At 42.4% G+C, this 72089-nt stretch overlaps 1 pseudogene; it reads right to left on the bottom strand.

The window, feature by feature from the left end:
* Nucleotides 1-38792: 38792 nt before the first annotated feature.
* On the bottom strand, nucleotides 38793-38910 carry LOC124607979 (annotated as a pseudogene).
* Nucleotides 38911-72089: the final 33179 nt, after the last annotated feature.

Here is a 72089-nt window from a genome sequence, read left to right as displayed (position 1 = left end):
AAATGGCGCTGGCCAGTCATTCTACTGGACATTACATACAGAGGTCGGTGTGTTTCTGTGTGTTGTAAGGGCGGATAGCTGACATGGCTGGAAGTTGGATGGGTATGGAGAGTAGTTAGACTCTTCTACAACAGTCCTCGTGTAGGTAGACCTTCCATGAGTTAATAAGCTTATTGATCGCCTATGTCGAAGGGGAACCCCCATACCGATCAGCCATCGGATATCTCGATATATTGGAAACGTAGTAAAATATCCCCTGTGTATTTCGCACCCTTCAGATTTGACTGTTTATTTTACTGACATGCTTAAGAAAGTAGTGGATGACAGAACCTAATGAATTAGTTTCCTTCATGAAATTTAGTACGCGTTTACTCATTTGTAAAATTGAGTATTCCGATGTGTCTCACTGTGCTGATACATACGTGAGGTAGGGAGTGACGCCGGTTGAAGAACCGTCGCGTTCGCAACAACTATTCACTTTCAGACAGCCTTGGAGGCACGTCGCGTACCTGAACGCACCGCTAAAAATGTTCATTTTGCGTTGGTACAACACTTTTCAAAATAATAACTCTTTTGGGCACTGTTCTGAGCGTCAGGAACGGCATATGAATAGCGACAGGTAATTATACTGATGGGAAAAAAATCGCATCACCAAGGAATTGGGCGACGTAAACGAAAGTTTGAAGGCGTGTTTCTACACCTGAAAAATGATGTCTTCACGCCAGTCGCATAAGAGTGGTGCTAGTAGCGCCCCTATGTGGATGCTAATCAGGTAATAGAACCCAGTACGTTGTCCTCGATGGTGAGTGTTCATCGGAGGTGAGGGTATCATCTGGAGTGCCCCAGGGAAGTATGGTAGGTCCGCTGTTGTTTTCTATCTCCATAAATGATCTTTTGGATAGGGTGGATAGCAATGTGCGTCTGTTTGCTGATGATGCTGTGGTGTACGGGAAGGTGTCGTTGAGTGACTGTAGGAGGATACAAGATGACTTGGACAGGATTTGTGATTGGTGTAAAGAATGGCAGCTAACTCTATATTTAGATAAATGTAAATTAATGCAGATGAATAGGAAAAAGAATCCTGTAATGTTTGAATACTATATTAGTAGTGTAGCGCTTGACACAGTCACGTCGATTAAATATTTGGGCGTAACATTGCAGAGCGATATGAAGTGGGACAAGCATGTAATGGCAGTTGTGGGGAAGGCGGATAGTCGTCTTCGGTTCATTGGTAAAATTTTGGGAAGATGTGATTCATCTGTAAAGGAGACCGCTACGACCCATTCTTGAGTACTGCTCGAGCGTTTGGGATCCCTGTCAGGTCGGATTGAGGGAGGACATAGAAGCAATTCAGAGGCGGGCTGCTAGGTTTATTACTGGTAGGTTTGATCATCACGCGAGTGTTACGGAAATGCTTCAGGAACTCGGGTTGGAGTCTCTGGAGGAAAGGAGGTGTTCTTTTCGTGAATCGCTACTGAGGAAATTTAGAGAACCAGCATTTGAGGCTGACTGCAGTACAGTTTTACTGCCGCCAACTTATATTTCGCGGAAAGACCACAAAGATAAGATAAGAGAGATTAGGGCTCGTACAGAGGCATATAGGCAGTCATTTTTCCCTCGTTCTGTTTGGGACTGGAACAAGGAGAGAAGATGCTAGCTGTGGTACGAGGTACCCTCCGCCACGCACCGTATGGTGGATTGCGGAGTATATATGTAGATGTAGATGCTTTAAATACACGCTGTAACGGTCATGAGCTTAGTTACTTTTGAGATTGGACGTGGTGAGTTGATGTTAGTCAAGAATGCCTTTAACGCGATGAAGATTCTATTATCAACATCTAACTGAGTTTGAAAGGGATCATGTAGTAGGGTTAGGAGAATCTGGATGTTTCTTCTGAGATACTACAGCAAGACTTGGCAGGAGCGTAGCCACTGTACGTGACTGCTGGCAGCGATGGTCACGAGAATGTACGGCGCAAGAAGTTCGGACTCCGGTCGCACACAAGTCACGAACGAAAGGGAAGACCGTCGTGTTCGGTTTACAGCTCTGGCGTATCGTACTTTTATTTACAGCAGCAGTTTGAGCAGCAGTTGGCATCACGGTGACACAACGAATAGTTACAAATCGGTCACTTCAAGAATAGCTCAGAGCCAGACACTTAGTAGCGTGCATTCCACTGATCCCAAACCACCATCTGCGTCTTCAGAGGTGTCAATCGACAGCTCATTGAAGGGCAGGGTGGAAGTCTGTTGTGTTTTCTGATGGAAAATGGTTGTGCCACGGTGCCAGTGATGGCGGTGATTTGTTTAGAAGGCCATTCAAATGCCTGCAACCAACATGTCTGCGTGCCAGACACATTGGACCTACACCTGGAGTTGTGGTCTGGTTCAAATGGTTCAAATGGCTTTGAGCACAATGGGACTTAACTTCCGAGGTCATCAGTCCCCTAGAACTTAGAACTACTTAAACCTAACTAACCTAAGGACATCACACACATCCATGCCCGAGGCGGGATTCGAACCTGCGACCGTTGCGGTCTCACGACTCCAGACTGTAGCGCCTAGAACCGCTCGGCCACCCCGGCCGGCTTGTGGTCTGGTGTCGATTTCGCATGACAGCAGGAGCATTCTGGTGGTTATTCCTCGCATTCTGACTGCAAATCTGTACGTCAATCTGATGATTCGACCTGTTGTGTTGCCATTCATAAACAGCATTCCAACAGGATAATACTCAAGCGCATACCGCTGTCGTAAGTCAAAATGCCTTACAAAGTGTCAATATGTTGCCTTGGTTGAGACACCATCGGTCGACGACTCCAGTGTCATCCGCAAACAGCATTAACCGTTCCTGTATTGATCGACCAAGTGCAATAGGCATGGAACTCCATCCAACAAACTGACATCCGGCGCCTGTAAAATACAATGCATGATCTTTTCACGCTTACATATAACTTTCTGGCGGTTACACTGGTAAAAATAGAAATGTCGTGTGACTAGGGCCTCCCGTCGGGTAGACCGTTCACCTTGTGCAAGTCTTTCTATTTGATGCCACTTCGGAGACTTGCGCGTCGATGGGGATGAAATGATGATGGTACAAAACAACACCCAGTTCCTAAGCGAAGATAATCTCCGACCCAGCCGGGAATCGAACCCGGGCCCTAAGGATTGACATTCTGTCGCGCTGACCACTCAGCTACCGGGGGTGGACGGCTACACCGTTTACTGATGTACCAGCATTTCACATTTGCAATGCCTTATCTATGTTGATAACAGAATCTTTATCGCGTTAAAGGCATTCTTGACTTTCATCAACTCACCACGTCCAGTCTCAAAAGTAACTAAGCTCATGACCGTTACAGCGTGTATTTAAAGCAAACCTGATTATGTTTGGTGTTGTGATTTTTTTCCGTCAGTAAATTTCGCACTAATTACACGAAAGTAACCTGCCGCGTAGTAAGTGACTATTAACTGTGCGTGAAAGTGCAATTTTCGTAGGTCTGTGTTCTCGAGTCAAAAAGCTGTTTCAACATAATGGGTGATTGCGGTGCGTGGCCTTACACTTACGAGAATTTCTGTTGTTTTGTCCTCATTGTTCATACACAAGAATTTCTAACGTTTTGTCTTCATTATTCAGTCACACAGGTGGACTACTGATAGCGTGTAGGCAATATTAAGGCCCGGACTTTTGATACAGTTTTATAACGCGTTGGTAAGCGAGCATTTCTTTTAGAATCTTCGTTTAAAGTCCCGCGCGGCAGCGCAAATTTCGTTATATAATGTTTCACAATTTTATACATTTTGTAAATTCAGGGCGTTTGTGGTAGTTCCAATGTATGGCTAAGGAATGGATGGTTGCTTTCTGTAGTGAGTACCTGTTTCGTGCTAAAGAACATGAACTGATGAAATATGTTTAATGGGCATGCGAGGGAAAACGTTTGCCAGACTTGGAAGCTTTTCTTGTGCTCTCGTCATAAACAGTAGGTGCCCAGCATGACTATAATTATCAGTTCTTTACTAATGTGAGATGCAGATTCAGAGAGGGCAATGCATCCCTTAATTAAAATTGACGGTTCATTATAGTATCGTTATTATTATTTGTAGCTAACCTACTACTTCCCATGCCACGTCATATTATTAAGGTATTTCTAAATAACTACAGCGGTTAGTAACGAGGGCGGAAAGCACGATTATCCTCGGGAGTGCAGTAACGGCGAGACGCTAACGTGTTTGGGCTTGGGGCTCTCGCGGCAACCTACAAACTGTTAAACTGTTGCTGTCACGCAGCCTGCTCTGTCTCATTAATAGCGTGGCACATAAGCACTCAAATACATGGACGATGACATCCTACAGTTACAAAATATAATCCCTTCACATTTAGGTTTTATTTCAATAGATGCATGCCTCCAGTTACGGGGTAATAAGGCGCAATTAGTCAATATTTTGGTCATGCCAATGGCTCTGAGCACTATGGGACCTAACATTTGAGGTCATCAGTCCCCTAGAACTTAGAACTACTTAAACCTAACTAACCTATGGACATCAAACACATCCACGCCCGAGGCAGGATTCGAACCTGTGACCGTAGCAGTCGCGCGGTGCCGGACTGACGCGCCTAGAACCACTCGGCCACACCGGCCGGCTTGGTCATGCCATCAAGCCTGCCACCTTGCAAGTGAACAGCACCGTATCAGCTTAAACAGCTATGACGAACGCTTTTCCTTGCAACGTAATATGTCTGCCAGAGAGTCGTCGCATGGTTACATCAAATGATACAGCGCAAACAGATGGAAAGCTGAATGAGCCAAAGAGCTTTGCTTGGTGTGAGTAGTAGTATTAGCTAGTGCTTCACTATCGAGATTAAATGCGGCGCTGAGTAGGTTCTACACAAAGCGCGTGGAGAACAAAGGAATCACAGAATGTGGAGTTAACGCAGAGGCACATTAAGGGAAGTTACGCCTTTCTGTCGTGTATCACAGGAAACGAAACACGTATCTCGTATTTGAATTCCGTGAAAACACAATGGAATAACGGCTGCTATGCACGGTGAAAAAGTAAAAAGCGGCCGAAATACTTTGTAATCCTGGCGAAAGGCATTGTTATTCTCTGTGACAAAGCACGTTTGAATATTTCCGAACTGCTAATGGACCGACTGGGCAGCGTACTTCAGCTCACTCGATACAGCTGAAACCTTTCGCAGACTGGCTTTCAGATGAGTGGGCACCAAATGCACATCGTTTTGAAATGTGTGAGGATTTTTGGAATTCGATCCGACTGTAATTCTAATGGTAACCAAAATACGTCTGCGAAATGTGGATTGTTCACTTCGACGGCAGGGTATATCTTTCTTAAAGAGAACGAAAATTAATTTCGAGACAAAGTACGTTACTAATTTGATAACTGATCTGCTTTTCAGTACAGTAACATAAGTAGAACTTGCAGACCTAACAAGCATAAAATACTCCATAGTTTCCATCAGGCCGTCCGGTGTGGCAGAGCGGTTCTAGGCGCTTCAGTGCGGACCCGCGCGAATACTACGGTCGTAGGTTCGAATCCTGCCTCGGGCATGGATGTGTGTGATGTCCCTAGGTCAGTTAGGATTAAGTAGTTGTAAGTTCTATGGGACTGATAACCTAAGATGTTAGGTCCCATAGTGCTCAGAGCCATTTGAACCATTTGAAGTTTCCATCAGATTATTGTCTGTAGGTAAGTAATTAACGAAAGTTTAAAGTTTTCGAAACATTTTAATCGTACTTAAAGTAATGACTCAGTAATACAAATAATAAATACTCCACTTCAGCCATTCGGAGTGGCCGAGCGGTTCTAGGCGTTACAGTCTGGAACCGCGCTACCGCTACGGTCGCAGGTTCGAATCCTACCTCGGGCATGGATGTGTGTGATGTCCTTAGGTTAGTTAGGTTTAATTAGTTTTAAGTTCTAGGAGACTGATGACCTCAGAAGTTAAGTCCCATAGTGCTCAGAGCCATTTTTGAACTCCATTTCAACTTCAGATGGTCATAGCCCAGTCAGTCTCTACTAGGCTGTTATGTTCCCCTTAAGCAATCGTCATTAGTGATAACGGTCGGCGGTATCGATGGTTGCTCCTAGTAAGAAATAACTGACTGAAGCAAAATTCAGAAATCATCATTATGGTTTTCATTACCTGCATGGCATGTTGTAGACTTTATTTTTCACTAACCGGACTCTCACGAGGCCATCCGATGCGTGTACTGGTCTTTGGTTCGTTTTTCCGAAGTCTTAGTCATATTATTTTGGTTGGATTTCATCCAGTGCCATCCTTTTGCTTCTGGTTAAGTTAAATAAATCTCTGGGGAAAGACGTTATCGTTGGTTCTGTACATATATCTTCATTGCAGGTCTATTTAACCTTCTTCATGCCCGTGCACAACCAAGGAATATGGAATTGCTGCAGCAGCTTAACATATAGATCGTAGAAGAAAAGTTCACAGAAACTACTGGTGAAACCACGTGGAGACCAGCCTACATCTACATATACATATAGATGACTACACTCTAAATCACACTTAAGATCTGGCAGAGGGTTCATCAAACCACCTTCACGATAATTTTCTATTATTCCACTCTCGAACAGCGCGCGGGAAAAGCGAGCTCTGATTTCCCATATTTTATTATGATGACCGTTTCTCCCTATGTACATCGGTGTCAACAAAATATTTTCATATTCGGAGGAGAAAGTTGGCGATTGAAATTTCGTGAGAACATTCCGCTGCAACGAGAAACGTGTTTGTCTCACTGATGTTCACCCCAAATCATATATAATTTCCGCGACACTCTCTGCCATAATTCTCGATAATACCAAACATGCTGCCCTTCTTTGAACTTTATCGGTGTATTCTATTAATCCTGTTTGGAAAGGATCTCACATTGCGCAGCAGTACTCGAAAAGAGGACGGACAAGCGTAGTGTAGACAGTCTCTTTACTAGATCTGTCCCATGAAAAAATAGCGTAGAAGAATTCTCGCTGGCAACAAGGAGGAAAAAGACTAAATAGACGCATGCAGCTGGGACAGACTATCAAATCTATTGGAATCAGAACAGTAATCGAAATACGTAGGTTGGAACTTAAATAGTGGCACCACTGCTGTGGAGACACTATCCAATGGAATCTACTATTGTCGCTGATAGCCCATGTTGTTGACATAAATACCTTATCTCCGAGCAAATGGACTCGCCCGTCTCACGTCACCGGCGTGCGCACAATCGAGGGAAACACGGTCACTTATGAGCGAACGGTCTAACGTAACGGTATCACTATGTTTTCGAAACAGGAACAACGGAGTTGGATCAAGATTGAATGTGCCAGAGGTCATGCAGCACGACAGTGTCATCAAGGTCTTCAAGAGGCGTGCGGGGAATCGGATGCGTTACGACGCTGCTCAGACGCACTTGGAGCGCTATGAGTGCGAAGAGGAGGCTTTCTTACGCCTTATCGTAACACTGGATGAAACATGGGCCACATTGTACGAGCCAAAACTGAAACGCCAATCCAACGAATTGCGTCATTATAGGTCACCGCGAAAGTCGAAAGTTCGTCAGAGCCCGAATATGGTGAAAGTTAAGGTTTTGCGGGCGTAGAATACCGTACTACATTGTATAGTGAGAGGTTTCTATGTGAACCACTTCCAAACAACATTTTATTAAATACGTTTGTATTTATATACGAGGGCTGGAACGTATTTAGTGGTAACTATTTATTTACAATCGATACAAAAGAATTACATGTTTGCACCTGTTACTGTACTTTAAAGTAGTCACCAGCGTTGCGTAGAACCCGTTGCTTGCGATGTGGAAGGCGTAGAATACCGTTAGCAGAGTCTGTTCTGTTGATGGTGCGAATGGAGCGGTCTAAAGCTATAGTGATTCTCGTGTACGACTGTGATGGTGTTATCCTAACGCATTAGGTTCCTCCACGGGAGACCGTCAGTGCACAGTATTACTGTTCGTTTTTGGAGCATCACCTGCGACCAGCTATGCGAAAGAAGCGAAGACACTTTCTGCGCAACTCACCCATCATTTTGCACGACAATGTGCGGGCGCATACAGTGCAAGCTGTGGCTGCTCTGTTTAGTCGATGGGGCTGGGAAGTACTGTACCAGCCACCATACTCCCCGGACCTAAGTCCTTGTGACTTTGATTTGATTCCGAAGATGAAGGAACCACTTCGTAGCATTCGCTTCAGAACTGTTCCAGAGATTCGACAGGCAGTAGACCGCTCCATTCGCATCATCAACAGAACAGGCTCTACTAATCGTATACTACGCCTTCCACATAGCTGGCGACGGGTTCTACACAACGCTGGTGACTACTTTGAAGGACAGTAACAGGTGCAAACATGTAACTCTTTTATATCGGTTGTGAATAAATAGTTGCCACTATTTAAGTTCCAACCCCTGTATTACGTTAACAGATTGCCAAGCCTTTAGTTCTTGCTTAATGTTGTAACACCCCACCCGTCATTTCTCTGGTTTTGGCGTGTGTTCACCCCAGGTAATTGACTAACAGATCAACAGAGAGTGCAAAACTGCCGCAATGTCAGATAACGCAAAGAAAGAAATAAGGCCCTGTGACTCCTGCTTGAACTGCGGTGGCAGTGTTGACATTAATTGATTCAGAATTGATCTCTTTTAATTAAAAGGGGTGCACATTGATGTTATATTCAGCTATTGAACACCAGATGCAAATGTTGAACATAAAATTAATTAAGAAAGTGACTTGGGTTTTCAACTACTTGATTGAAAACAGATGCAGTCGATTAGCACAGATTTATTTTAACTCACGACCTTCAATCATCACATTACATGTCTCTCCTAACAGGCAGTGGTAATAAATTGCATTTGTGTGGAGTAAAGCGCAATAAATCAAAAGTAATTCCTATCGACTGACCCAGGCGTAATGCGAAGTGCTAGAAGAATTCTACAATACACGGCCCATGAAACCCTCGTGGAAACTTTACCGACATGATCCAACAAATTAATCAGTGGCCAAATACAGCGTGGCGGAGCGGTGTCATTGTGCGGACGTCAGCCAACCTCGTGGTGCTGCAAGGCTGCACTCGTCTATTCACTCCTAGCTATCTTGCTCAGCACATAGCTGGACCAAAACTTCCTATCTCCAAGCTCAATCGTTCCATTTGCTAAGTCCTAAACTGCAGAGATGCTCACTCTTTCTCAGGAAAGTTGAGTAAAGAACGCCACGTCCACACTCTAGGCAAGCTCAGAACAGAAGACCTCTATGGGGACTCCTCCCAGTCCGCTCTTCACCTCGGTTTCCCCTCCAGCAAAATCACTTACGCCAATTGCAGCGCAAGTCGCGTTAATTATGCGTCGCTTCCCAGCACCGACCAATGCCTGCTCTGGGAAGTGAACGAATTCCCACGAAATTTCCCTTCCTCTCAACTTCTGCTATTTAGCTCCTCCCAGGCCACCCATCAAGGTTAGCGTCTGCACAAAACACCAATTTTTCCAGAATTCTGACTCCCAGGAGAGTACTTCAAATTTCTTGGTCCTACGTTCCCATCGGACGCCAGCGTATTTCATTCTGTCGCTCTTCACCTGTTTTACTTCAGACTCTGCGGACTGTGAATTCAGCGTGAAGTTGCTATAGTCATGAACATGCATATAATGGCCTCTGTTGACCACTCCACCATAGCTTTGCACAGCTTACTTGCATGTTTCACAGAAAACGGGACGATGGACATTTATCAACAGGCGTACAAGTTCTCCGTCTGTTTCCAAGTACACCAGCATGGAATCGGGTTCAACCACCCAATCTTAAGGCAGCTGGAGGCCGTGCACCATTACCGCTTTTTCGGAGCTTGAGCCGCCCTATGCTGCCTATTGTCGCTTCCCTTAGCCGTTCCCCAGCCGGCCATGGTCAACTCTAAATACTTCCCTGGGGTAAACTAGCGCCCAGTAAATCGATGCGTTTCCACAAAGTTTTCATGTTGTGTGAATCACATTAAAACCATCACCCGACATTAATTATTCCAATACGTCCATACTATACCCTCTACAAGATGCATTGTGCCTTGTCAGTCATTTTTGTTCCGCCCTACTGTTCGCTCAACGTGAGTTAGGTGAACTTTAATGACTTCATGTAAGGGGCATAGTTCTTGCCATCTTACATAGCCCCTCTCTTCAAACCAATTTTGTAGTACAGGTGATGACTCCAATGGTGTTACCACCTGTGGTACAAAATTAATAGCTCCATAACTGGTATTTTTAATCCGTTTGTGTGATTAGTTATGGGTGATTGATTACCACTGCCTCCTCTCTGATGCACACTCTCACTCATTCCTAGGGTACCTGCCTTCAGTGACTGGATTTACTGTTAAAGACGTGGTCATTATTTAGTCTTAATTTTACTTTGAACTCTGCCGGTTCCTGAGAGAATTATTGGTCAGAGTACTCAAAAGAAAACTACAAAAAACTACAATTATATTACAAGGACACAGGTCGAATAGGGGAAATACACATGTTTAAGCGCCTCTGTGCTTGTCATTTGAATGGCAAGACCCGCAATTATAACATAAGGTCCATTCACTCTCAGTTATGCATCCCTACTCGACTTAAATTACTAAAAGCATACATGAACAATATTCGTGTAACATTTTGTGAAGTTGATAGTGGTTGCTCTCATTCAATTATATCAGAACGCCCATTTGACATTTTATAAAGAAAGGTTTTTTTGTGTGTGTCACAGTCTCTGGACATTTATATTGTGCATGGTGTAAGTGTCATCTTTACACAATTCAACAAGGTCTGGCCCAGTCCAGTGTCTGGACTGTGTACACACATGTACCTATATATATATATATATATATATATATATATATATATATACATGAAACACAACCAAAATGACAAGAATCATTGCGTACTGATCAACCACTGTTGTGTATTTGTAACAAGGTATAAGTATGAAATCTTATTCTAACATTGTTGGAGTATATGCTATTGTAGTGTTGGGCAGTTGGCTGTCAACAGCGCGTAGCGTTGTGCAGTTGGAGGTGAGCTGCCAGCAGTGGTGGATGTGGGGAGAGAGATGGCGGATTTTTGAGAGCAGATGATCTGGATGTGTGTCCATCAGGGTCAGTAAATTTGTAAGACTGGATGTCATGAACTGATATATATATATGATGACTTTTGGATATTATTAAGGTAAATACATGGTTTGTTCTCTATCAAAATCTTTCGTTTGCTAACTATGCCTATCAGTAGTTAGTGCCTTCAGTAGTTAGAATCTTTTATTTAGCTGGCAGTAGTGGCGCTCGCTGTATTGCAGTAGTACAAGTAACGAATATTTTTGTGAGGTAAGTGATTGTTGAAAGTTATAGGTTGTTGTTAGTCAGGGCCATTCTTTTGTAGGGATTTTTGAAAGTCAGATTGCGTTGCGGTAAAAATATTGTGTATCAGTTTAGTGTTGATCAGAATAGGTAAAGAGCAAAATGCCTGAGTACGTTCAGTTCTGCTCAGCTGTTTGAAAATCAAATAATGTAAGAGGTTTATCGGCACAGTAATTCATAAATTTTTCTAAGGGGACGTTTCAACATACTATTATCATCAATTGTTATTATTTGCTTGTCCTTCGATATACTCATATATGCATAGTTAGCAAATGAAATATTTTGATAAAGGACAAACAATGTATTTACCTTAACAGTGTTCAAAAGTCATAATATATATCAGTTCATGACATCCAGTCTTACAAATTTACTGTCTCTGATGGACACAGGTTCAGATCATCCGCTCTCAAAACTCCGCCATCTCTCTCCCCACATCCACCACTGCTGGCAGCTCACCTCCAACTGCGCAATGCGATGCGCTGTTAACAGCCAACTGCCCAACACTACAATAGCATATGATCCAACAATGCAAACCAACCACAGCCTTCACACAGCACAGTCAGTGATTTTCATGTAGAGCGCTATGTGGCGTTACCAACATAAAAACCTAAACAGCCTAATTACATAGCCCCCATGCTCCCCACAAAAAATTTTACAAATTGTTTTCGGCAGTGGCCAACACAGATTTGAAAAAAACTTCATATTTACAATAACAAAGATATGAAATGCACACACTTATTGATACACTGTTGGTCCAAAGTAAAGATTTTCTCACAGTCCATAAAGACAGTCCTGATTATTCATCACAGTATTAATTACAATTTTATGCACAAACTCTGAGCAGTAAAAAAGAAAATGCATACGGAAGTAGTGGATTTCCATGCAGTCTTGAAGAAGTAGTGTTGTTCTTCCAACGGAAAGAAAGTGTTGACTCTTGACATGCAGACAGGCCACAACAGAGCCACAACAGGCCACAACAGAGCAAACCCACAGCAGAGTCAGTCGAAGTTGAAGAATATTGGTAGGTAGGTCATCACAGAGCAGACCACTGTAGTCCTGTTAGAGATTACGGTATTGATGGGCCACCAGAGGTGCAGACCCAATGCAGTCCTTGTAGAAATAATGGTATTGATGGGCCATCAAAGATGCAGGCCCACTGTAGTCCTTGTAGAGACGGCCAGCAGCCATCTGTTGCGACTGTGCAGGTGCACACTCACCATTGAAGAGTCTCGCAGACAATATAGCAAGTCCATGAACCACCACTTGTGCACTCACTAACTTTTTGGAATGTACTTAGAACCAGCAATGCTGTTAACCAGTCCCACGTGCAAACACTAACAGTCCCAACTCCTCACATATTGTGCATGTACTATGATCAACAGAAACGTGCGCAGTGAAATGTATGCTTAGAAGTTACTTAATTTGATAAACTGGTGTCAATTACAATTTTATAACATGAGAATACAATTACAAAGATACAGAAAACATCATTAAAACATAATAATACAGATAACATTTGTAGTAATATGGGCTTTACAAAAGAATAGAAATAAACATATACATCAGTGTTACAGGAATTATGACAAGTAAATATATAAAATAATGAGAATAGTTTTCGAAACATTACTTTCACATATGAGCATTGAAACAGAACAGAATTAATAATGTCTATAAACATCTTTACAAAGAGAATAACATATTATTAATGCAAATTATATTTGAGGATAACAGTATTCGTCATCATAGTGAATGTAGCTTAGTACTAGAAAAATTCTGCAACATAAATCTTATTAGCTAAACACATAAAGACAGGAAGAACACAAATACACAAGGGTACACAAACACATAGAGGAATAACACAAAAGGAAAGAACAGGGTTCGTTTTCAGTGTAACATTTGGTACTGCAGTCCAACCCAAAACTTCATTCCATAGATCTTTCCTCTTATTTCAACATTTGGTCCTGCAAAAAAAAAAAAAAAAAAAAAAAAAAAAAATCCAATCTAACTCTATTAAATAAATATTTCTCATTGTACAATACTCATTTTTTGCCCAAATCTTTTTCATATAACTTCTCAATGTATTCTTTCCCTATTCTTCATAGTTAGTTTCTTATATAGTCTACCCCCTCTTAAGCAAACTTAAATCTACTGAGCTCAGATATGTATATTAAGGGATGAGGCAATGAAGCAACACACAAGAAATTAACACAAACAGCAATGACAAGAAATACAAGTTGGGAAAGCTAGTAGCAGTAAATCCATATTAGCAAAGCAATTGCAATATTACAACTAATATAATGCACTGTGCAGCAAACAAGAAAAATAAATCAGTAGTAAAACTGGATTAACTGAGTAACACAAAGTGAAATTCAGTAACACTATGCCTGGCAAACAGCAGCAGCAAATGCAATAACTTATATCTAATCATGACAAACCCACAAACACAAAAAATAGTACACTAAAGACAACAATACAGATAAGGGGAATGTCTATTCACATCTTGATGTCTGTCTAATTAAAGTGGTGCACCACAACTTATTCTACAAAAAATATTACCAAGTACTTGAAAAGAAAATTATATATGCAGTTACTGTTATTAGTTCCTTCTTATTGTTCTTTCCTTTCCAAGTGCTCCTTTTTCAAAGAATGTGGATCATAAAATTATTACTTAATAGATCTGTTGACAGAAAGTGTTCACATTAGCAAATGCATTTAATTTTATTTTATAAAACCAATGCTGCAACACAGCTGGAAACCAGATATCAAATGAAATAAGCAACTATGTACAAAGTAAAGCATAAAAATATCATTCAATAGTCAAGTGGCATTTCATAAGTTAGTAGAAATTCTCTCAACTCTCATAGAAACACGCTTGTCATAAACAGGTGTGCAGATGTAAGTAGCTTTCCAAGTAATGAGCGTGTCGTATTTGCGATGCTTTCTAGAAAGCAATGTCAATAGCGAGGTTAATGGCCTCTCCTTTTTTTTGTTGTGCCTCTGAAAGACATGGCTTTCTTTTTCCAGGCGACTGTCACATAGCTTGGCGCCTACAGCACATCACGTCAAGGTCACTTAGCTTTCTTACCGAAATATTTACGACACCAGTTTCCACTAAAGTGACAGTCTCATATAAAAATTTCACAGGTCGAGGATTTGCATTGCAAATGTGTAGAAACAAAATCCTATATATATAACAGTGCCCAAAACATTATCGTCGGCATTGTGATACATTCATGCATTTACAAACATTTCATAACTCTTAAAGTACGATTCTTGGTTTCCAACATCCTTTTTCACAAATCAGAGTCCCTAACCACTACTCATTATTCCTTACCTTATTACACATATACATATTTGTCGACACTTCTTCAATATTTCATCATAATAAATATATAGCATAATCAAATTCCTCATATAACATCAGCTTATTGATCATAAACATACCTCAGCAGCATAATACACATTGTCATCGTAATAATAATATCATAACACCTCAGTCAAATCTCAAAATCGTCGTAGCTTTCTGCAATAATTTCAAAACCTAAAAAGAATTCTCTGCTCATTTCAATAGTGTCATCTACCTCAAACATACTTTAAAAATCATGATCCCATACTAAATACGTCATTCAAAGCTCTCATAGTATCACAATGGTTCCGAAAAAAAATGAACAGTTCACAAAGTACAGACAAAATACGATTTCATAAGTGTGAAGTTATCCAACTGTGTAATCACGTGTCACTGATGTAGTAAAAAAATGTTTGTCTCTCTCAGTTAACTAATCAGATAGCTGTGTAATTATGTGCTAGAGAAATGTGGTACCGATGAGTAAAGCTGTATAAGCAAATACCATATTAGCTAGGGCTCCTTGAGCTTGCCAAACACATGGTACACAAAGTAGGGGTGCACCCCCCTGAGGATTAATGTAATTATACCGTCAGGTGTTACAGATTACAGCAATGGAATTAAATGTATCATGGAAAATATTTGTATCATTGTAATTCAAAAATCTTTAAACATAAATGTTTTAAGTACAAAATCAATCACTCAAATATGTGTACTGTAGCGCTAAACTGTGCATCTTGTTGTAAGACAATCTCTGTCATTAATTAAGGGTAAAAAATGTGCCAAGTGTCGTAATTATCGTCGTACGTAAGCAAAGTTCTGTAGAGGTCAATGCACTTACCTCGTAATAAACAAAGTGAACTGCTATGCGTATAGATATCGCAGTAGTTACGCTTATTGCCGTGATGAAGTAAGTACTGTACTGTAACGTATTGTTGTGCTACAGAAAAGGCTGTCTCATTGTAGCTATACCACAAAAGTTACTACTAAAACATGTATTCCTTTCCAGAAGAATTCAGAAAAACTGTGCAAATATAAAACAGATACACCGCAAAAGCAACCATGTAAATTGTGTCACACATTAGTAGCGTAGTGATACAGTCATGTAGCTGTCAAATAAACTAACCACTGTGTCATGTGGTATCTCTCAGAAAGTACTTTAAATCCATAATGTATTTTCAAGTAAACCAAAATGTTGCAGTAAAATCTCATTAACAGTACTGGTATATGTTCTAAGTACGTAAGCCTTATAGTCGTTACGTAGTCGTGCAACTAACAAGCACGAGTGTACTCACACAGTAACACTGTGTCATCTGTTCACTATGACAATGCATTCGTAATTTCTGTTTAAATAAGTTCTCTTGGCCTTGACTGGATATTTAACTTCAAACACTGTTGCATATTAACAGTTTCTAAGTCTGACAAAGAGTACTAGTAACATGAAGTAAAAATTTTATAGCAAAGACTAAGTTAAAAAAACAGATTATCTCTCAATAAACGGTTTTACATATGAAATGTGGTGCAATCCTTTACTCTTCATAGTACTCAGAGTTTAAACTTGAATGCAATTATTATGCGGTATACGTCAGTACGGAATTCAAAAATTTTTCTCTAGGTTAGCGTCTATGTTATTCTGCTCTGAGCCAGTCGGTGCACGTGGCTGCCTGTGGTGCGAGTCATTGTCTGTCTCTTTGTTGGCGCGCGTCGTTTTTGGGATTAGGAGACCTAACTTCTACAAATTCACCTTGTCGAGAGGGCCCTGCCCTGTTTGAATCCCGCCAGTTCTGATGAAATTCAGGTCTGTCGTTAGGATTATTTCGTCTGTCGTCATGTTGGTAGATTCCATAGTTTCTTTCTTGCCGGTCACATAGTGGAGAATTTCTCCCTGAACCCTGAATCGTAACAGCGCGCTGAACTGTGCGTCTGAAGTTACTCTGTCTCCCTTGATAATAATTGTTTTGGTTCCCATATTGTTTGTTTCTATGGTTATCTCTGTCATATTCATTACTACGGAAATGCGATCTTTCTCCGTAACTATTATTCTACCAACAGTTGTCATGCAGGTGGTGTCTCTTTTGGTCACGATTTGCGTTGTAAGAATAGCCTTGTCGTGTCCAGTTATTATTTCTTTCATCGCGGAATTGTGACGGATGTCTTCTGTAATTGTTGTGCTCTGGTTTTCGCATCCCGCGATTGTCAGTGTCAATTTCCAATTCTTGTAAGAGTCCCTGAAAAGCTTCAATGTCGTCTTTGCAACGTCCTGCCAAAATAATATGTCGTAAATGTTCAGGCAGTTTGATTAAGCAAATGCGGATGAGTTCTGAGGGGCTGTATGGGTTTGACAGGTTCTGATTCTTGTGCAACATGTCTTCGAAATATTTGACAAGCCTGGAAAATTCAGATTATTCGAAATCCTTCATTATTATGATGCTATGTTTTACTCGGTCTTGTGTAGCTTGAGACCAATATGCTGAGAGGAAGGCATGATGAAATTCTCCTTCACTGTGACAATCGTGAATAACCGATCGCATTCTTACAGCTGGTTCATTCTCTAAATAGCCACACATAAATTCTAACCTGTGCTCCAATGAACAGTTGAGAGGAAAACAATGAGAGAATTGATGGAGCCATGCTTGTGGATGAATATCGTTGCCAGAATTGTTAAATGTTTTGAATTTACGTGTAGTAATGAACAGCTTATAGTCAAAATCATGTCGGCGATTCGCACATCGGTCATTGTTACTTCTTTTCGGCGGTTCCATCTCAAAATTCGGTGTACCTTGCCAATTTCTTTCATAATTTCTGAAGTGCCCTGTCTTATTATTTTGTGGCTGTTCCGTATTTCTATGTCCCTATTCCCGTATTGGAGCGCGAGTGTCCTCTGAAATATGTAGTTCTTGTATTACCTGTGTCGACTGATCTTGTACTTCCCGGATTTCTCTTTTGAACTGTGGTTTGATTTCATTTTGGTTGAATTTTCTAATTTGTTCCTACTCTTCTGTGACAGTGAAGGCTACGAGTCTTGTGTCATTCAGATTATCATCTACCTTTGTAGATAAGTTAGTGAACTGATTCGAAAGTTCGGCTACTTTCTCGGGTAGAGAACTGATTTCCTCAGTGTGTTTTTCTGAACAAAGTTTCAGAGTGTCCATTTGTGTTGAAATCGTATCTACTGTGTCCTTTAAGTTTTCCTGAGTTTTTGCAAGTTCCGTAACCGAATCGGTAGATGCAACTGAGTCAATTTTAGCTTGCAAGGTGTCGTGATTTTCATGAACAATAGTTTGTAGTTCTTTTATAGCTGCTTCGTGATTCTGTAATGCATTCTCATGACGCGAAAAAATAGGTTTAAAATGTTCACAAATTTGTGTTTTTACGTCATTACAGACTTTTCGACATTTATATTCGATTTTAAGCAACTCTGCAGTTAAATCTTCACGTGTTTGTTGAAGCGTTTGTTCCATTGAGTCTAACTTTTGAAGATTTTGTTCCATTGTGTGTAGCTTTCGAAGATTCTGTTCCATCAAGTCTAACTTTTGAAGCTTTTGTTCCAATGTGTCTAACTTTTGAAGCTTTTGTCCCATTTGTTGTAGTAATTGTAATAACAATGCACTGGTGTCTGAAACATGTTCCTCAGTGCTTTTCGGAAGTGAATTTGCACCGACAACATTCACATTTTGACAAGCAGAAAATGTGTCTTGACTTATTTGAGAAAACGGTGAGGACCCAAAACCTGAATCTGCAGTATTTGCAAGATTGTGTCCTGTCATTCCCGATTCCTGAGGCGAGCTGTTGCCGACCGATCGATCGATAATGCTTCCCTGTCCACTAATTGTTTCACTGTCTACACCATTATTTGCCGCCCGCTCCATTTCCATATGCACAATTACCAAATTACTATGTTGAACATTAGTTAACTCATTACACGGTGGCGCTACCACCCTGCTTTCGTCTTCACTGTCATTTCTCAGTTTACTTTGAAGCCTAGTATTACGTTTTTCACACGCCATAATTGTCACAATATTTCACACGATAACACAGAAAAGCACTATTTTAAGAGCAAACTTAAGAAAACACATTAACATAGCACTGAAAATAATATATAGTTAATCGCAAGCGCAGCTGCGAAATACTTGGTGCAAATGTACAAGCATGCCACAACTGTTTTACTGTACAACAATGAAAGACTGCAACTACAAAGGAGATTCACTCTACAATTAAGCGCTATCAATAAACAAAAGCTACACTAATTACACAAACTACAAGAAAAAAATCAGAAGATTCCAGTGAGGTATCCTCGGCTAAGGGTCGACATATGAAACGTCCCCTTAGAAAAATTATACATGACTGGGCTTAAACTGACTCACAATATCTTTAGCGCAACGCAATCTGACTTTTAATAATCCCTACAAATGAATGGCCCTGACTAACCTATACCTTTCATGACTCACTTACCTCACAAAAATCTTCGTTACTCAAAGTACTGCAATACGGCGAGCGCCAATACTGCCAGCTAAATAAAAGATTCTAACTACTGAAGGCACTAACTACTGATAGGCATAGTTAGCAAATGAAAGATTTTGATAAAGAACAAACGATGTATTTACCTTAACAGTGTTCAAAAGTCATAGTATATATCAGTTCATGAACTCCAGTCTTACAAATTTACTGTCTCTTATGGACACACGTCCAGATCATCCGCCCTCAAAACTCCGCCATCTTTCTCCCCACATCCACCACTGCTGGCGGCTCACCTCCAACTGCGCAATGCTACGGGCTCCAGCAATGCAACCAACCACAGCCTTCACACAGCACAGTCAGTGATTTTCATGTAGAGCGCTACGTGGCGTTACCAACATAAAAACCTAAACAGCCTACTTACACATGTTATTCTCTTCCTTAACCCCTCATCCAAAATTGTTCCTAATCCTCTTATAAATGCTGGAGACGAAATATTCAGGCCTAAGGGGAGCCTCTTAAATTGATAGCATCTACCAAATGCGATGAACGCCGTGTATCTTCTACATTCTGGATCCAACTCGATTTGCCAGAAGCTGGATTTCAAATCCAGAGAGGAAAACACCGAAACTCCATGGAATTTCTGCAGCAACTCATCGAGCCTCTTGGGTCTGTCAGTTTCCGGAACTAAGTTCGTATTGATCTGCCGGGAATCTAACACAAGTCGAATTTCCCCGTTCCTTTTGTCTACGATCCTGAGGGGGCTGTTATATTGTGACTTTGCTGGCTCTGTCACATCCTCCCTCTGCATCCGCTGGAGTTCGATAAAAACACGGTCTCGGTACGACCACGGAATCGGGTACGGCGGTATTCGAAACGGTTTGTGCCTCTTTACGTCAAATTTATATTGATAGCCCTTTATGGAGCCCGTCTTGGGGAGATAAACTTCAATATTCCTTCTTAGCACGTTGTCTAACCCTTATTTGTCTGCGTCTCTTACGACCTTTATGCCCTGCAATTTCTCGCTTATTTCCTTATGTATTTCTACTAACTGTGCTTCTTTCGAAGTACTATCTCGATTGTCCTGTCCGCCGTCGGCTTCACCTGTTGAATCCTCCTGGTTTGGAAACTGTAGTCTGAGACAGCTCTTTTGTATCTGCCCTGGGATTGCTTGTTCATCGAAACGAAGATGGATTTTGCCACCCTCTCCTAATGTGACTTCTCCTGGACCCAAATCGATTATGGCTTTGTTCGTTAATAGGAAATCCATACCAATGATAATATCGGTGGACAGTTTAGGAATGACAAAAAGATTAGCAGTCAACTGATGTCCCTGACATTCGAATTCTAAACGTGTCTGTTGAGATATTTCTATACTCTTTCCAAGTAATGCACCCCTGACCTTCGTCTTTTGTGTGGCAAGAGTCGGTGGGTTCAGTACATTCTTACATGTCTTAAATACCTCTTCTGAGATCGCTGAAAGCATGCTTCCACTATCAATTATTGCGGCCACCGTTAAGTCACCTCGTATTTTGATTTTGACTACTGGGTATATTTCTTTATTTTGTTGCCCTTCCTTTTCTTCGAGGAGTAACTCGGTGACATCCTCGTATTCGATAACTCCTGTCAGCGCTCTGGTCTAGTCATTCGTAATCCTGCCCGTTAAGGTGGGATGGATCAGGCTTCGGAGGACGGACTTCGACCTCTTCCTGGTTGTTATTTTGGTAACTATTATTCCTGTTCCTTCCCGATTGCTGATTACCGCCCCAGGTCCTTTGTAATTTATTATGTTTCACCGGAGAGTGTCGCTCTTCTTCCGTGTACCTTCTTTTCGAGTTGCCATTCCTCTAATTTTGATTGTGGCCGTTGTAGTTCGGCACTGGCCTACTATCCCACTGGTGTCCATTATTGCGACGGTTGTTATTTTGTTCACGCTGTCGGCGTATCTCCCGCGCCTGTTCGTATGGAAATGCGAATTCCAGTTCGCGCAAAATGCCCTTAAATACCTCAGTATCGCTACCACAACGACCGGCAAGTAATTGTTGATACGAGATGGGAAGTTTCATGTAGCATAATCTGATGATTTCCGCACCGCTACATGGGTTGTCTAGGTACTGGTTCCTTTTTGTCATATTTTCAAAAATTTTGACCGGACTCCGGTACCCTGCCCTTTCCATATCTCTGGACATCATAATTTCTTGTTTGATCCTTTCTTGGGTTTCTTTAGATCAATACTTGCCCAAGAAGGCATTTTTGAATTCTTCGAACGAGACGCTCGTCTTCGCTACATTTCTCATGTACTCAGCGGTCGCGCCCTCCATATGGGAGCACACAAAATCCAGCTGGTACATCAATGGCCAGTGTGGGGGCAAAGATAACTCGAATTGTCCCATAAACGTCTTTAGATGCAAGCTATTACCTTCGTCCTTGTACTGATGGAACTTTCGGACTGATACCAAATGCTTGTAGTCAAACCGGTCTTCATTCCAGTTATCATTTCGACCGTTCTTACGATTCGTATGAACTTAGGGACGTGGACTAATTGGTTCCGAAGCGCTAACGTCATCTCTCACCCTTAGTTTGTTCGACAGTTGTTCGGTACATCTAATCAGCCGGCAGCAATCGTGCTCACTGGACTGCTGCGCGCTGTCCGTGTTTACCTCGGTCGTTGCCTCAGAGCTGTGAATGAAGGCGTGGCTCCCGTTGCTTGTAGTGTCAACTTTGACACACCGTGAAGCGGTTATCTGTGTTCCGACAAGTGACGGTTCAGTCGACGCAGTAATTACACCCTTCTCCTTTCCTGATGTCTCTGTAATGAGACGTTTTACCTCGTCCTCTAAATTTCTTTTTAATGTCGCCACCTCCTCTTTCAACATCTCGTTAGACCCTATGTCCGGTTGCTCTTGTTGCTTTTCTTCGACACGTTTTATCCGGTTTTGTAGCCTTGATAACATGACCCTTCCTACGTTTGCCTTGCTTTGCGTGGAGTCCCGTGTTTCTCTCGCTATTTTCCTTGCACCTTTCGCAATTAATTTGGCTTCAATTGCCGTTCGTTTGATGATGGCAATATCTTTCTCTATTTTGACGCTCTAAGTTCACGGTTTGCATCTGTTGCAACAGGACCGTAATGTTTTTGAGAGTAGCCGCATTTTGATCCTCGTTCTTTTGTGGTTGAAAATGCGACTCTTCTCCACTGTTCTGAGGAACCCTTCGATATCTAGACAAGTACCGTCTCCGCGCCCCCGTCGGATCACTTGTGTGAATCGTTTGATAATGGTAGGACACCGTTTTGTCCCAACACACTCTGGCTTCTTAGGCTGGATCTTCCATACCTATTGATTAATCCTGTACTCCCTGCGTCACCTGAGCCCTCAGTATCACTGCCTGAATCAACGACCTTGCTATTCAGCGGACTAAACCAGTCATGAGACACAGTTTCAGGAAGCTGCAACTCGCGTTCGTCACGCTCATCGGTAGAGCATTCCCTACTAACACCCAAGTTCTCCCGAGTAACAGTCTGATTATATTCCGCCGTTGTCTTGGCTTTTCCCCTCGTTATCATTTGCACTTTTGTGTTACACGAAAACTCGAAACCCAGGTACCCCTTACACTCAATAATTATATAACACAGAACATATATCAGGACACAAATTGATACACTGGGTGTGAGCAATGACCCGACAAACAGTTCATGAAGATTTCCCCCAAAAAGGCTAGTACCAATGATTGTGTTCTGTGTGCTCAGCATCGGCTGATTACGGCACTGCACATCGTAAGTACTCCAACAAATCACAAATACAATGCACAGGCACCCGTAAGTGTCAGTTTGAAAGGACAGCACATGAAGAAGACAATGTAACTTATTGTAACTAATGCTACCCGTTTTTCAATTAAAAATGACTAAGCAATGGATCACGTGGAAAAATGTCCTTTCTCAAGACTACTTCCTAGCAAATCCCGAAGTATCGTGTCCCGGCAGGGTCGCCATATGTAACACCCCACCCGTCACTTATCTGGTTTTGGCGTGTGTTCACCCCAGGTAATTGACTAACAGATCAACAGAGAGTGCAAAACTGCCGCAATGTCGGATAATGCAAAGAAAGTAATAAGGCCCTGTGACTCCTGATTGAACTGCGGTGGCATTGTTGACATTAATTGATTCAGAATTGATCCCTTTTAATTAAAAGGGGTGCACATTGATGTTATATTCAGCTATTGAACACCAGATGCAAATGTTGAACATAAAATTAATTAAGAAAGTGACTTGGGATTTCAACTACTTGATTGAAAACAGATGCAGTCGATAGCACAGATTTATTTTAACTCACGACCTTCAATCATCAAATTACATGACTCTCCTAACAGACAGTGGTAATAAATTGCGTTTGAATGGAGTAAAACACGATAATTCAAAAGTAATTCCAATCGACTGACCCAGGCGTAATGCGAAGTGTGAGAAGAATTCTACAATACATGGTCCATGAAACCCTCATGGAAACTTTACCGATGTGATCCAACAAATTAATCGGTGGCCAGAGCGGGTGCAATATCACCGAATATAGCGTGGCGGAGCGGTGTTGTCGTGCGGACGTTGGCCGACCTCGTGGTGCTGCAAGGTTGCGCTCATCTAGCTATCTTGCTCAGTACATAGCTGAACCAAAACTTCCTATCTTCAAGCTCAATCGTTCCATTTGCTAAGTCCTAAACTGCAGTGATGCTCAGTCTTTCTCAGGAAAGCTGAGTAAAGAACGCCACGTTCACACTGTAGGCAAGCTCGGAACCGAAGACCTCTATGGGGACTTCTCCCAGTCCACTCTTCACCTCGGTTTCCCCTCCAGCAAAATCACTTACACCAATTGCAGCGCAAGTCACGTTAGTTATGCGTTGCTTCCCAGTGCCGACCAATGCCTGCTCTGGGAAGTGAATGAATTCCCACGAAATTTCCTTTCCTCTCAACTTCTGCTATTTAGCTCCTCCCAGGCCACCCATCAAGATTAGCATCTGCACAAAACACAAATTTTTCTGGAATTCTGACTCCCAGGAGAGTACTTCAAATTCCTTGGTCCTACGTTCCCATCGGAGGCCTGCGTATTTCATTCTGTCGCTCTTCACCTGATTTACTTCAGACTCTGTGGACCGTGAATTCAGCATGAAGTTTCTATAGTCACGAACACACATATAATGGCCTCTGTTGACCACTCCACCATAGCTTTGCATGGCTTACTCGCATGTTTCACTGAAAATCGGATGACGGACATTTATCAATAGGCATACAAGTTCTCCGTCTGCTTCTTGGTACCAGCATGGGGTCAACCACCCACTCACTGTCACTCATCTTAAGGCAGCTGGAGGCCACGCCCCGTTACCGCTTTCTCAGAGCTTGAGCTGCCCTAAGCTGCCTATTGTCACTTCCCTTCGCCGTTTCCCAGCCGGTCACAGCTTCCCTGGGATAAAGTAGCCTCCAGTAAATCGACAAATTTCCACAAAGTTTTCACATCGTGTGAATTACTTTAAAACCATCACCCGACATTAATTATTCCAATACGTCCATACTATACCCTCTGCAAGATGCATTGTGCCTTGTCAGTCATTTTTGTTCCGCTCTACTGTTCGCTCAACGTGAGTTAGGTGAACTTTAATGACTTTGTGTAAGGGGCATAGTTCTTGCCATCTTACAATGTTAACTTATTTTTATCATATATTTTCTTTAATGTTTTATAGACATTGATTTAAGAGACTCCACTGACATTAACCGCATTCGGGCTTTGAAATAAATCGAAAGACGACAGGTGAAAATTTGTGCCGGACAGGGACTCTAACTCGTATTTCCCGCTTAATGTGAGCCATCTCCTTGAGCCCCTCGGCTATCCTGGGATGGTTCTCAGCTGACCCAAATTCTCATCCTGTCATACGCAAGTAGCGTCCTTGCCCAACCACCTCCTACTGGCAATTTATCCTTATTTCTACAGGAGTTCGCACATAATGTGCATCCGCACTGAAATAATTGTAAGAGCCGTCGTGCTCATAGACATGACATACCAGACTCAACACATATACAAGGTGGAGAAAAATTGTGTCACGAAATTTTATCCCTGGGTAGCTGATGCCAGTAGGAAGCAAAATTACTAATCTTGTGTAGGTCGACAACGCACCGTTTTTAAACTACGGAAACTAGGCGCCACGCGCCCGATTGGCCGCGGGATTGCCCTGTTGCCGGATGCTCTGGACAACGCATGACCGCGAATGCTTTGCCTGCTGGAGATCGCGATGTATCCAAGGCGGACCGCACCGTCGATGGTAGCGCGCCACCCTTCCACTCTGGGGGACTGGGGGCGAATCCGCCGGGATACCGACTCATCCATTGTAGTTTCATGGTAACACATACAGGGAACAAACCCGTCAACAGCTGTTGGTTCGCATACAGAAAGTGTTTTACAAATTGATAAGGAGCTTTCTTATAGCTAGGACATTATTTACTTAAAGCAGGCGCTCGAACTGGCGACCTTCTGACGCGATACAAGCTTGATAACGTCGAAAGACATTTTGCCGAACACTTTCAAAGATTCCGGGCATTGCCCTGATGTGATTGGTGGCAAGTGGAATGCGATCCATTAATTCCTCTTCATTTGTAGGTGATTCGCTTCCGGTTGGGTGAACTAAACCTTGAAGAATTCCCACAGGAAAAAGTCCGGTGGCGTGAGGTCTGCTGGTCGCGGAGGCCATGTCCTCCGAGCACTCCTGCCGATTACCCGGCCGTCGAAGAGTTCATTTAAATATTCGCTCACAGCACGACTGTTATGTGCGGGCGCCCCATCATGCTGCAAACACATGCGTAGACGTATGTCCAGGGGAACATCTTCCAGCAGGCTGAGTAGAGTTTCTTACAAAAAGCGAAGATAATTTGCCCCAGTAAGTCCAGGAGGTAGACGGATCGGTCCAATCAGATAGTCACCCACAATGCCTGGCCAAATGTTGAGCGAAAATCGTTCCTGGTGTCCGTGGTCGCACGTGACGTGAGGATTTCCCCTTGCCCCTCAACGAATGTTTCGTGTGTTGTAAAGACCATCCCGATGGAAGGTGCACTCGGTAAACAACACAACGGTGGGGAAGTCGGGATCTCGCGCACCACGTCGCAGAAACCACCGGCAAACCCTAGCCAGTGTTCGTAGTACGCCACAGGAATTAGGTCTTCGGCAGGATGGAAATTAAATGGATGCTGACCGTCATCGATCAAAACATCCCAGAGTAACCGATAAGTGACCCCCATGGTGTGTCCTTCCGCTCGAGCACTTGTCGTAGGTGCTTCCTCGAAGCGCTCAAGAACAGTCTCTTCAAATGCAGCATCCCGTCGTCTTCCAGCTCACCATGATATCCCGCTAAAGAGTCTGTTTCATCAAGTCGCCGGTGAATTGCTGTAAACGTTTGCGGGTGTAGGTGGCGTCTTGCTGGGAACCGTTCCTCATACAACCGTCAAGCTTCATGCGCATTACCGTCGGCTAGTCCATAAACAAAAACCATGTCTCGTTCTTCAAACGAGTACTGTGCCGCCATGCTTACTGTATGACTAAATCGCAAGTGACTTGTATGTGCTCCGAAGCGAAGCTTACGTTTGAATGCCTCGGACATGAGGTGTAGACAAACAGCAAGACCTATTCGACACGTGTGCGTATCACGTTGGGGCAGTGACGGGGCGAGGGACGTTTGTATGTGTGAACCGACAACCATACCTCTGCCCGTCAACCGACGAACGGCAACAGGGCAATCCCAGGCCAATAGGGTGGCGTGGCACCAAGTTTCCGTAGTTTAAAAATGGTGCGTTGTCGACCTACATAACATTTGTAATTTTGATTCCTACTGGCATCAGCTATCCACGGTTAAAATTTCGTGGCACAATTTTTCTCCACCCTGTATAAAGGGTGAATCACCTAAAATTTGCACCGCAAATACTGTGGAAATGGAGAGTGCTATTGGCGTGCGGTTTTCATGGAATGGATTGATAGTCAGGGGCTCGTATTATTAGCCAATCCACAGACTGCAATAATACTCAGAAAGTATACTTTTTCTGCAAAAATAAATGGAACATTGCCTGCTGACATTATCAAACTAAAACTAGCGTAAATCAGAATGTCAGTGAAGTTTACTGCAGTATTACAGTGCGATTCGTTTACACGATATCTTATTCTGAAAAGTTCCCACACCGGCATTTCTACAATACCTGTGATAGCACACACTAAAGGGCAACACAAGCGCATGCGCTAGTTATGCGGAGTAACGAGACAACTGACCGTTACAGATTGTGTTCAACATGACCACTGGCAGCGGCAATATACGCTTCCAGGCTGGTATAGAACGATTGCTACACACGTGCATTTGAGCGGAGATGTCCGAGCAGGCTGAAGTAATACGGCGTCGCATATGATCGGATGTAGTTAGTATGTCTTTGTAGACAGCGCCTTTCAGCTTTCCCCACAGAAAAAAGTATACACGCACAAAATCTGGGGAACAGGCCGGCCAAGGTACAGGTCCTCTGCAGCCAACCCAACAATTTGGGAAGATATGCTGTAGTACGTCGAGCACTAGGCAGCCATCATGTTGGTACCACAGGTTTCTCCTAGTCCACAGAGGAATGTCTTCTAGCATGAGTGGAAGATAGTCTGTTAGGATGCTGCGATACTTGGGCGCGTTCACTGTTCGTCTATGAAAAACGGACCTATGAGCTGATGGTTTACTATCCCACACCACACGTTTACACTCCATGGACGCTGACGTGCCACCTAATAAAGCCAACGGCCACTGTTAATAGACTAAAAACGCTTATTTCCGCGGTTTACCCGGCTATGATTGGTTCAAATGGTTCAAATGGCTCTGAGCACTTCTGAGGTCATCAGTCCCTTAAAATTTAAAATGGTTCAAATGGCCCTGAGCACTATGGGACTTAACATCTATGGTCGTCAGTCCCCTAGAACTTAGAACTTTTTAAACCTAACTAACCTAAGGACAGCAAACAACAGCCAGTCATCACGAGGCAGAGAAAATCCCTGACCCCGCCGGGAATCGAACCCGGGAACCCGGGCGTCCCTAAAACTTAGAGCTACTTAAACCTAACTAACCTAAGGACATCACAAACTTACATGCCCCAGGAAGGATTCGAACCTGCAAACGTAGCGCTCGCACGGTTCCAGAATGACGCGCGTAGAACCGCTCGGCCACACTGGCCGGCTATGATTTGGTAAATGTGGCTTCATTTCTGGAAAAGATACATGATAACAACTGGAGCATTCTGTCTAAATGCCCGTGTATAGAAGACAACAGGATTCTCATTGTAGTTTCCTTGCAGCTCTTCATGAAGCGAGATGTGATAGGTATGGAACCTATGTCGATGGAGAACGCATAAGACACTTACCTGACTCATGACACTTCGTCGTCCAACTGCGCAGAAGCTAACGTGCGGATCAACTGAAACAGCAGCAAGAACATTAATTTCCCCCTTTGTGTCGTCACTTATTTCCCTCTGGTACGTTATCTAGGTGCTCCACTACCACGTTCACGTAACTGGTTGAAGAGATTTCCGAGATGCTTGACGTCATTGAGATATCTTGCCGCATACGCCGTACAAGAACGGCCTGCATGCTTCTTCCTACACTTTGCATACACCACGATATTTCGTAAGCCACTCTCCCTACACTCTTGCAACAAATACCACTGACATTCTGATTTACCCTACTTTTATTTTTTAATGTCAGTAGACATAGTTTCATTTAAGAAGTGCATATTTGCGCAAAAATACACTTTTTATGTATTATTACAATCTGTTTCTTGGCTAACAAGACGAGTCACTGACTACCAATCCTTACTGTGAAAACCGCACGTCACTGGCGCTTTCCATTTCCTCAATTTTTGTGGTGCAAGTTTCAGGTAATTGACCCTACGCAGGGCGTTTCCGTAAGAGTGTACAAAATTTGAAGCAGGGAACCTGGGGTCGGAGAAGCCAGCTTAAGGAGATAATAAGAATTAAATCACCTTCCTGTGCACTTTTTTACTTACATTAGTTACAGTTAACTGCAAATACCATCACTGACACAATGAGTGTACCATTTGTATTGCGTCTTGCAAAATGTGCTGAAACTGACGGCCATCAACCTCAATGCAAGCATGACATCGGCGGTCAAGATTCTGGCGCATCCTGACAGATATCCCTGGTGTAGTCCTCATGGTGCCAGATCGCTCGTTTCTTGTTTCCATTGAGCCAGTCTCCCACATTCGTCGCTAAAGAGAAATAAACACTCTGCGTGACGGATGATGCCTGTTAGGAAATGATTTCCTGTTCAGGCTTTCAGCGGCGAGAGCATTGCGACATACTTCTGCATATGCAGTGTGCATGTCAGTGAGCTTTGCGAAACTGTACCGCTACTGCTCCATCTTATTGTACTCTACATCTCAGAATGGCACTGAGCAATGAATGGGTCTGTCGTTGATTCGTAGCATGTTCTGTCATGGGACAATGTAAATACGATACAACAGAGCCACCTTATGTATATGTAAAGTAAACAAAAGCTCCATCAAGACTTCCTAGTAATCAGGCTCGTCCTCCTTGTTTCCTTGCAGGAAATAAAGAATGTACATGTAAATAAACAGCACAGTATGTGTAAACATGTAGGCATGTTAGTTGTAAATAAGTTGGAAAGCAGTAATGCTAGACAAAGCGGTAGACAAGTTTACTTCCGTATCTCCTTAAGCTGGCTTCTCCAAACCGAGGTTCCCTACCTCAAACTGTTCAGTTGAGCATTATCTGTGTATTCTTACACTTTTCACGCTCTTACTGAAACAATATATACACTCCTGGAAATGGAAAAAAGAACACATTGACACCGGTGTGTCAGACCCACCATACTTGCTCCGGACACTGCGAGAGGGCTGTACAAGCAATGATCACACGCACGGCACAGCGGACACACCAGGAACCGCGGTGTTGGCCGTCGAATGGCGCTAGCTGCGCAGCATTTGTGCACCGCCGCCGTCAGTGTCAGCCAGTTTGCCGTGGCATACGGAGCTCCATCGCAGTCTTTAACACTGGTAGCATGCCGCGACAGCGTGGACGTGAACCGTATGTGCAGTTGACGGACTTTGAGCGAGGGCGTATAGTGGGCATGCGGGAGGCCGGGTGGACGTACCGCCGAATTGCTCAACACGTGGGGCGTGAGTCTCCACAGTACATCGATGTTGTCGCCAGTGGTCGGCGGAAGGTGCACGTGCCCGTCGACCTGGGACCGGACCGCAGCGACGCACGGATGCACGCCAAGACCGTAGGATCCTACGCAGTGCCGTAGGGGACCGCACCGCCACTTCCCAGCAAATTAGGGACACTGTTGCTCCTGGGGTATCGGCGAAGACCATTCGCAACCGTCTCCATGAAGCTGGGCTACGGTCCCGCACACCGTTAGGCCGTCTTCCGCTCACGCCCCAACATCGTGCAGCCCGCCTCCAGTGGTGTCGCGACAGGCGTGAATGGAGGGACGAATGGAGACGTGTCGTCTTCAGCGATGAGAGTCGCTTCTGCCTTGGTGCCAATGATGGTCGTATGCGTGTTTGGCGCCGTGCAGGTGAGCGCCACAATCAGGACTGCATACGACCGAGGCACACAGGGCCAACACCCGGCATCATGGTGTGGGGAGCGATCTCCTACACTGGCCGTACACCACTGGTGATCGTCGAGAGGACACTGAATAGTGCACGGTACATCCAAACCGTCATCGAACCCATCGTTCTACCATTCCTAGACCGGCAAGTGAACTTGCTGTTCCAACAGGACAATGCACGTCCGCATGTATCCCGTGCCACCCAACGTGCTCTAGAAGGTGTAAGTCAACTACCCTGGCCAGCAAGATCTCCGGATCTGTCCCCCATTGAGCATGTTTGGGACTGGATGAAGCGTCGTCTCACGCGGTCTGTACGTCCAGCACGAACGCTGGTCCAACTGAGGCGCCAGGTGGAAATGGCATGGCAAGCCGTTCCACAGGACTACATCCAGCATCTCTACGATCGTCTCCATGGGAGAATAGCAGCCTGCATTGCTGCGAAAGGTGGATATACACTGTACTAGTGCCGACATTGTGCATGCTCTGTTGCCTGTGTCTATGTGACTGTGGTTCTGTCAGTGTGATCATGTGATGTATCTGACCCCAGGAATGTGTCAATAAAGTTTCCCCTTCCTGGGACAATGAATTCACGGTGTTCTTATTTCAATTTCCAGGAGTGTATATATATATATATATATATATATATATATATATATATATATATATATACACTCCTGGAAATATATATATATATATATACACTCCTGGAAATATATATATATATATATATATATATATATATATATATATATACACTCCTGGAAATATATATATATATATATATATATATATACACTCCTGGAAATTGAAATAAGAACACCGTGAATTCATTGTCCCAGGAAGGGGAAACTTTATTGACACATTCCTGGGGTCAGATACATCACATGATCACACTGACAGAACCACAGGCACATAGACACAGGCAACAGAGCATGCACAATGTCGGCACTAGTACAGTGTATATCCACCTTTCGCAGCAATGCAGGCTGCTATTCTCCCATGGAGACGATCGTAGAGATGCTGGATGTAGTCCTGTGGAACGGCTTGCCATGCCATTTCCACCTGGCGCCTCAGTTGGACCAGCGTTCGTGCTGGACGTGCAGACCGCGTGAGACGACGCTTCATCCAGTCCCAAACATGCTAAATGGGGGACAGATCCGGAGATCTTGCTGGCCAGGGTAGTTGACTTACACCTTCTAGAGCACGTTGGGTGGCACGGGATACATGCGGACGTGCATTGTCCTGTTGGAACAGCAAGTTCACTTGCCGGTCTAGGAATGGTAGAACGATGGGTTCGATGACGGTTTGGATGTACCGTGCGCTATTCAGTGTCCCCTCGACGATCACCAGTGGTGTACGGCCAGTGTAGGAGATCGCTCCCCACACCATGATGCCGGGTGTTGGCCCAGTGTGCCTCGGTCGTATGCAGTCCTGATTGTGGCGCTCACCTGCACGGCGCCAAACACGCATACGACCATCATTGGCACCAAGGCAGAAGCGATCTCATCGCTGAAGACGACACGTCTCCATTCGTCCCTCCATTCACGCCTGTCGCGAGACCACTGGAGGCGGGCTGCACGATGTTGGGGCGTGAGCGGAAGACGGCCTAACGGTGTGCGGGACCGTAGCCCAGCTTCATGGAGACGGTTGCGAATGGTCCTCGCCGATACCCCAGGAGCAACAGTGTCCCTAATTTGCTGGGAAGTGGTGGTGCGGTCCCCTACGGCACTGCGTAGGATCCTACGGTCTTGGCGTGCATCCGTGCGTCGCTGCGGTCCGGTCCCAGGTCGACGGGCACGTGCACCTTCCGCCGACCACTGGCGACAACATCGATGTACTGTGGAGACCTCACGCACCACGTGTGGAGCAATTCGGCGGTACGTCCACCCGGCCGCCCGCATGCCCACTATACGCCCTCGCTCAAAGTCCGTCAACTGCACATACGGTTCACGTCCACGCTGTCGCGGCATGCTACCAGTGTTAAAGACTGCGATGGAGCTCCGTATGCCACGGCAAACTGGCTGACACTGACGGCGGCGGTGCACAAATGCTGCGCAGCTAGCGCCATTCGACGGCCAACACCGCGGTTCCTGGTGTGTCCGCTGTGCCGTGCGTATGATCATTGCTTGTACAGCCCTCTCGCAGTGTCCGGAGCAAGTATGGTGGGTCTGACACACCGGTGTCAATGTGTTCTTTTTTCCATTTCCAGGAGTGTATATATATATATATATATATATATATATATATATATATATATATACTTTTTTAAGGCCTGTTGTAGATATCACATGAAAGTATCCATATAACTGATATAGAATCTAAAGCATGTGAGCAAGGACCAATAATTTCCGAAATGTCGATGTCTTTGATTGAAAATATATTACTTCTGATTGAGGTAGATATTTACATGTCATTTCTTTCTGTTCAATATGTTCAAACTGTATAACACAGAGCAGGTAACACCGAAAATTCACAATACAGTGACAACCGCACAATAACTAATGACAGAACGGATACGGATTTTCAAAGCAGATTGAATATTTCATGTTTACAAGAAAACATACGGAAGAATAAAAAACAGCGACGATGTACTGCAAAATGCCCATTTCAACTGCTGACAAATAACGTCACTAGAGAAACTATTGTGACGCAATGGTTAGTGATATGAGAAAGAATTAAGGAAGACAAGGGAGTGCCGTTGACAAGCTGTGTTTTTTTTTTTAATTTTCTTGGCTCTTATAATGTTAAAGGGTTGTATGTTCGAGTGTAACTGACAGCCGCTTATTTTGGCCCCTTTCCACAACTTAAACTACCTGTCCTGTCCTGCGGGTTTAGCAGGGCGTCTCAGAAATGTTTCCATATGTAATGGATTAGGAGTGGCATGTCGGCAGAATAGGTCAAACAAGTGACAAAGGCATAATGTTGATGTTATTATTAGCCGCCGCTTTCACAATTTGTTCAATATGAGCACTGGTGACATCGACGAGGTGCCGTCTCTTTAAAACGACGTGATCAGCAGCTATTCGCAGCAGTGCCGGTGGGATCTGAGCAATGTGTTCCTGTATACTGGACTTCTGATGAGGTAGAGACCGATATTCCTGATGAATGCGTTATTTTAGATATCCCCAGAGCCAAATGTTTCATGTATTCTGATCTTGCAGGCCATACATGTGGAAAACGTCTGGAGATAATACGTTTGAAAAACGTTGCATTAAGCAAATATTCTACGGGGCGAGCGAAATGAGGTGTCGCCCATCTTGCTTGAAAAGAGTGGTTTCCACACAGTTACGCTCTTCCAAAGCAGGAATCTCTTGCTGTACAAGGAGATCTCGGTAACTTGCAGACGTCTCGGTGCACCTGACAGGAGCTCTGGGCGCGACCTCTAAACAGAAGAACCGACCGAGAGTAAAGATGCTTGTGAATTCACTCCAAACAGTCACATACGGCGAGTACAATGGCTCTTCGTGCACAGTACGTGGTCTAACAGTATACCAAACTCGGCAGTTCTGCGTATTCATTGCACCCTTAGCACAAAACGTGCGTCGTCATTCTATACAATATTGCCCGGCCACACGTCATCAACTTCGATCCGCGCCAGAAACCGAAGAGAAAACTCAGAACGTTGCTGCGCTCCGTTATTTGGTTTCAGTAGCTGTATCGGCACCGTCTACATCTTGTGCCGTACGTTCTTTTCTGAATCATCAGTCTTGTGACTGATCTGGTAAGGTCTACCACGATTTCCTCTCTTGTGACAACCTTTTCATCGCAGAGTAGCACAAGCAACTTGCATTCTCAATTATTTGCTAGATACATTGCAATTCCTCTTTAGTTTTTACCCTCCACAGCTCCCTCTAGTACTATGGAAGTTATTCCCTGGTGTCTTAACAGGTGTCCTAGCATCCTGTTCTTCCTTCTTGTCAATATTGTACATATATTCCTTGCCAATTTTGCGGAAAACCTCCGCATTCCTTACCTTATCACTCCACCTGATTTTTCAGCATCCTTCTGTAGTACCATATCTCAGAGGATTGGATTCTCTTCTGTTCGATTTCCCCACTGTCAATGTTTCACTACTATACAATGCTGTGCTCCAAACGTACATTCTCAGAAATTTTTTCTTCTATGGTTGATACTAGTAGACTTCTCTTGGCCAAGAATCCCTTTTTGCTAGTGCTAGTCTGCTTTTGATGTCCGGCTTGCTCCGTCCGTCTTGGCTGTTCTGCTGCCTAGATAGCAGAGTACCTTAACTTTGTCTACTTCGTGATCCCCAATTCAGATGTTAAGTTTCTCGCTGTTCCCATTTCTTCTACTTCTCATTACTTTCGTGTTTCTTCGATTTACCTTCAATCCATGTTGTTTCCTCATTAGACTGTTCCTTTTATTCAGTACATCCTGTAATTCTTCTTCACATTTACTGACGATAGCAATGTTATCAACGAATTTTATCATTGATATCCTTTCATCCTGAATTTTAATCCCACTCTTCAAACTTTCTTTTATTTCCGACTTTGCCGCTTCGATGGGTAGATTGAAAAGTAACGGCGAAACACTGCATAACTGTCTTACACCTTTTTTAATCCGAGCCCTTTGTTCTTCGTCCTCTAGTCTTACTGTTTCCTCTTGCTTCTTCACATATTGTTTATTACCCGTCTTTCCCTACAGCTTAATGCTATTTCACTCACAATTTAGAATATTTTGCACCATTTCATACAGTCAATCGCTTTTCTCAGGTCGGCAAAGCCTAGAAACACGTCTTGATTTTTCTTCACTCTTGCTTGATTATTAACCACAATGTCAGAACTAAGTCTCTGGTGCCTTTACCTTTCATAAAGCCAAACTTATCGTCGTCCAGGAGATCTTCAATTTTCTTTTCCATTCTTCTGTATATGACTTCAACAACTTGAATGCACGTGCCTTGAAGCTGATTGTATGATAATCCTCACACTCGTCGGCTCTTGGGGTCTCGGGCATTGTGTGGATAATGTTTTTCAGCCTGTTTCATACATTCTAAACAGACGTCAGTAGTCTTTTTGTTGCCCAATTATTTTATAAATTCAGATGGAATTTCTTCTGTTCCTTCTGCCTTATTTGATCTTAATTCATCCAGTACTATTTTAAATTCTGTTCCTGATACTGGGTCCCCTATCTCTTCCCTGTCGAGTACCAGTTCTTCTACCACGTTAAGCCCTCCCCTTCACAGAGGCCTTCGTTGTACTCTTTCCACCTATCCGCTCTCTCTTCTGCATTTAACAGTGGAATTCTCATTGCACTCTTAATGTTAAGACAATTCCTTTTAATTTCACCGACGGTTGTTTTGAGTGAGTGCTTCCGACAAAGCTTTTCTTTTTTGATTTCTTCACACTTTTCATACAGCCATTTCGCCTTAGTTTTCCTTCATTTACTTTTAATTTCATTCCTAAGTGACTTGTATTTCTATATTACTGAAGTGATTTGTATTTCCGTATTTCTGATTTTCCCTAAACATTTTTGTACTTCCTTCTTTCTCGACCAGCTGAATATTTCTTCAGTTTCCCCGTTATTTCTCCGCATTTGTAAATTAAACATTAATTTCTGAAGGTCTTTGGTCAGTGCGTCCTTCTCCTATGAAATCTCTTCTTAGTATTGTGAGGCTGATATCGTCACCATTGATGACTTCTCCAAGATCTGAGGGGTCGTAGATGTTGGCCTACATGTCGAAGAGAAATGTAGTCAGAACTGAACCCTGTGGTAAACCAATGTTAGTTTGGTGCGATCTTCTATGGTCGTGTTCTGTATGAATTTGTCGAGCGAGGCGGCGCAAAGGTAGGACAATGGATTCACGATGTGGAGGATGGCAGTTCAAATACCCGCCAGGTTTAGGTTTTCCATGAATTCCTTAAATCGCTTATGGCAAAGGGCGGTACAGTTCCTTGGATACTGAAGGGTTTGAGTGTTAGTGACCCATTTTTCACACTCATCGGCGCTCAAATGGCATTCAGTAGACATGTCTTTGGGCCTTCTATTTTGACAATTCAAGCAGTAACTGTGCCGATTTTAGAGGTGAACAGAGTCTACAACAGTCATTCTAGGGTACAACCATGCCCCACGGACGATTATGTAGTCCTTTGAACAACTTCAGCCATTTGAATGGGGTTGCATTCAGGACCTGCAGGAAGCTGTATGGACGCATCGACGGGCTGCTGCACACGTTGACCACTGCATATCGGTTGAATCCCGCTACTTTCAACAGAAGTCTGTGGAACGTTTCCAAACACGTAGACCAAGTCCTGGGCGCCTGCGTAGTACAGACACACGTCAAGATCGATGCACTGACGAGCAGCGCTGTCGGACCAAACATCATCAAAGGAACAAATCTGGTAACATGTTGTACCTGCTGTGTTATCAGCGACCATTGGGAACCGTCTACTTCTGCAACAGGACAAAGATCACCACTGACACCACTACGCCGCCAAGCAGGGCTAATCTGCTGTCGTGAAAGTTACGATTGGTGAGGGGAATGGCGATCTGTTGTCATCAGTGATGGAGGACGCTGTGTCTGTATGCGAGTAATGGAATTACACGTGCACAGGCTAGGCCTGGTGAGCTGGCTATTCCAGAGGGCATCCGCCCACGACATACATGTCCCACCAGATGCTTCATGAGGTGAGGGGGGAGGGGTTCATCAGTTACTACTGGCGATCACATTCGGTGCTTCTGCAGGAAAAGTAATCAGTGCCTACTGCTCTGCCCAGTTTTCGACGAGAAGTTGATGTGCATTTTCGTCAGAATAATGCGCTCCCTGTTCTAAAGCGTCGAGCCCTTAGTGCTGTACAACTACTCTTGCTAGCAACGTCACCAAATCTCTCGCCAACTGAAGACGTATGGAACATAGTGAGGCGGGAAACTACTCGTTCTCCAGACCCTGCTAGGACCATTGGCACCTTGCTACAGAAGGTGGAAGATGCTTGGAACATTCTATTGCTGGAAGCAATTCGGCACCTTTATCCTCGTTAGCATGTGAGAATACAGGTCTGCGTTGCCACCAGAGGAAGGAATAGTGTGTACCGATGCGACTGTTTGATCACCCTTTATTGGGACACGTGTCTTTCATTTCGTCTGGATTTCTTAGTTACATGTTCCATAAATCATTTTAACGAAATGACGTGGAACGGGTCAGTTTACAGGATATGTACCCAGGATTAGTGTTAAGACAAATGAAAAAAGTGTTAGTTTTGGTCTTACTCATGCAGTTATACTTTTTTTCTACTGTCTACAAGTTTTTAAGTTAAAATTTATCAATGGAATAGACAGATTAGTCCAGGGGAAATTCATTTAAATTAGATTGAAAACTTACTTTCTCTATCTGTCACACATTTTATGCTTTTGGGAAAAGGACCATAAGTGTTTGCTGCTGCATGTTGTTCTCTTTTTGAGCCACTAATGGCCTTAGAAATGATAATAACGGTCATTCTTCCCTCCAATGTTGTAGGTAGATACACCACTGTTCGTTTGAAACTGTGATGGTTTATTTATGAAAAATTACATTACCGAATATATGCGTTCTGACGGCGCAGTTAAAATGCCTAACTCCTTGTACAGGTACGTGCTTGGCGCCCGTCAGAGAACACCACGGATTATTCTTACTGTGCACTTTCCTGTAATCAGTACTTTCTAAGCAACGAGTTACACCAGGAAATCACCCCGTATGACATTACTGAGTGGAAATACGCAAGATTTGTCAGGAAGTTGATACTTTTGTTTCCAAGATTAGAAATTATACGAAGAGCAAAGTAAAAAAGGCACTCCGTCTTCAGGCCACGAATGGCCTACCGGGACCATCCGACCGCCGGGTCATCCTCAGGGAGGGTGCGGTTAGGAGGGGCGAGGGGTCAGCATACCGCTCTCCCGGTCGTTATGATGGTATTCTTGACCGAAGCCACTACTATTCGGTCGAGTAGCTCCTCAATTAGATCACGAGGCTGGGTGCACCCGAAATATGGCAACAGCGCATAGCGGCCTGGATGGTCACCCATCCAAGTGCCGACTACGTCCGACAGCGCTTAACTTCGGTGATCTCACGGGAACCGGTGTAACCACTGCGGCAAGGCCGTTGCCGAAGAGCAAAGTTGTTGTTGTTGTGGTCTTCAGTCCTGAGACAGGTTTCATGCATCTCTCCATGCTACTCTATCCTGTGCAAGCTTCTTCATCTCCCAGAACCTACTGCAACATACATCCTTCTGAATCTGCTTAGTGTATTCATCTCTTGGTCTCCCTCTACGATTTCTACCCTCCAAGCTGCCTTCCAACGCTAAATTTGCGATATCTTGATGCCTCAGAACATGTCCTACCAACTGGTCCCTTCTTCTTGTCAAGTTGTGCCACAAACTCCATTTCTCCCCAATTCTATTCAATACCTCTTCATTAGTTATGTGATCTACCCACCTAATCTTCAGCATTCTTCTGTAGCACCACATTTCGAAACCTTCTATTCTCTTCTTGTCCAAACTATTTATCATCCATGTTTCACTTCCATACAAAGCTACACTCCATACAAATACTTTCAGAAACGACTTCCTGACACTTAAATCTATACTCGATGTTAACAAATTTCTCTTCTTCAGAAACGCTTTCCTTGCCATTGCCAGTCTACATTTTATATCCTCTCTACTTCGACCATCATCAGTTATTTTGCTCCCCAAATAGCAGAACTCCCTCACTACTTTAAGTGTCTCATTTCCTAATCTAATTCCCTCAGCATCACCCGACTTAATTCGACTACATTCCATTATCTTCATTTTTCTTTTGTTGATGTTCATCTTACATCCTCCTTTCAAGGCTCTGTCCATTCCGTTCAACTGCTCTTCCAAGTCCTTAGCTGTCTCTGACAGAATTACAATGTCATAGGCTAACCTCAAAGTTTTTATTTCTTCTCCATGGATTTTAATACCGACTCCGAATTTTTCTTTTGTTTCTTTTATTGATTGCTCAATATACAGATTGAATAACATCGGGGATAGGCTACAACCCTGTCTCACTCCCTTCCCAACCACTGCTTCCCTTTCATGTCCCTCAACTCTTATAACTGCCATCTGGTTTCTGTACAAATTGTAAATAGCCTTTCGCTCCCTGTATTTTACCCCTGCCACCTTTACAATTTTAAAGAGAGTATTCCAGTCAACATTGTCAAAAGCTTTCTCTAAGTCTACAAATGCTAGAAATGTAGGTTTACCTTTCCTTAATCTATTTTCTAAGATAAGTCGTAGGGTCAGTATTGCCTCACGTTCCAACATTATTGCGGAATCCAAACTGATCTTCGCCGAGGTCGGCTTCTACCAGTTTTTCCATTCGTCTGTAAAGAATTCGCGTTAGTATTTTGCAGCTGTGACTTATTAAACTGATAGTTCGGTAATTTTCACATCTGTCAACAGCCGCTTTCTTTGGGAATTGAATTACTATTTTCTTCGTGAAGTCTGAGCGTATTTCACCTGTCTCATACATCTTGCTCACCAGATGGTAGAGTTTTGTCAGGACTGGCTCTCCCAAGGCCGTCAGTAGTTCCAATGGAATGTTGTCTACTCCAGGGGCCTTGTTTCGACTTAGGTCTTTCAGTGTTCTGTCAAACTCTTCACGCAGTATCATATCTCCCATTTCATCCTCATCAACATCCTCTTCCATTTCCATAATATTGTCCTCAAGTACATCGCCCTTGTATAGACCCTCTATATACTCCTTCCACCTTTCTGATTTGCCTTCTTTGCTTAGAACTGGGTTTCCATCTGAGCTCTTTATATTCATACAAGTGGCTCTCTTTTCTCCAAAGGCCTCTTTAATTTTCCTGTAGGTAGCATCTATCTTACTCCTAGTGAGATAAGCCTCTAGATCCTTACATTTGTCCTCTATCCATTCCTGCGTAGCCACTTTGAACTTCCTGTCGATCTCATTTTTGAGACGTTTGTATTCCTTTTTGCCTGCTTCATTTACTGCATTCTTATATTTTCTCCTTTCATCAATTAAGTTCAATGTTTCTTCTGTTACCCAAGGATTTCTACTAGCCCTCGTCTTTTTACGTACTTGATCCTCTGCTGCCTTCACTACTTCATCCCTCAGAGCTACCCATTCTTCTTCTACTGTATTTCTTTCCCCCATTCCTGTCGATTGTTCCCTTATGCTCTCCCTGAAACTCTGTACAACCTCTGGTTTAGTCAGTTTATCCAGGTCCCATCTCCTTAAATTCCCACCCTTTTGCAGTTTCTTCAGTTTAAATCTATAGTTCATAACCAATAGATTTTGATCAGAGTGCACATCTGCCCCTGGAAATGTCTCACAATTTAAAACCTGGTTCCTAAATCTCTGTCTTATCTTTATGTAATCTATCTTATACCTTCTAGTATCTCCAGGATTCTTCCATGTATACAACCTTCTTTTATGTTTCTTGAACCAAGTTATGCTCTGTGCAAAATTCTACAGACGGCTTCCTCTTTCATTTCTCTCCCCCAATCCATATTCACCCACTATGTTTCCTTCTCTCCCTTTTCCTACTCTCGAATCCCAGTCACCCATGACTATTAAATTTTCGTCTCTCTTCACTATCTTAATAATTTCTTTTATCTCATCATACACTTCATCAATTTCTTCACCATCTGCAGAGCTAGTTGGCATATAAACTTGTACTACTGTAGTAGGCATGGGCTTCGTGGCTATCTTGTCCACAATAATGCGTTCACTATGCTGTTGGTAGTAGTTTACCCGCACTCCTATTTTTTTATTCATTATTTAAACCTACTCCTGCATTACCCCTATTTGATTTTGTATTTATAACCCTGTATTCACCTGACCAAAAGTCTTGTTCCTCCTGCCACCGAACTTCACTAATTCCCACTATATCTAACTTCAACCTATCCATCTCCTTTTTTACATTTTCTAAGCTACCTGCCCGATTAAGGGATCTGACATTCCACGCTCCGATCCGTAGAACGCCAGTTTTCTTTCGCCTGATAACGACGTCCTCCTGAGTAGTCCCCGCCCGGAGATCCGAATGGGGGACTATTTTACCTTCGGAATAACCAAAACAGCCTTGCTGTGCTGGTACTGCGAACGGCTGAAAGCAAGGGGAAACTACAGCCGTAATTTTTCCCGAGGGCATGCAGCTTTACTGTATGGTTAAATGATGATGGAGTCCTCTTGGGTAAAATATTCCGGAAGTAAAATAGTCCCCCATTTGGATCTCCGGGCAGGGACTACTCAGGAGGACGTTGTTATCAGGAGAAAGAAAATTCGCGTTCTATGGGTTGGAGCGTGGAATATCAGATCCCTTATTCGGGCAGGTAGGTTAGAAAATTTAAAAAGGGAAATGGATAGGTTAAAGTTATATAGTGGGAATTAGTGAAGTTCGGTGGCAGGATGAACAAGCCTTTTGGTCAGGTGAATACAGGGTTATAAATACAAAATCAAATAGGGGTAATGCAGGAGTAGTTTAGTAATGAATAAAAAAGTAGGAATGCGGGTAAGCTACTACAAACAACATAGTGAACGCATTATTGTGACAAAGATAGATACGAAGCCCATGCCTACCACAGTAGTACAAGTTCATATGCCAACTAGCTCCACAGATGACGAAGAGATTGGTGAAATGTATGATGAGATAAAAGAAATTATTTAGATAGTGAAGGGAGCCGAACATTTATTAGTCATGGGTGACTGGAATTGGACAGTAGGAAAAGGAAGATAAGGAAACGTAGTAGGGGATTATGGAAAGGGGTTAAGGAATGAAACAGGAAGACGCCTGGTAGACTTTTGCACAGAGCGTAACCTAATCATAGCTAACACTTCGTTCAGGAATCATAAAAGAAGGTTGTATACGTGGAAGAAGCCTGGAGATACTGAAAGGTGTCAGATAGATTATATAATGGTAAGACAGAGATTCAGGAACCAGGTTTTAAACTGTAAGACATTTCCAGGGGCTGATGTGGGCTCTGAGCACAATCTATTGGTTATGACCTGTAGATTAAAACTGAAGAATCTGCAAAAAGGTGGGAATTTGAGGAGATGGGACCTGGATAAATTGAAAGAACCAGAGGTTGTAGAGAGTTTCAGGGAGAGCATTAGGGAACGATTGACAAGAATGGGGAAAGAAATACAGTAGAATAAGAATGGGTAGCTTTGAGGGATGAAATAGTGAAAGCAGCAGCGTGTAACCTCCCCCTCACTTATCGACCTTAATGACAGTGAAAAATTAAACTGCGTGCACCTAATGGAAATTTGGGAAAAGCAATCGTCACCGAAGTTAATTTGTTGGTAAAGAGGGAGGAAAGGGTTACATCTAAATGAAAGGAAAAATGCAAATGAAATTGGTGGAAATTAATTTAGAAAAGGGGTAAAGTTAATAAAGAAAGTAAATGTGCGGTCGTTACGTTAACAATTAACTGGCGTTAATTAGATATTTGAGATTTGTGGAAAATTACGGTCGCCAGTCCTAAGGACAACTACTATAATAACTGAAAAAGAAAGGTTGTTGCACATATAAGTAGCACTAAAAGCGTGGCAACTGAAGATTGTCACGTGTTGTGTGAAAACTGAATGTTTGTCAGAAGTAATAAATTTCGCTACACTCTCTCTTCATTTAGCAAAAGAATTAATAAAACTGGAAAACTGAAAGTTAATTTAGTGACTGAAATTAATAGTGAACTTTGTTTCTGAAGCACTACGAAATTCAATAAAATAAGGTTGGTCTTGGGCTGCCTCAACAATCATTTCAAAAGCTACTTGAATCTACGCAATTTAGAAATAAGAGATTTAACTTTGAACTTGAATTCAATGATACCGAATAATTAACAATAGTAAAATTTAGTACGTACCACGCTGAGCTGTAGTCATAGGTAAGCCAAAATATGGTACAAAAATCTAAATATTGTAGCCAGCTATGAACACTTTAACTGAACTTTGAAATTAAAGCAGTGAAATGGAATGATATTACTTTAATGCTGGCGTTTGAATTTCAACGACACTCGGGTTCATTCCGGAAAAGGAAGGGACCCTGCTTCGTAATGCAATTGGGACAATGAGCAACAAAGGTTCATGCTACGTTGCTGTACTTTTGTGATTTGAACAGTTTGAAAAGCTGAGGTCTGCCATACAGTTCTAAAACTTTACGTGCTGCCAGTCTTCCTTATTGGTTGATTGAAGGTTTGCAGTCGTCGATCGAGGAGGTGGCGACAGTCGCTCATTGTTTGCCGTCGCTGTTGCAGAAGCTGGATGTTGGCGCACCTTCTTCTCGACACGGTCACCAGGCGAAACGGGCTCTTGATGTGCGCCAGCTAATGCTTCCCGTCCGCGACACCGTGTCAGAAACTATTATAGCAAGTCGAGCGCATTTACATGCTGCCAAACCCCGAAAGCGCGGCAACTCGCGGGAGCGTCACACAACACACCTGCTCCATCGCCCTACTCCAGCCAGATTCTCTCTGCCCGCTCTCCATGCGGCAGAGATAACACTACCAAAGATCCTAAACACTTTGGTTCTCCACATGCCCTATCGATGTAGTCGTTCGATAGCATAGTTTTACCTAGGCAAGACCCAGCGTAAAAATACAAATAGTATTTACAAAACAAACCAATTATACATCGACTTAAATGCATAAGTATATATATATATATATATATATATATATATATATATATATATATATATACACTCCTGGAAATTGAAATAAGAACACCGTGAATTCTTTGTCCCAGGAAGGGGAAACTTTATTGACACATTCCTGGGGTCAGATACATCACATGATCACACTGACAGAACCACAGGCACATAGACACAGGCAACAGAGCATGCACAATGTCGGCACTAGTACAGTGTATACCCACCTTTCGCAGCAATGCAGGCTGCTATTCTCCCATGGAGACGATCGTAGAGATGCTGGATGTAGTCCTGTGGAACGGCTTGCCATGCCATTTCCACCTGGCGCCTCAGTTGGACCAGCGTTCGTGCTGGACGTGCAGACCGCGTAAGACGACGCTTCATCCAGTCCCAAACATGCTCAATGGGGGACAGATCCGGAGATCTTGCTGGCCAGGGTAGTTGACTTACACCTTCTAGAGCACGTTGGGTGGCACGGGATACATGCGGACGTGCGTTGTCCTGTTGGAACAGCAAGTTCCCTTGCCGGTCTAGGAATGGTAGAACGATGGGTTCGATGACGGTTTGGATGTACCGTGCACTATTCAGTGTCCCCTCGACGATCACCAGTGGTGTACGGCCAGTGTAGGAGATCGCTCCCCACACCATGATGCCGGGTGTTGGCCCTGTGTGCCTCGGTCGTATGCAGTCCTGATTGTGGCGCTCACCTGCACGGCGCCAAACACGCATACGACCATCATTGGCACCAAGGCGGAAGCGACTCTCATCGCTTAAGACGACACGTCTCCATTCGTCCCTCCATTCACGCCTGTCGCGACACCACTGGAGGCGGGCTGCACGATGTTGGGGCGTGAGCGGAAGACGGCCTAACGGTGTGTGGGACCGTAGCCCAGCTTCATGGAGACGGTTGCGAATGGTCCTCGCCGATACCCCAGGAGCAACAGTGTCCCTAATTTGCTGGGAAGTGGCGGTGCGGTCCCCTACGTCACTGCGTAGGATCCTACGGTCTTGGCGTGCATCCGTGCGTCGCTGCGGTCCGGTCCCAGGTCGACGGGCACGTGCACCTTCCGCCGACCACTGGCGACAACATCGATGTACTGTGGAGACCTCACGCCCCACGTGTTGAGCAATTCGGCGGTACGTCCACCCGGCCTCCCGCATGCCCACTATACGCCCTCGCTCAAAGTCCGTCAACTGCACATACGGTTCACGTCCACGCTGTCGCGGCATGCTACCAGTGTTAAAGACTGCGATGGAGCTCCGTATGCCACGGCAAACTGGCTGACACTGACGGCGGCGGTGCACAAATGCTGCGCAGCTAGCGCCATTCGACGGCCAACACCGCGGTTCCTGGTGTGTCCGCTGTGCCGTGCGTGTGATCATTGCTTGTACAGCCCTCTCGCAGTGTCCGGAGCAAGTATGGTGGGTCTGACACACCGGTGTCAATGTGTTCTTTTTTCCATTTCCAGGAGTGTATATATACAAACAGTAAAACAATTACAATATATAAAGACACAGAAATGTCATATCTTCGGGTAACAAAATAAGGAAAAAAATTTATAGTACAACAGATGGAAATAGGAGGATATGCATTTCCGGCGTTACAAGCGGATCAATTAGTTAAAAAGACGAGGGCTAATAGAAATCCTTGGGTAACAGAAGAGATATTGAATTTAATTGATGAAAGGAGAAAATACAAAAATTCAGTAAATGAAGCAGGCAAAAAGGAATACAAACGTCTCAAAAATAGGATCGACAGGAAGTTCAAAGTGGCTACGCAGGAATGGATAGAGGACAAATGTAAGGATCTAGAAGGATGTATCACTAGGAGTAAGATAGATAGTGCCTACAGGAAGATTAAAGAGACCTTTGGAAAAAAAACAACCACTTGCATGAATATCAAGAGCTCAAATGGAAACCCAGTTCTAAGCAAAGAAGGGAAAGCAGCAGGGTGGAAGGAGTTTATAGAGGGTCTATACAGGGGCGATGTTCGTGAGGATAATATTATGGAAATGGAAGAGGATGTAGATGAAGATGAAATGGGAGATATGATGCTGCGTGAGGAGTTTGACAGAGCACTGAAAGACCTAAGTCAAAACTAGGGTCCAGGAGTAGACAACATTCCATTAGAACTACTGATAGCCTTGGGAGAGCCAGTCCTGACAAACCTTTACCATCTGGAGAGCAAGATGTATGAGACAGGCGAAATACCCTCAGGCTTTAAGAAGAATATAATAATTCCAATCCCAAAGAAAGCAGGTGTTGACAGATGTGGAATTTGCCGAACTATCAGTTTAATAAGCCACGGCTGCAAAATACTAACACGAATTCTTTACAGACGAATGGAAAAACTGGTAGAAGCCGACCTCGGGGAAGATCAGTTTGGATTCCGTAAAAATATTGGAACACGTGAGGCAATACTGACCCTACGACTTATCTCAGAAGCTAGATTAAGAAAAGGCAAACCTACGTTTCTAGCATTTGTAGACTTAGAGAAAGCTTTTGACAATGTTGACTGGAAAACTCTCTTTCAAATCCTGAAGGTGGCAGGGGTAAAATACAGGGAGCGAAAGGCTACTGACAATTTGTAAAGAAACTGGATGACAGTTATAAGAGTCGAGGGGCATGAAAGGGAAGCAGTGGTCACGAAGGGAGTGAGACAGGGTTGTAGCCTCTCCCCGATGTTATTCAATCTGTATATTGAGCAAGCAGTAAAGGAAACAAAAGAAAAATTCGGAGTAGGAATTAATATCCATGGAGAAGAAATAAAAACTTTGAGGTTAGCCTATGACATTGTAATTCTGTCAGAGACAGCAAAGGACCTGGAAGAGCAGTTGAACGGAATGGACAGTGTCCTGAAAGGAGGATATAAGATGAACAACAACAAAAGCAAAACGAGGATAACGGAATGTAGTCGAATTAAATCGGGTGATGCTGCGGGAATTAGATTAGGAAATGAGACACTTAAAGTAGTGAAGGAGTTTTGCTACTTGGGGAGCAAAATAACTGATGAAGGTCGAAGTAGAGAGGATATAAAATGTAGACTGGCAATAGCAAGGAAGCGTTTCTGAAGAAGAAAAATTTGTTAACATCGAGTATAGATTTAAGTATCACGAAGTAATTTCTGAAAGTATTTGTATGGATTGTAGCCATGTATGGAAGTGAAACATGGACGATCAATAGTTCGGACAAGAAGAGAATAGAAGCTTTCAAGATGTGGTGCTTCAGAAGATTGCTGAAGATTAGATGGGTAGATAACATAACTAATGATTAGGTATTGAATAGAATTGGGGAGAAGAGGAGTTTGTGGCACAACTTGACCAGAAGAAGGGATCGGTTGGTAGGACATGTTCTGAGGCATCAAGGGATCACAAATTTAGTACTGGAGGGCAGCGTGGAGGGTAAAAATCATAGAGGGAGACCAAGAGATGAATACACTAAGCAGATTCAGAAGGATGTAGGTTGCAGTAAGTACTGGGAGATGAAGAAGCTTGCACAGGATAGAGTAGCATGGAGAGCTGCATCAAACCAGTCTCTGGACTGAAGACCACAACAACAACAAGCCTCCTCACTGACTCCTGCTCATGTGCTATATCATTTCCAGAGAACCAATTAATAATTCTTTGTAAAACATCATTTCCTACCTCTCCTGTTGCTTTTTCTCAAATGTGATTTATTATATCAATAGTATCGTTTGCGCGAAGTACTAATTTTGCTTGTTGAAAGTTAAGTGGAAGATTATTCGCATACATAGGGAATAGGAGTGGACCCAATATTGAACACTGTCGAACCCCCTTCTGTGTTGTTTTTTTCTTCCCCAGTCACAAAAATTCTCTACCTTTCCGACAGTGTCTGAATTATTCAACACAATATTTTGCATTCTGTCTGTTAAGTATGATTCGAATCAGCTGAGCATAGATCGACAAGTTCCATAAAACTTGAATTTTTCAAAGAGAGCACCGTGATCTATACATTCAAACGCCTTCAAAGATCACAAAAAACGCCAACTGGCGATATATTTTATTTAAGACTTTCCTATCTGATGAGAGCTGCATAAACAGCATTCTGTATCGAGCATCATTTCTGGAAACCAAACTATGATGCTAAGTAAACTGTTTCGACTTAAGTATGCGACCACTTTTGAGTACATTATTTTTTCGAATGTTTGGAAAAATATGTCAATAAGTAAAATGGACGACAATTGTTTCAGTCTGTCTTGCCACCTTTCTTATGAAGCGGTTTAAGAATTGCAAATTTTAACCCACCTGTAAAAATTCCCTGTGCCATTGGCACATTGCATGTATCACTAAGGACTTACTTACTGAATTAAAAAAGAATAACTTTTCGGAATTCTGTCTGAAATCCCATCAACCCCGCAAGAGGTTTTGTTTTTTAGAAGTATTTATGACTGTATTAATTTCACTGTAGGATGCTGGAGATACTGCTAGCTGTTTAAAGTTTTGTGGATGACATTTTTGGTATTTTCTGTTGCTTCTTCAGGTGGCCAATTTACTCCTATGTTTGCTGCTCCGTTCAGCAAGTGACTGTTAAAAGTACTTGGAAATTAGAATGAAATTTTCGCTCTACAGCGGAGTGTGCGCTGATATGAAACTTCCTGGAAGATTAAAACTGCGTGCCGGGCCGATACTCGAACTCGGGACCTTTGCCTTTCGCGGGCAAGCGCTCTACCAAATGAACTACCCAAGCACGACTCACGCCCTCTTCCTCACAGCCTTAATTCCGCCAGTACCTCGTCTCCTACGTTCCAAACTTCACAGAAGCTCTCTTGCGAAACTTGCAGAACTAGCACTCCTGGAAGAAAGGATATTGCGGAGACATAGCTTAGCCAGAGCCTTGAGTCGTGCTCAGTTGGTAGAGCACTTGCCCGCGAAAGGCAAAGGTCAAGAGTTCGAGTGTCGGTCCGGCACACAGTTTTAATCTGCCATGAAATTTCATACTTGGAAATTGTCAGTTATCAGTCACCACATTGTCATTTAGTTTAATTCTTACGAAATCTTGCATATTGACTGGTTGAGCTGTCTCCCATTTGACAATGTCCCATATAGTTTTCATCTTATACTATGTACCATATATAAACAAAAACACTGGGGTGACAAAAGTCATGGGATACCTTCTAATATAATGTCGCCTTTCTTTTGCCCGATATAGTGGAGCAACTCGGCGTGGCATGGACTCAACAAATCACTGGAAGTTTTAAGTTATCGTGGCTTTTTCTGTCTGGTTTGAGTATATCGAAGGACAAGCAAATAATAATAATTAATGACAATAGTATGTTATTAGTTTGTACAAACTTTGCGTGCTTGACAATAGTTTTTTGCGTAAGGTCCTTTCATTGTAAATGGGACCGTGAGTGATTTTTCTTTATCGGACTTCGTTGTTTGAATAATTCCTAAGCTTTGGTTCGTACTGGAACTTTTGATATAATTTGTAACCTGGAACCCATAGTCTTGCCAAGACACCGTTTAATTGGAACAATAACTTGCAACATAAGTGAAACACAAGATTAAATAATATCACTGTATTCACAAAATATTATACTAAATTAAATAACATAGACCCTTACATTAATTCTGTTGCTGTGTGCAACTATGAGTACGCCTAGTGACATTACTTCTCAATATATATAGTAATGGCGGTGTTCCAAATAATTATCTGCAGCGATGGCAGACATGCACCCTATCAGGACGGCTTCCAGAACAAAAAAAGGTGCCGTCTTCTCTGCAAGACAACTGAACTGCGTAATTATTTTAATGTTTCAGTGGTTGCACGCCACAATCGATACAACCGCTTATACTAATTAATATCTTATGTAATTCTTTATTTATATTCTGAACTTATATCTACGTTTTTGCTATATATCCACTCCCATCCTGCAAATATGCTTTTAAAAAGTACCATGCAGGAATAGTGAGCCATAATGCCTGCCTCTGTAGCAGTCCATAATTGAGAAATTGATGGCGGTGCAGGATGATGTGCACGAACTGATCTCTCGATTACGTCTCATATATTTTCGATAGGATTCACGGCAGGCATTCTGGGTGGCCAAATTATATCGAGAATGTTCTTCAAACCCATCGTGAATAACTGTGGCCCAGTCACATGGCGCATTGTCATCTATAAAAATTCCATCGTTGTCGGGAACATGAATGGCTGCAAATGGTCTCCAAGTAATAGAACATACCCATTTCCAGTCAATGACCGTTTGAGTTGGTCCAGAAGATCCAGTCCATTCCATGTAAACACAGTTGGTTCAAATGGCTCTAAGCACTATAGCACTTAACATCTGAGGTCATCAGTCCCCTAGACTTAGAACTACTTAAACCTAACTAACCTAAGGACAACACACACATCCATCTCCGAGGCAGGATTCGAACCTGCGACCGTAGCAGCAGCGCGGTTCCGGACTGAAGTGCCTAGAACCGCTCGGTCACAGTGGCCGGCTGTAAACACAGTCCACGCCATTATGCCACGATGAGCTTGCACAGTGACGATAGCACATGCATTCGCGTCGGCCGTCTGCTTCTGTAGCCTGTTAACGCCAGATTTCACCGCACTGTCCTAACGGATATGTTCATCGTATGTCCCACATTGATATCTGCAGTTATTTCACACAGTGTTGCTTGTCTGTTAGTACTGACAACTTGCCGCTGCCTTGGTCGTTAAGTGAAGGCCGTCGGGCTCTGCATTATCTGTGGTGAGAGGTAATGCCTCTAATATGGTAATCGCAGTGTACTCTTGACACTGTGGATCTCGGAATATTGAATTTCCAAACGATTTCCGAAATGGAATATCCGATACGTTTAGCTCCATTCCGTGTTCAGAGTCTGTTGATTCCCGTCTTCCGGCCACAATCACGTCGGAAACCTTTTCACATGGATCACCTGAGTACAAACGACAGCTCCGCTGATGCGCTGCCCATTTCTACCTTGTGTACGCGATACTCCCACCATCTGTGTATGTGCATATCGCTATCCCGTGATCTTTGTCACCTCAGTGTACTCCTACGATGATAAACTACCGGTCACACCACTTGTCAGTATAATGGCTTTTTTCTTGAGGTTGATACCTTTTTTTCTTCCGGCAGATTGTTGGCAGGATTGCGCTCGAGTCTTCCCTCGCAGGCTGTGTGGTCGGCAGCTCACCCACATAGAGGGCGGCGAGGGGAGGGCAGGGCACCCTCCCGCTACCCTCCGCCTGTGAGCGCCGCTCTCCTGGGGCAGAGAGCCGCCGCTGCCGCCACCGCCGCCGCCTGTTGCAGTGGCCCGTGGACCGCGCGAGGGACGTCGCGACGCCCACGCCGATCAATACAGTGCGGGTGCAGTGGCTGGCGTCCCGCTCAGTCAGGAAGGCGCGCGCCCGCCCGCCGGAAAGGAGACGCCGCTCGCCGGTGACGCGTCCCGACAGGTGTCGCCAGCTGCGACTCCTCTCGTCTCTGGACCGCTCCTCTACATCACCGACGCTACTTGCGGCAGCGTTCGCTCTTGGAAACTCACAAAACACAGCATGTCCCAACCTTTAGGTTCATAACAGTGCATTCCCAAAAGTTTTAGAAAAAGTAATGTACAGGCAGCTTCTCAACCATCTGATCACAAATAACATATTATCAAGAACACAGTTTGGATTTCTGAAGGGTTCTGATAGCAACAAGGCTATTTACAACTACAGTGAAAATGTGCTTAATTCATTAAATAACAAGTTACAAGCAGAAGGTATTTTCTGTGATTTGGCAAAGGCATTCGATTGTGTGAACCACAACATACTTTTAAATAAAGTGCTGCAAAATGGTTCAAGTCATACCTCGATAACAGGAAACAAAGGGTGTCAGTTCAAGGGACTAGTCAATTAAGTCATCAGTCATCATCAGAATGGGAAGAAATTACATGTGGTGTCCCACAAGGATCCATCTTAGGGCCATTGCTTTTTCTTGTGTACATTAATGATCTCTCATCAGTTACACTGCCAGAAGCAGAGTTCGTTTTGTTTGCAGATGACACAAGCATTGCAATAAATAGTATGTTGAGTGTAGTTCTAGAAAGATCTGCTAATGATATTTTCATGGATGTTAATAAATGGTTTAAAGCCAACTCACTGACATTAAACTTCGAAAAGCCTCACTATATGCAATTCAGAACCTGTAAGAGGTTTCCACCCAGTATATGCATAAAGTATGAAGAAGGGCAGATAGAAGAGATTCCTGGGATTACAACTTGATAATAAATTCAGTTGGGAGGAGCACACCACAGAACTGCAGAAACGCCTTAACAAATCTGTATTTGCAATTCGAGTGCTAGCAGACATAGGCGACATAAAAATGAAAAAGCTTGCTTACTTTGCCTACTTTCATTCCATAATATCATATGGTATAATACTTTGCGGTAACTGTTCAAGCAAAACAAAAGTTTTCAGAATCCAAAAGCGTGTAATACGTATTATTTGTGGAGTAAATTCACGGACATCCTGTAGAAACCTCTTCAAAGAACTGGGTATACTAATTACTGCCTCTCAATATATCTACTCCTTAATGAAATTTGTCCTAAATAATATATCTCTTTTTCCAACAAACAGCTCAGTTCATACATACAATACCAGGAACAAAAATAATCTGCACAAGGACTTAAAAGCACTTACTTTAGTTCAAAAAGGGGTCCACTACTCAGGAACACTCATCTTCAATAATTTGCTAGCAAACAAAAAAAATTTAGTTACAAATAAAGATCAGTTTAAAAGGAGCCTGAAAGACTTATTAGTGGCCAACTCCTTCTACTCCATTGACGAACGTTTTAATAGAAACAAATGATATATTGTATATATTCATACTATTAGTATTGTTATTTCAGCTTTTTTAAAAAAATATAAAAAGAATAAAAAAATTTTTTTGACATCTTCCACATCAACGAGGATCTCCACAACACGGACCTATGGAACGAAAAACTAATCTAGTCTAATATAATCTAGTGTTGAGCGATCCCAAACTGAGTATTTTCAGCTACGAAACCTACTATCGGAAGTGAATCACGGTTAGACGTCTTGAACTAACAACCCTGGTTATGCATCCATACAAATGACTGGTTACTTGTGGAAGATGATGTCTACTCAAATTTCGCACCAGCTGCATAAGAGAGGCGCTAGTAGCGCCACTATGAGGCCGGAGGCTGTGGCCGAGCGGTTCTAGGCGCTTCAGTCCGGAACCACGCTGCTGCTACGGTCGCAGGTTCGAATCCTGCCTCGGGCATGGATGTATGTGACGTCCTTAGGTTAGTTAGGTTTAAGTAGTTCTAAGTCTAGGCGACAGATGACCTCGGATGTTAAGTCCCATAGTGCTTAGAGCCATTTGAACCATTTTTGAGCCAATATGAGGATGTATATCAAATTTGCGTCCTCAGCATCCTTTTGTATGCTTCGGAAACATGGACTACCTATCCCAAAAAAGAACGTCGCCTTAATGCTTTCCATATGCGGTGCCTGAGATCCATCCTCGGAATAACGTGGAAGGACCGAGTGACCAACGAAGCAGTGCTATCTAAAACTAACTGCAACAGTATTTCAGCTAAGTAGAGACGACTCCGCTGGCTGGGACACGTCCACCGTATGGATCCTGACATATTACCACGTGAGGTGATGCTTGGAGAGATCTCTATAGCTAAAAGACCTGTAGGACATCCTGTATTGAGGTTCAAGGACTCCTGTAAACGAGTTATGGAGAGCTTTGGAATCGACACAAACAGATGGGAGGCACGGACTAGAATGAGACCAGAGTGGCGTGATGATATATCATCTGGAATGTCAAAGCAAGATGAAGGCTTGTTAGACAGATTAAGGCAGAAAAAGCTTCGCAATGCTACCACTGCTCCTGCCTCAGCAGCCAGATACACTTGTGTCAATTGCGGCAAGAGATGCCATGCTGCCATTGGCTTGACAAGTCATATGAAAATATGCAACCCATAAACACGCAGACACTGCAAGAATCATCTACCAAGATGTCGTGGCCAATATATATATATATATATATATATATATATATATATATATATATATATATATATATATATAGGGTGTTACAAAAGGGTACGGCCAAACTTTCCAGGAAACATTCCTCCCCACACACAAATAAAGAAAAGATGTTATGTGGACATGTGTCCGGAAACGCTTAATTTTCATGTTAGAGCTCATTTTAGTTTCCTCAGTATGTACTGTACTTACTCGATTCACCGCCAGTTGGCCCCATTGAAGGAAAGTAATGTTGACTTCGGTGCTTGTGTTGACATGCGACTCATAGCTCTACAGTACTAGCATCAAGCACATCAGTACGTAGCATCAACAGGTTAGTGTTCATCACGAACGTGGTTTTGCAGTCAGTGCAATGTTTACAAATGCGGAGTTCGCAGATGCCCATTTGATGTATGGATTAGCACGGGGCAATAGCCGTGGCGCGATACGTTTGTATCGAGGCAGATTTCCAGAACGAAGGTGTCCCGACAGGAAGACGTTCGCAACAAATGATCGGCGTCTTAGGGAGCACGGAACATTCCAGCCTATGACTCGCAACTGGGGAAGACCTAGAACGACGAGGACACCCGCAATGGACGAGGCAATTCTTCGTGCAGTTGACGATAACCCTAATGTCAGCGTCAGAGAAGTTGCTGCTGTACAAGGTAACGTTTACCACGTCACTGTATGGAGAGTGCTACGGGAGAACCAGTCGTTTCCGTGCCATGTACAGCGTGTGCAGGCACTATCAGCAGCTCATTGGCCTCCACGGGTACACTTCTGCGAATGGTTCATCCAACAATGTGTCAATCCTCATTTCATTGCAAATGTTCTCTTTACGGATGAGGCTTCATTCCAACGTGATCAAATTGTAAATGTTCATAATCAACATGTGTGGGCTGACGAGAATCCGCACGCAATTGTGCAATCACGTCATCAACACAGATTTTCTGTGAACGTTTGGGCAGGCATTGTTGGTGATGTCTTGATTGGTCCCCATGTTCTTCCACCTACGCTCAATGGAGCACGTTATCATGATTTCATACGGGTTACTCTACCTGCGCTGCTAGAACATGTGCCTTTACAAGTACGACACAACATGTGGTTCATGCACGATGGAGCTCCTGCACATTTCAGTCGAAGTGTTCGTACGCTTCTCAACAACAGATTCGGTGACCGATGGATTGGTAGACGCGGACCAATTCCATGGTCTCCACGCTCTCTTGACCTCAACCCTCTTGACTTTCATTTATGGGGACATTTGAAAGCTCTTGTCTACGCAGCCCCGGTACCAAATGTAGAGACTCTTCGTGCTCGTATTGTGGACGGCTGTGATACAATACGCCATTCTCCAGGGCTCCATCAGCGCATCAGGGATTCCATGCGACGGAGGGTGGATGCATGTATCCTCGCTAACGGAGGACATTTTGAACATTTCCTGTAACAAAGTGTTTGAAGTCACGCCGGTACGTTCTGTTGCTGTGTGTTTCCATTCCATGATTAATGTGATTTGAAGAGAAGTAATAAAATGAGCTCTAATATGGAAAGTAAGCGTTTCCGGACACATGTCCACATAACATATTTTCTTTCTTTGTGTGTGAGGAATGTTTCCTGAAAGTTTGGCCGTACCTTTTTGTAACACCCTGTATATTTGAGAATGCAAATCAGGTTTGCTTCAAATACACTTTTAACATCCACGAGATAAAGTTTAGCTACAGTGCGACGAGAGGAAATTATGCCTCTAATAGTTATAAACATTATCTATCCGACATATGGAAAACAATGAAATAAAACAAAACGATGATAAATATTAATTATTTACATAATATTTTAGATGTAAATGGACATATCGATGTGTATCATACAAAGACAGTGATAATTGTAAATTCCTTTTATGATCTTCGTTTGCCTTCCTTTGTTTTTACCTTTTTTTGGTTGACTTTTGTAGGTTGCGGAGGCAAGATGCATATCAAACTAAGGTCTGTTGAGAAATTGTAATTATTTGTTAGTTATAACTTGACAATAGAGTTCATTATTATTATAAATATGAGTCAATAATTATTTGTAACTTTAATTCCTCTCTCAATAAGCATTATCTGTGTTAATTATCTATTTCCGCTGCAAGGAGCGCCACCATTGATGATGGCGATTTGTATGGCATTTTTATCGGTGTTTCTTACGGAAGCATCAAAGGTTTGCTTGAAGAAAATTAGTCTAAATAGTGCACAATATAAAAGTAAAGTTTAATAAGCATTAATTCAAATACTTATCCTGTTAAAAGGAAATTTGCTCTAACAATAGAAAGTCTGTGTCAATTGCCCGCCGCCATCTTAACAATTATCTCAGCGGCAAATTCAAATTACGCAAATCTGCAGACATAAATGCCGAAGGTAAAAAAAATGTGTAAAAATAAATGTACACCGGTGATCCCGAACTCATTTTAATGAAAAAATTCGAATCAGATTTGTTCTTTAAAAACAGTGCTCATAACACGATCCGTATGACAAACTTTTCTTGCTGATGTATGGAGCCGAAATTAATTACTCACGAGTTGCGAAGAATATCGTTTCAGGTAATATACGTCAGTGTTGTGCGCGGCTGATATTCAGTGGTTTTAATGATCATTTTGCTGATGATAACTGTTTCCATCATAATCAATCGTTGTATAGAATCTGTTGTATGAACTGTGATTTAGTGACACTTACACCACTTACACATGACACTTTAACACAACGTTAACTTGGATTTCTTTAGCAACTTGACCAAATCTTTAGCCGGGAGAAAAAATTATTTTGTAATTACTCACTATAATGAAATAATATTATCATTTTCATTTACAAATTAGTTAAATATCAAACCACTGAATAACACAGCGAACGCCACATACTCTGGAAAGATTGTGAGCGTTAGTTGCCTTTGGGATTGGACGTGGTGAGTTGGTGTTAGCCAAAAATGTCTCTCAGGCGCCGTTATCAATACCCCATTGAGTTTAAACGAGGTCGAATAATAGGGCCACGAGAAGCTGGATGTTTCTTCTGCGGTATTGCGGTAAGACTTGGCAGGAATGTAGCCTCTGTACAAGACCGCTGGCAGCAGTGGTCACGAAAATGTACTGCACCGAGCAGACTTGGCTCCAAACGGCCACGTGGCACTACCGAGAGGAAAGACCATCGTGTTCGACGTATGGCTCTGGCGTCTGCAGCAACAATCTGAGCACCATTTGGCACCACGGAGACACAAAGAACTGTTACAAGGAAAGCTCCGAGCCAGACGCCCTGAAGCGTGCATTCCACAGACCCCAAACCATCACCGTTTGCGACTTCTGCGGTGTCAAGCAAGTACTCTTTAGAGTACGGGGTGGACGATTGTTGTTTTATCTGATAAAATCTGCTCCCGCCTCGGTGTCAGTGATGGGTGTGTGTTGGTCAGAAGAAGGCCAGTTGAAACCTCCCAAAGATAATTATATAACAACCTCCCAACAGTAAAAGATATAATTCTATAATTCACATTCAGCGTAACCTCCCACAGATAAATTACGCAACCTTGGAACAATAACATGTGACTAATCTCCTAATAAAAAAGTGTGACTGATAGATAACCTTTCAATAATTGACTGTGAATTTAAACTGGTAAATTTTGGATGTCAGCAGTGCTGCGTCATGGCCCTGAAAGATCATACTGAATAAATTGAAAATTCTTACCTCAATGAAGTCGCCGGATAACGCATATACATCTGCTCTTATAATAATTTTTTCTGGCACAGCCCAGTGCAATGCTGGTCGATAGATTTGTCACGCATAAAAGGAAACATCTGATTTTTCTTTGCAATAATCGGGATGACCATGGATTGGAGAAATTAGTAAATTCTTTAAATTGAGATGAATGATTGTCAAAAGTTAATTTTTGTAACAAAGATTATTATTAAGAGATTTTTTAAAACATTTACATGGGACTTGATACAATAATACTGCATATGCGCGAGGCTGCTTTTACCTTATACTACAATGCTCAGGCATAGCCATCGCTCCACACGAGCGGCCCAGCCAACTTCATGCACACGACTGCTCGCTACTACTTACTCCCACTGCTACAGACACTGCTCTTACTGCACACAACACTGCTCTCTGGTCTGAGATTCTCTTTACATATCGCAGGCAGCGCGTGAGCAATCCATCGAAATTACATCTGCTCGAGTGCGCTAGCAACAAATTCCTTAGTCATGGACCTCTTACATAACCCTCCACTGGGGGGGCAAAAATTTCGCAGCGATGGTGAGTCAATTGGACTTGCCATGAGCAACAAATTTTTCTATAATCTATTTAGTTTACTAAGTCTACAGCCACAGAGTATAAACATTATTGATAAGTGCAGAACATATTATGAAATGAAATAGAGTGCACACGCACTGAGTTTATAACATATTAAGAAATGACAAAATGTATACGCAATAAGTACAAAATATATTAACAAGTGACATAAAGTGCACACGCAATGTAAAACTCTTTGGCATTTTTACATAAATTAGACATATGAAATAGTGAAATAAAGTGCACATGCACTGTAGAATTCGTTAGTATATTTACATGAACTGAATACATTAAGGAATGAAATAAAATGCACACGCACTGTATAAGTCTTTAGCATATTTAGGAGAACTGATCATATTAACAAATGAAATGAAGTGCACACGCACTGCAAAAGTCTTTAACATTTTACAAGAACCAGGATAGGGTTGGGAAGGATAGCATCATGGTTGTAGCACAGTGGCTTGCACGTAGCTGCATTGAAAGTCCATATCTTTCTGCAGAAGCACAACACCAAGTGAGACAATCTGAAGTTCTCTTCCTGAAGTATTTATCAGTGTAGCCAAGACACTGAAATGTTGCATTAATATTGTATGTTATCATTTTGGTAGTACATTAGGTACTCCAAACAGTAGGACCATAATAACAATTCCATCGTTCAAGGTGGTGGACAGCTTTATATGTCAGTACCACATTCTTGTAGAATCCATCCTCTTACATCAACGTAGAACAAGTGCAAAAACCAAATATAGTGCTCCATGATCATGAGGATGGACAGGAAATACAGATATTGCAGTAATTGGTGGTGATTAGGTCAGAAGGTGAAGGATATATTAAGTCTTATGCTAGTCATCATTCGGAATTACACTAGTGTATCAACCGATCTGAATAATTATTGGCACTCATTGGCTAGTTACTAAGCATAATAAATCATCTCATTACAGTAATTATTGGCATAACATTTATTGGCATAGTATTTATGGAGTGTAACAGGACATTATTAATAAGTCATCTGATTGCAGTAATTATTTGCATAGCATTTATGCATAAGTCATCTCATTACAGTAATTATTGGCATAGCATTTATGGAATGTAACAGAACATCATTAATAAGTCATCTCATTACAGTAATTATTGGCATAGCATTTATGCATAAGTCATCTCATTACAGTAATCATTGGCATAGCATTTATGCACTATTACAAAACATCATTCAGTATTACTCAGAAGTCATCATTCAAAACAAGAGTTATTGTGTATATCATCAAGTTGTTAGTGTTTATATACACTCCTGGAAATGGAAAAAAGAACACATTGACACCGGTGTCTCAGACCCACCATACTTGCTCCGGACACTGCGAGAGGGCTGTACAAGCAATGATCACACGCACGGCACAGCGGACACACCAGGAACCGCGGTGTTGGCCGTCGAATGGCGCTAGCTGCGCAGCATTTGTGCACCGCCGCCGTCAGTGTCAGCCAGTTTGCCGTGGCATACGGAGCTCCATCGCAGTCTTTAACACTGGTAGCATGCCGCGACAGCGTGGACGTGAACCGTATGTGCAGTTGACGGACTTTGAGCGAGGGCATATAGTGGGCATGCGGGAGGCCGGGTGGACGTACCGCCGAATTGCTCAACACGTGGGGCGTGAGGTCTCCACAGTACATTGATGTTGTCGCCAGTGGTCGGCGGAAGGTGCACGTGCCCGTCGACCTGGGACCGGACCGCAGCGACGCACGGATGCACGCCAAGACCGTAGGATCCTACGCAGTGCCGTAGGGGACCGCACCGCCACTTCCCAGCAAATTAGGGACACTGTTGCTCCTGGAGTATCGGCGAGGACCATTCGCAACCGACTCCATGAAGCTGGGCTACGGTCCCGCACACCGTTAGGCCGTCTTCCGCTCACGCCCCAACATCGTGCAGCCCGCCTCCAGTGGTGTCGCGACAGGCGTGAATGGAGGGACGAATGGAGACGTGTCGTCTTCAGCGATGAGAGTCGCTTCTGCCTTGGTGCCAATGATGGTCGTATGCGTGTTTGGCGCCGTGCAGGTGAGCGCCACAATCAGGACTGCATACGATCGAGGCACACAGGGCCAACACCCGGCATCTTGGTGTGGGGAGCGATCTCCTACACTGGCCGTACACCACTGGTGATCGTCGAGGGGACACTGAATAGTGCACGGTACATCCAAACCGTCATCGAACCCATCGTTCTACCATTCCTAGACCGGCAAGGGAACTTGCTGTTCCAACAGGACAATGCACGTCCGCATGTATCCCGTGCCACCCAACGTGCTCTAGAAGGTGTAAGTCAACTACCCTGGCCAGCAAGATCTCCGGATCTGTCCCCCATTGAGCATGTTTGGGACTGGATGAAGCGTCGTCTCACGTGGTCTGCACGTCCAGCACGAACGCTGGCCCAACTGAGGCGCCAGGTGGAAATGGCATGGCAAGCCGTTCCACAGGACTACATCCAGCATCTCTACGATCGTCTCCATGGGAGAATAGCAGCCTGCATTGCTGCGAAAGGTGGATATACACTGTACTAGTGCCGACATTGTGCATGCTCTGTTGCCTGTGTCTATGTGCCTGTGGTTCTGTCAGTGTGATCATGTGATGTATCTGACCCCAGGAATGTGTCAATAAAGTTTCCCCTTCCTGGGACAATGAATTCACGGTGTTCTTATTTCAATTTCCAGGAATGTAAAACCGGACATAGTACCAGGGACGTTGTCAAAAACTGGAGCTTGCTGTAAAAGTATTTAGTGTAGCTGCGTACGTTCGTCGTCTGTATTTGCACTGCTTTGTTTTACTTTATCAGAAATCATTTGCATAACGTCATAGTCGGCTTCGTCTGGTGTATTATAGTTGTGTACGTACGCATCTGTGAACAATGTGGAATGACAGTCCGTGTTACGCGATGTAGAAAATACCTCTGTTCGATTAATTGCTTGTTCATCTGCAGATACAGCGTACTGAAATTCTAATGCCAGTTGTTCATTCTCATCCTTTAACATTAAATAGGAATTTTGAAAGTCAATAATTGCGTCATGTTGTAGCAGAAAATTCGTACCTAAAGTAACGTCTGTTGTCAATAATGGAACAATCCAAAAATTTGAGTGGAATGTATGACCTGCAATACAAAATGATAAGTGTGTCTGTAATTTTACATCTACTCCTTTACCAGATACTGCTCCTTTTACTTTAGTTTTGCCCAATAGGATAAGTATTCTCTTTGTTACATTCGTTGAATATTTCTTCATTTATAACTGACATAGGTGATCCAGAATCGATTACTGCTGAAAATGTGGTTGATCCAATCTTTACTTCAATGACAGGGTGGGAAATGGTTTTTGAATAACTGGTTTTTCATGCAAAAGTGTGTCTCGAATGTCGTCAAAAGTAATAACATTTTCGTGAACAATATTCTGCGTGTCAAAAGTAGTGCTTACGTTGCTGGAAGATGCAACCTGTAGTGTATCTCGTCAAATTCTTTCTGACGTGCTGTTATTTGCGGGAGGATGCTGTGGCATTTCGACTATCTGTACTGTTCTGTTATTTCTTCCTGACGTATTAGGTACGGGATGATACCGACTGTCTGGTTCGTTCATGATAATCTGTTGTTGCTGATGATTCTGCTGCTGGTAAGACCGACTGAAACGCTGAAAACTGTGCTCATTGCTTTTACGTCTGTCATAATAACCATTGTTATACGGCGCATTGTGATAGGAGTTGAAATGGTGTGTTTTCTGTACGTAGTGATTTCCTTGTTGCTGTGCGTTACTATCTGTTGGAACCGACGCTATACGTTTAGGCGGCGAAACATTAAAGCTTGGTTGACCTTGGAGACTACATTGTTGGTTAGGTATGCTAACCGGGTAGTTTTGTTGCTGTTGTGGGGAAAAGCCTCTATTGTTGCCAAAATATGTCCACGATTGCTGAGAATTTTGTACATACTCATGATTAAAATTTTGTCTGTTATTAAAATTATACTTGTATTTCTTTTCATTTCGGGAGTGTCTAATGAAAACTGTCACTTTCAGGTAAAACTTGTCATATCAGGTTTGCTTTACTCATCCTTAATCCTAGATGGATCGTTAGTTGAAGAGTTGTTTTGACAGATGTAAAGGATAGTAAAAGAGAAGGCAGAAGTGCAGAAAACTAAAGATGAAATAGCACTACTACGGCTCGGGGCCCTGTGCACGCTACGGTACATATTCATCGAAGTGTAATGAATCCCCTGAAGTCTCTTAAGCGCTGCAAATAAATTTTAGTTTCTGCATTACAGGCCAAGCGGGTGGAAATGCGAAAGCAAATTGTTGTATCCACTCCAAAGGGTAAATCTGTGTTCTGTCATTCTTAAATACCTTAAATTTTCTCACGGATAGAAAGTGCTTGTAATCAAAGTTATCAGCTCTACATGACTGAGCAGGTTCAGGTTTGTGTAAAGATCTGTTTGTCTGTGACTGTTCGGAATCTAAGACACGTACTCTCTAAATTACCAAAGTTACACTGGCTGTGTGAGTGTGACAAATGTTCAAGATGTGGCGTATGCTGTGACGTGTTAGAGACTGAACCCTTTTTCATTTCTGTCAGTTTAAAACGTTCGTCGATTTGGCTGTTCTGTTGTTCAAATCTCTTATCGACTTTCGCATCCTGAGTGTGTGAAAGCTCTGCTGACATTAATTTAAACTCGTCGTGTAACTGTGTTGCGTTTTCTGAACATTGTTTACCAACCGCACTAATTTCATCTCTAAGTGATTTTATTGTGGCTGCATGTGTACTACGTAACTCTTCACTACTATTCTTGGCACAAGCCTTAATTTCCTGATGTAATTGTTCTTTAGTATCATTACATTGCACGGAAATGGCTGTAATCTGTTCATTAAGCTGTTTAATAGGGGTGTAAAGTTTTTCATTAATTTGTATAAGTGACCTGTCGTGTTTTCAATTCGACAGTTTGAAACTTTCATTAAGTTGTTTGTTCGATTCATTAAGGTTGTCATGTTTTTCATTCAACTGTTTGAGATTTTCATTGAGTTGTTTGTAATTTTGTTTGTTTTTCATTAATTTTTTTGAAATTGTTGTTTAGGTTTTCATTCCACTGTTTGAGATTTTCATTAAGTTGTTTGAAACGGTTGTCTAGTATTTCACTCCACTGTTTGAGATTTTCATTAAGTTGTAGCAAAAATGCCATAACTTTATCCATGCCAAAATTAGCTGCTGTATTCTCTGTGCTGTGTGGTGGTGTATCTGCATGTGTCACGTTTTGTGTAACCATTTGGTCATTGTCTGATTCACTACATGGCAATCAAATAAATCTGACATATTTTGACTACATAGTTCACCTTCGTTACAGACATTTATTTGTTCACTACGTAAATTCTGCAAATCAGGTATGTCCAACTGGGCAGCGTTCATTGTAGCGGAACGTGCCGCGTCATCAATTGTCGATAAATTTAGTGTGGACATAACTGAATTTGTTTGTTCATCATTTGAAATAAAATCATTACTGGTGGTCTGTACGCACTGATTATCTGTAATTAGAGGATTATCACTATGACACTGAGTGTCGCTAGTATTATCCGTCAAATTATTCGAGTCGGCTTTCTCACTCATCGCGATGTGCTGTTAGCAGTTTTTCGCGGCATTTTCACAAGTCAAAGATAAGCACAAAATCAAACAAAGACAAAGCAAAAATGGAACAAATACAGTGACAACAAAGAGCAATAAACTGCCAATGATATGTGAAAGAAAGAGTGACAAATTGGTAAATGCGTTGCGCCAGATGCAAACTACCTTTAACAATAGTGTAAATAAGAGCAGATATATAACTAACTACGTCTCAGAAATTCACAAAGAAAATACGGTTCTGTAGGTTGTCGACAAGTGTAGCCTCCCAAAGATAATTATATTATAACCTCCCAACAGTAAAAAATATAATTCTATAATTCACATTCAGCGAAACCTCCCACAGATAAATCTCGTAACCTTGGAACAATAAAATGTGACTAATCTCCTAATAAAAAAATGTGACTGATAGATAACCTTTCAATAATTGACTGTGAATTTAAACTGGTAAATTTTGGTTGTCAGCAGTGCTGCGTCAAGGCCCTGAAAGATCATACTGAATAAATTGAAAATTCTTACCTCAATGAAGTCGCCGGATAACGCATATATATCTGCTCTTATAATAATTTTTTCTGGCACAGCCCAGTGCAATGCTGGTCGATAGATTTGTCATGTATAAAAGGAAACAACAGATTTTTCTTTACAATAATCGGGATGACCATGGATTGGAGAAATTAGTAAATTCTTTAAATTGAGATGAATGATTGTCAAAAGTTAATTTTTATAAAAAGGATTATTATTAAGAGATCTGGTCCCATTTACATGGGACTTGATATAACAATACTACATAAGCACGAGGCTGCTTTTACCTTATATCAAATTCCTCAGGCCCCGCTATCGCTCCCCACGACCGGCCCAGACAACTTCATGCACACGACTGCACGCTGCTACATACTGCTACTGCTACAGACACTGCTGTTACTGCATACAACACTGCTCTCTGGTCTGAGATTCTCTTATAGTTTACATATCGCAGCCAGGGCATGAGCAGTCCATCGAAGTTACATCTGCTCGAGTGCCCTATCAACAAATTCCTTAATCATGGACTTCTTACACAGTTGAGGGCCTGTTAGTTAGTTAGTTAGTTTGTTGTGTGTTCCATTGATGAAACGCACGGTACGATAGCCGTTATGATGTGGAACGTGCCAACTGCACAAGAAATGCACACACACACACACACACACACAAATAATAGAAATATTAATCTTTAACACTGTAGTGATATATATATATATATATATATATATATATATATATATAAATCTTAAACACTGTAGTGATATATATATATATATATATATATATATATATATATATATATATATATATCACTACAGTGTTAAAGATTAATATTTCTATTATTTACCCCATTCCCTTAAGTGGCACAGTATGCATATACTATATTAATAGATTTATTTATTGCTAATCAAGAATTCATCTATGGTATAGAAGGAGTTCTCAGGGAGATATGATTTCAATTTACTTTTTGAAGCTGTTACTACTGTCTGTCAGACATTTTATTTCATCTGGTAATTTGTCAAAAACTTTTATAGCAGCATATTTTACCCCTTTCTGTACCAAAAATAGGTAGACTAACCTGTGCCGGCCGGTGTGGCCGTGCTGTTCTAGGCGCTTCGGTCTGAAACCGCGTGACTGCTACGGTCGCAGGTTCGAATCCTGCCTCGGGCATGGATGTGTGTTATGTCCTTAGGTTAGTTAGGTTTAAGTGGTTCTAAGTTCTAGGGGACTGATGACCATAGATGTTAAGTCCCATAGTGCTCAGAGCCATTTGAACCATTTTATGAAACGTCCCCTTTGAACAATTTATACACGACTGTGCTTAAACTGACACACAATATTTTCTTAGCGCAACGCAATCTGACTTTCAAAAATCTCTACAAAAGAATGGCCCTGACTAACATTAAACTATACCTTTCACAAATCACTTACCTCACAAAAATCTTCGCTGCTCAAGCTACTGCAATACAGCGAGCGCCACTACTGCCAGCTAAATAGAAGATTCAAACTACTGAAGGCACTAACTACTGATAGGGATAGTTAGCAAATGAAAGATATTAATAGAGAGCAAACAATGTATTTACCTTAATATCATCACAAGTCATAATATATATATCAGTTCATGACAAATTAGAAATCTCCGCCATCTCTCTCCCCACATCCACCACTGCTGGCGGCTCACCTCCAACTGCGCAACGCTACGCGCTGTTCACAGCCAGCTGCCTAACACTACAATGGCGAGTATTACAACAATGCAAAGCAGCCACAGACTGCACACAGCACAGCCAGTGATTGTCATACAGAGGTGGCGTTACCAATAAAAAACCTAAACAGCCTACTTACATAGAGAAAACATAAACAGCCTACTTACATAGAGAAAACATAAACAGCCTACTTACATAGCCCCCATGCTCCCCACAAAAATTTTGACAAATGGTGTTGGGCACTGGCCAATACAGATTTGACAAAAATTTTTCACAATTACAGTAACAAAGATATAAAATGCACACACTTATTAATATTATGTTGGTCAAAAGATCAAAATTTCTCACAGTCCATAAAGACAGTCCACATTGTTCATCACAGTAAAAATGCAGAGTTTTTCTCATAGTCCAAGCAGTAAAAGAAAATGCACACGGAAGTAGTGGATTTCCATGCAGTCTTGAAGAAGTAGTGTTGTCCTTCCAATGGAAAGACAGTGCTGACGCTTGATATGCATACAGGTAATGGGCCACAACAGAGCAAACCCACAGCAGAGTCAGTCGAAATTTTGAAGAGTAATGGTAGGTAGGTCATCACAGAGCAGACCCACTGTAGTCCTGGTAGAGATTACGGTATTGGTGGGCCATCAGAGGCGCAGACCCACTGCAGTCCTTGTAGAAATAATGGTACTGATGGATCATCAAAGATGTAGACCCACTGTAGTCCTTGTAGAGATAATGGTATTGGTGGGCCACCAGAGGTGCAGACCCACTGTAGTCCTTGTAGAGATGACCAGCAGCCATCTGTTGCGATTGTGCAGGTGCACATTCACCATCGAAGAGTCTTGCGGAGAATATAGCAAGTCCATAAACCACCACTTGTGCACTCACAAAGTTTCTGGAATTGTCCTTAGAACCAGCAATGCTGTTATCCAGTCCCTTGCTGAATTATAAACACACGTGCAAACACTAACAGTCCCTACTTCTCACATATTGTCCATATACTATGACCAACAGAAACGTGTGCAGTGAAATGTAACTTAATTGGAAGAACTGGTAACAATTACAATTTGATAACATAAAAATACAATAACAAAGGTACAAAATACATCATTAAAAACATAATAATACAGATAACATCTGTAGTACAGGCTGTACAAAAGAATCGAACTAACATATACATCAGTGGAATTATGACATGAGTACATACATAAAAGATCGCAATAATTTTTGAAACATCAACTTCACACATGAGCATTAAACAGAATAAATAATGTGTAAGCATATTTATAAGGTAAATAACATATTATTAATGCCAATTATATTCGAGGATAACAGTATTCCTCATCATAGTGAATGTAGCTTAATACTAAAAGAAAAAAATTCTATGAAATTACACAGAGACAAGAAGAAAACAAATACACAAGGGCACACAAACACATAGTGGGATAACACAAAAAGAAAAGACAGGGTTTGTTGTACTGCAGTATTTTGCATTATTTCTCGGAGATCTCCCTTCATTCGTCATTATTCCCAAAAAGTCCTATCTATACCTGCTTTCTGTATTCTATTCATATTTCTTTCAAAATAAATATGGCTAATTGTACAATACTCATTTAGGCCCAAACCGTTTTCATGTAACTTTCATAGCATTCTTCCCCTATTCTCCATAGTTCGTTTCTTATATAGTCTACCCCCTCTTAAGCTAACTTAAATCTACTGAGCTCAGATATTAAACTAAGGGACGAGGCAATGGAGCAGCACAAAACAATGAATACAAACAGCAATGATAAAAAATACAAAAGGCAAAGCAAGCAGCATAAATTACAACTAATATAAGGCAATGAGCAGCAAACAAAACAAAAAATAAATAAATCTGGCTTAGCAGAGTAACACAAATTAAAGTTCAGTAGCACTATGCCTGGCAAACAGCAGCTTATATCTAAACATGACATAGCTCAAGCAGAAAAAATAGTACACTAAAGATAACAATGCAGATAAGGGAAATGTATAATCACATCTCAATGTCTGAGTAATTAAAGTGGTGCACCACAAATTATTCTACAAAAGAAATTACCAAGTACTTGAAAAGAAAATTATAGATGCAGTTACTGGTACTAGTTTCTTCTTATTGTTCTTTCCTTTCCAAGAGCTCCTTTATCGAAGAATATGGGTCATAAAATAATTATTTAATAGATCTGTTGACAGAAAGTGTTCACATTAGCAAATGCATTTTATTTTATAAAAGCAATGCTGCAACACAGCTGGAAACCAGATATCAAATGAAATAAGCAATTACGCAAACCAAAGCATACAAATATCATTCAATAGTCATGTGACATTTCATAAGTTAGTAGAAATTCTCTCAACTCTCGTAGAAAGATGCTTGTCGTAATCAGGTGTGCAGATGTAAAAATATTTCTCGTCATTTCATTAGGCATTTCAGTAAATATCATAAATTACGAGCTCCACATTATACTTTCAACAAGGAAATGTCAATACCGAGGATAATGGCCTTCCCTTTTTTTTTTCTACCTGTGCTTCCGGAAAGGCTAATGGCTTTTTTTTTCGGGCGGCTGTCGCCCAGGTGGGTGCCCGCGACGCATTATGTGCAGGTGGTCACTTAACTTTCTTACGGAAATATTTACGACACCAGTTTCCGCTACGGTGACACTCTCACATAAAAATATTTCACAGGTCAAGAATTAGCGTTGCAAATCTGTAGAAACAAAATCCTATGAATATAACAGTGTCCAAAAAAAATTTTCAGTGGCATTGTGATACATTCACACATGACCCACACATTTCATAACTCTTAAAGTACGATTCTTGGTTTCCAACAACCTTTTCCACAAATCAGAGTCCCTAAACACTACTCATTATTCCTTACCTTATTCGTCGACACTTCTTCAATATTTCATCGTGAGAAATACGTAGCATAATAAACATTCCTCAACAACATAATACACATCGTCGTCGTAATAATAACATCATAACACTTCAGTCAAATCTCAAAATCGTCGTAACTTCCTCCAATAATTTCTAAGCCTAAAATAATTCTCTGCTCATGTCAAAAGTGTCAGCTGCCTCAAACGTACTTTAAAAATCATGATCTCATACCAAATACATCATTCAAAGCTCTCATAGTATCACAATGATTCCGAAAAAATATGAACAGTTTACAAAGTACAGACAATATACAGTTTCATAAGTGTGAAGTTATCCAACAGTGTAATTACGTAAACATGTGTCACTGACGTAGTAAAAAACATGTTTATCTCTCAGTTAAATGATCAGATAGCTGTGTAATTTGTGTGTTAGAGAAATATGGTACCGATGTGTAAAGTTGTATAAGCAAATACCATATTAGCTAGGGCTCCTTGTGCTTGCCAAACACATGGTACACAAAGTAAGCGTGTACCCCCCTGAGGATTAATGTAATTATGCCCTCAGGTGTTACAGATTACAGCAATGCAATGAAATGTATCACGGAAAACTTTCTGTGTAATTAAAAAATCTTTGAAAATAAGTGTTTTAAGTATAAGATTAATCACTCAAATGCGTGTCCTGTAGCGCTAAATGCGCGTCTTGTTGCAACATAATCTGTGTGGAAGTGTCGTAGTTATCGTCCTCCGAAAGCTAAGTTCTGCATAAGTCAATGTACTTACCTCATAATACACAAAAGTGAAATGCTTTGCGTATAGATATCGTAGTTATTACGCTTATTGTTGTAATGAAGAAAGTACTGTACAGTAACGTATTGTTATGCCACGAAAAAGGCTGTCTCATTGTTGCTACACCACAAAAGTTACTACTAAAACATGTTTTTCTTCCTAGAAGAATTCAGAAAACTGTGCAGATATAAAACAGATACACTGCAAAAGCAACATTGTGAATTGTCACTCATTAGTAGCGTCGTGATAACATCGTGTAGCTGTCACATAAACTAACCACTGTGTCCTCTGGTATCTCACAGAAAGTACTTTAAACCCAGAATGTATTTTCAAGTAAACCAAAAGTTGCATTAAAATCTCATTAGCAGTACCAGTATGTGTACTAAGTACGTAAGCCTGATAGTCGTTACGTAATCGTGCAACTAACAAGCAAGAATGTACAATTAACAACACTGTGTCGTCTGTTCATTATAACAATGCATTCGTAATTTCTGTTTAAATAAGTTCTCTTGGTTCTTGACTGGATATTTCACTTCAAACATTGTTACATGTTAACAGATTCTAAGTCTGACAAGCATACTAGTAATGTGAAGTGAAAAGTTATATGGCAAAGACAAAGTTAAAAAGTAGATTATCTTTCAATAAACGGTTTTACATTTGAAATGTGGTACAATCTTTTACTCTTCATAGTACTCAGAGTTTCAACATCAACGCAGTTATCGTGCGGTATACGTCGGTAAAGAATACTGGAATATTTCTCAAGGTTAGCGCCTTATGTTATTTTTCTCGGAGCCAGCGGGCGCACGCGGCTGCCTGCTGTGCGAGTCATTGTCTGTTCCTTTGTTGGCGCGCGTCGTTATTGGGATTTGGAGACCTAACTTCTACAAATTCACCGTGACGAGAGGGCCCTGCTCTGTTTAAATCCCGCCAGTTCTGATGCAATTCAGGTCTGTCGTTACGATCACATCGTCTGTCGTCATGTCGGTAGTTCCTGTAGTTCCTTTCTTGTCGGTTAAGTGGTGGAGAATTTCTCCCTGAATCGTAACTGCGCGTTGGACCGTTGCGTCTAAAGTTATTCTGTCTCCCTTGATAATAATTATTTTGGTTCCCAAATTGTCTGTTTCTCTGATTGTCTCTGTGATAGTCATTACCATGGAGAGGTGATCTTTCCCTGTAGTTATTACTACTCTGCCAACGGTTGTCATACGGGTGGTGTCTATTTTGGTCACGATTTGTGTTGTGAGAATAGCCTTGTCGTGTCCAGTTATTACTTCTTTCATCGCGGAATTGCGACGGATGTGAACTGTAATTGCTGTGGTTTCGCGTTCCGCGATTGTCAGTGTCAATTTCTAATTCTTGTAAGAGTCCCTGAAAAGCTTCAATGTCGTCTTTGCAACGTCCTGCTAAAATAATATGTCGTAAATGTTCAGGCAGTTTGATTAAGCAAATGCGGATGAGTTCTGAGGGGCTGTATGGGTTTGACAGGTATTGATTCTTGTGCAACATGTCTTCAAAATATTTCACAAGACTGGAAAATTCAGATTGTTCGAAGTGTTTCATCATTATGATGTTATGTTTTACACGGTCTTGTGTAGCTTGAGACCAATATGCTGAGAGGAAGGCATGGTAAAATTCTCCTTCACTGTGCCAATCGTGAATGACCGATCGCATTCTTACAGCTGGTTCATTCTCTAAGTAGCCACACATAAATTCTAATCTGTGCTCTAATGACCAGTTGGGAGGAAAACAATGAGAGAATTGATGGAGCCATGCTTGTGGATGAATGTCGTTCCCAGAATTCTTAAATGTTTTGAATTT

The sequence above is a fragment of the Schistocerca americana genome, chromosome 3, assembly GCF_021461395.2.
Source record: "Schistocerca americana isolate TAMUIC-IGC-003095 chromosome 3, iqSchAmer2.1, whole genome shotgun sequence".
Taxonomy (NCBI): Eukaryota; Metazoa; Arthropoda; class Insecta; order Orthoptera; family Acrididae; genus Schistocerca; species Schistocerca americana.
Note: the sequence above shows the minus strand (reverse complement) of the source record. Positions and strands in the feature narration are given on the sequence as shown.